The following is a 63,477-nucleotide window of genomic DNA, read 5'->3' as shown; positions in this document are numbered from 1 at the left end:
TAAATGTTATAAATGTAAAGGTGTTGGTCATATTGCGCGTGATTGTACAAAAGAACGAGTAGAAATTATCGGTTATTTGTGTAAAAATCTTAGACACATAGCTTCACAATGTCCAAATAAAAAAAGTCCGAAAATTTAGGAAATAAAAATTGTAGATTTAAATAAAAATAACGAATCAGGTGGGAAACTTCTTAGCGAAGTTGAAATCAGAAATGCGAAATTGAAAGCTCAAGTTGACATGGGTGCTTCAGTTAATACCATTAAAGCTACATTAGTGTTAGGCGAAGGTTTTGAAATAAGTAGAGTAAATTCTGCGTTAGAGGGATTTGGAAATAAAGTAGTAGATTCTCTTGGAATAGTAAACAAAATGTTGAAAATGGAATTTTTGCGTCCAAGATTACTGACTTTTAAAGTGGTACCAGATGATGCACAGGTAATTGACGTGATTTTAGGTCGACCTTTTACTGAGTCTCAAGAATTTTAGTTACACGTGAATAGGAAATGATTTAAAATTTATTGACATAAATTTAAATTCGAATAAAAATTCAAATAACAAGGCAAAAACATTTAAAGCAACAGAGACAATCGAACTCAAACCAGGTGAGGTAAAATTTTTAAAAGTCAAAACGGATATCGGTGAAAAACAACTTTCAATTATAAACAATGTCTTTAAGAATGAAAAACTAATATCGGGTAAAGCAGTAGGGCAGAAAGTTTTGTTAGTAGAATCAATTCCAGAGGTAAAACCGTAAAGTGATCCGATTGAGTGGGACTCTGTATTTATGCAAGTAATTGGGATTCATAGTTGATAAAATTGGAGGAAGTTTTGCAATTGCTAAAAGATGATAAATTAACGTTGAATCTGAAGAAATGTAAATTTGGTGTAAAGAATGTTGAATATTTAGGTTTCATTTTAAGCAATGGCGAAGTTAAACCGGGAGAAATAAAAATTTTGGCAATTAAAAAATTTCCTGCTCCAAAATCGAAACACGAAGTGCGACCATTTCTGGGGTTAGCAAGCTTTTACAAACGTTTTATTAAAAATTTCGCAAAAATTGCTGCACAAATCAGTGATTTGTTGAAAGACAATTCAAAATTTGATTGGAATGAAAACTGCAAAAGAGCGTTTACCGAATTAAAGCAAAAATTAGTTAGTCATCCCGTGCTAAAAGCTTATAATCCAAAAGGTAAAAAAACCGAGATACATACAGATGCATCCGCCAAAGGAATTGGAGCTATGCTCTTTCAAGCAGATATTAAAGACGGTCAATTGAAGTCAGTTTACGCGATTAGTCGAAAAACAAGTAATGTAGACGAAAAGTACCACTCTAGTCGTCTCGAATTAATGGCTATCGATTGGGCGTTAAAACGTCTTAGAACATTTTTGATCGCATTAGAATTTGACATTTTTACAGATTGTGAATGTTTGATTCATCTAAATGCCTGGAAAACACAGAATTTCTAAATTGTTCGATGGATTAACGCATTTTCTAAATTTAATTTCAATATTAGACATAGAAGCGGCGAAAAAATGCAGCATGTTGTTGCGTTATCACGTGCTCAAGTTGAATCATGAGAAAATAACGTTGAATATTTAAAAGTATTGATACTTGAAACGAGTGAAGAAGAAATTTTAATGTTTCAAAAATCAGATCCGTTTATTAAGGCTAAAATCGATATTTTGCGGGAAAATGTTAATTATAGGACAAAAGCGGTAAAGGATGAAATTCAAGATTATGTATTGCGTGAAGGTTTGTTGTATAATTACTGTTCAGAATGTAGTGAGAGAACTTTATGTTGTTTCGAAAAATATGAGAAAATCGATCGTTATTCGAAATCATGATTTATATGGACATTTCGGAATTGAAAAAACTTAATCGGTTGTTAAGATATTTTTACTTTCCTGGGATGCGACGATATGTACGGTTTTACGTGAAAAACTGTGTAGAATGTGTTATAAATAAAAACAAGTCAGGAGCTTCGGCAGGTGAATTGTATCTTATTCCCCGGGTAAAAGACCGTTAGAGATAATACATGCGGATAATATGGGTCCTTTTGTAAATATGACGAAGAATAACAAGTATGTATTAGCTGTGATTGATAATTTAACAAAATATATTCATATTGTACCGGTAAGTCGTGTCACGGAAAGATTTACTACAAATAAAATAAAAGATTTTTTTGAAAAATTTGGAGCACCTTATCGATTAATTACCGACCGCGGAACATGTTTTACGGTAAAAGCTTTTCAACAAGTGTGCGACGAATATGGCGTAAAACACACCTTAAATTCAAGTCGTCATCCTCAGACTAACGGTTTAGTGGAGAGATCAAATCAAACTTTGTTACTGAGTATGCGATGTTCCTTGGGTAAGGATAAGCAAAACGATTGAGATTAAAATTTGAAAACATTAGAGCGCGACATTAATAGTACAATGAGTAAGTCCACGGGAAAAACTCCATTCGAGGCATTGTATGGGTATATTCTACGATTCAAAGAGGGAAATTTGAGAAACTTGACTCGACATTGCAAAAACTATCTAATGCCAATCGAAGTACAAAATGAGATAAGGGAAAATATTGTAAAAGCTCAGGAAAAATATAAGGCTCAATACGACAAAAATAAATTTAAAAATGTTAAGTACAACATCGGCGAAATTGTTTTTGTACTACGAAATCCTGAATGTACTGCTCAGTCGACGAAGTCATAGTCACTTTATAGTGAACCAATGCTTGTTACCAAAGTACTTCCGAGTGATACATATAGAATAAAAAAATTGAATGAAACGAATAATAGAGGATTTGTTAGCACAGCTCATGTAAGCCAGTTAAAAATCTGGAATGGTTTCCACGAAATAAATGATTCAGATAATGATTTTGATTTGCAAAACGATAGCGACGATAAAAATGATGGTTAAAAAACTATGTACGGCGTTTGGAGGGCCAAACATTACTAGGATGGCCGAATGTTATAAATTCTCTTAGTATATTTAAAAATACCGCTTTAATATAATTCTAGAAGCTCAACATAGAGAGCGCAAGCGTGAGTGACGAGAGAGAGAGAGTGGACGACGTAAGAGCAAGAAGATGTGTGAAATTTAGTCAGCTTTGCTGAGCAATTATTTTTGTTCTCTAATTGTTAAAACTTCATTTAAAATTCAATAAAGTGATATAAAAATTCAAGAGTGATATATTTGATTAATAAAGTTCACCACAAAATGATATTTATGTTGTTGATCTGTTGACTGGAGAGGAGACCATTTAGGACACCATCAAGCTTAAAGATCAGATTATAGAAATCACAAAGATAACAGGTTCACGTTTGTGAAAATGGATCGCAAATGATACTAGAATTACCGAAAATATTGCTGATTGTTCAAATCTTGTTAGATAACAGATATGTCAGGACAAGTATACCAATACACTGGGTGTGTGTTAGAATGCCATGGAAGATAACTTGTATTTTGAAGTCAACTTGCGTGAGAATGAAGAAAAAGTATCGAAGAGAATCATGCTGTCACAGATAGCTCAATTTTACGATCCGTTGGGATTGTTGACACCGGTGATCGTATTTGGAAAAATTAAGCTGCAGGAATCGAGGAAGCTTACTTTGGACTGGGATGATCCCGTCTCTCCTGAGTTGGAGTCTGCGCAGCTGGAGTATTGAGATCAATTGAGTCTAATTAATGATTGGAACATTCCAAGAGGTGTAAAAATTATGTGCAGCACATATGTTGGCAAAGTGACGGAGGAAACATTAAAACTAATCGTCAATAAAGTGGTTTTCTGGTCTGATTCAACAATCCCGTTGAATTGGATTAATACATCTCCACATACCTTAAAACGTTTGTAGCTAATCGTTTTAGTGAAATTTAATAAATTACAAAACCGAAAGATTGGAGGAACGTACCAACATTGGACAATCCTGTCAATTTCATCTCTAGAGGCCAATTGCCATGTAATTTCATAGAGAACGACATCTGGAGAGAGGTACCAGCTTGGTTGCAAAAAGAGGAGTCAACTTGGCCAAGCTATCCAATTAAAACCTTGGATGTGACTGATGTCCTTGTCCGTGACTATCATGAAGAAATATATGCATTGTGGAGTGAACGCTACCTTGTTTGAGTTGCGACAAAAATATGCGAATGTTTATGGTACAGCTGTTGTGAGAAAATTAAATAATTCTTGTATTAAATGTTTTAGAGCCAAACCTAGATCATGCAATTTTTTGATAAGAGGTACGAGTATCTGTCAATTGTCCGTTTGAAAATGTCGGGATCGACTATTGTGGATACTATGTAGAGGAATAACAAATGTGGAACAGGGGAAAGGTTAAGGTTTATGCAGCGATCTTTGTATGTTTGTCGACAAAAGCTCTTCACATAGAATTGGTACCAACCAATTGATCTGACGACAGAGGCATTTATTGGAGCTTTAAGACGATTTTTTTCTAGACGAGGTAAAGCAAGATCCCTATACCCAAAGAATGCGACTAACTTTGTGGGCGCGAATGGAGAAATGAAGGTACTACATGAGTTATTAAATTCTAAAACGCATAACGAAAATATAATACGAGTGCTTTCCGAAGAACAAATTGAAGGTTGTTCAATTTTGAAGAATTAACCACATATATGTACGAAATTGAAGCGATACTCTACTCAAAACCTTTAACACCTATGTCGAGAGATCCTAACGACCTCCACGTTTTGACTCCGGGTCACTTTTTAATAGGCAAGCCTTTGTCTGCGCAAATGATTTTTCGCAATTGCCTGTAAATCGCTTATTATCATGGCAACATATGCAAAAAATGAAAGTCGATTTTTGGAAGTGATGGAAAAACGAATATTTGAAAGAATTGAACGTTAAGAGTAAGTGGTATACCGGAAAAAATATGAACGTAGAGATTGGAAGTTTGGTTTTGTTAAAAGAGAAAAACTTGCCTCTCCTCCGCTGAACACTTGGTTTTTCCATGTACTTAATTGTTTTATTTCAAACGTGTTGTTCTAGAGGGGCGCCATGTTGCGTCGCATGTATGATTGAATGGAGAAAATTATGGTAAAATTGGAGAAATGTATATTTGAACCTTTGCGCCTAAATTAGCAAAGAAAAGAATTTTTGTATAGAAACCTAATATTGATATAATAATTTATCAATTTAAATTTAATCTTTACTTTTACTATCAACCTGCCCAATATTTATTACACCACGTGGCAAGAAAGCAATTTTAAGGCTTGCCGTCGACAACCTCAAAGGAGCCTTTTTTCAGTTTCCTTTGCAAACAATTATCTAAATTTTAGTCACAAATTGATAAAAATATTAATTAATTTTTATTGTTAAGCTTACACACGGATTTAGACTGTTAACGGTGTTATAGAATTAACGATACGTAAGAAGTTCCACAGGAATTTCAATTTAATTCTTAGTTCTCTTCTTTTACTTTTTTTTATAAGCTATATGGAAGACTATTTTTATGAAAATGGATGTAGGGATCATTTTACAGAAATTACGATGATAGGCTACGCAGATGATCATGTACTGCTCGCAGATTCGCCGTTAGAATAAACCAATTTAAAGACTCTTAAATTTGTTCAGGAAAGGTGTGTAAAAAACGGTAAAATAGATTTCGTTCTAGAACAACCTTGGCAATTTTTTAATCAGCATCATTGTTCATCAAAGCGCACCTGTCATGTTCATACCATACACAACTGTCTTTAATGAAGAAAAAGTTGGTCCGCCATGCCGAAAAAAACTATTGAATATTTTAAATCTTTGTACACTAAATAAACAAATCTTCAAAATCGTAACCGATCCTCCTGCATAATTATTTATGAATTTATTGTTTACTTTATGCATTATAATAAAAAATTGCTTCATTACAATGTACAGATCACTTGAAATTACTAGTGTAATTTGTATTTGTATCGTGTAAAAACATATATTATAAAAAGTTGGCTAAAAGTAATTCAAAGTTTTCTAGATGTAGTTGATATACTTTTAATCTATTTAAAAAAGACTCGTTACTACAAGTTAAATCCCGCGTGTTGTCATGATGAGAATAGAAAAAAAAATTTGTGCCTTATGTGGTAGAAAAATTGTTTGCAATGACGGTAATTTAAAAACTTATTTCATCACAGATAATCAGGAAAGGGTCATCCCAACTTTGGAGAATAGAAATTTTTCTTTAAATAATTTATAGTGTTTAATTTTTTAGGGTACAAAGATCCAAAATATTCAAGAATTCTATTTCGGCATCGAGGACAAATTTTTACTTAGTTAAAAACAGATGTGAATAACATAGATTTATCTCGAAATTTTAAATAAATTAATGCAGTATATTTTACTGAATTTAAAGTTTTTATTAACTTGCAATAAATCGAAATTGCATTTATCATTGGAACGCATAAAAAAGTACATAAAGTAATTGTAAAAAACTTATTAAATGATTATGACCTATTTTTTTAGCACTAAAATTAACTGAAGGAATCTTACATAAATTACATAAATCTTGTAACATTACACTCATTGGATAGTAAATTTCATTGAACTCATCCACTGCAATCTTTAGGTACTCCAGATGTTACATTTCGTTTAAGAAATAGCATAATAACATACTTGTTTCTTTGAAAATCACATCAATTAGGTTAAGAAATAGAGAAATTCGAACTGAGAACTTTCTGGATAAATGATTCCATCGAACTAATCTACTACATTATTTCGGTACCCAAGATTTTTCTTTTTATATACAGAATCAAAATTTAAACATTCTTCTTCTCTGTTAAACTACATAATTAGGTTGAGAAATAGAGAAGTCCGAACTTAGAACTTTCTGGATAAATGATTCTTATGAACTGATCTACTACTTAAGTTTGGGATCTAAAGTTTTAACTTTACATTTGCGCAATCATTTTCTTGTAACAGTGTAATGTTTTAACAGAAAAGAAAATATTTATATAACATTCACCCAAGATTTTTGATTTCATATACGGAATCAAAATTTAAACATTCTACTTCTCTGTTAAACTACAATAATTAGGTTGAGAAACAAGGAAGACCGAATTTAGGACTTTCTGGATAAATGAATGTATTGAACTGATCTACTACATACTTTGGGATCTAAAGTTTTAACTTTTCATTTGCGGAATCATTTTCTTGTAACAGTGTAATGTTATAGCAGTAAACAAAATATTTATATAACATTCACAGAGAAACCAAAGTTTAAGATTATTGGGTTTTGCAATTTTTTGATGAATCATAAAAAGAGACACAAATTTCAAATTTTGCTATTTCACATAATGACTTTGTAATGTTGAATTTATATATAATTAACGAAAGTAACAATTGTCGCACTATGTAATTTAACATAAAATCTCCTTATATTTGTAAAAAACTAATTAAACGATTATAACATTTTTTTTATCACTAAAATTAAATAAAAGAATCTGACACATAAATCTTGTAACAGAACACTCATTATTAAAATAATAGATTTTTTTGAAAAATTTGGAGCACCTTATCGATTAATTACCGACCGCGGAACATGTTTTACGGTAAAAGCTTTTCAACAAGTGTGGGACGAATATGGCGTAAAACACACCTTAAATTCAAGTCGTCATCCTCAGACTAACGGTTTAGTGGAGAGATCAAATCAAACTTTGTTACTGAGTATGCGATGTTCCTTGGGTAAGGATAAGCAAAACGATTGAGATTAAAATTTGAAAACATTAGAGCGCGACATTAATAGTACAATGAGTAAGTCCACGGGAAAAACTCCATTCGAGGCATTGTATGGGTATATTCTACGATTCAAAGAGGGAAATTTGAGAAACTTGACTCGACATTGCAAAAACTATCTAATGCCAATCGAAGTACAAAATGAGATAAGGGAAAATATTGTAAAAGCTCAGGAAAAATATAAGGCTCAATACGACAAAAATAAATTTAAAAATGTTAAGTACAACATCGGCGAAATTGTTTTTGTACTACGAAATCCTGAATGTACTGCTCAGTCGACGAAGTCATAGTCACTTTATAGTGAACCAATGCTTGTTACCAAAGTACTTCCGAGTGATACATATAGAATAAAAAAATTGAATGAAACGAATAATAGAGGATTTGTTAGCACAGCTCATGTAAGCCAGTTAAAAATCTGGAATGGTTTCCACGAAATAAATGATTCAGATAATGATTTTGATTTGCAAAACGATAGCGACGATAAAAATGATGGTTAAAAAACTATGTGCGGCGTTTGGAGGGCCAAACATTACTAGGATGGCCGAATGTTATAAATTCTCTTAGTATATTTAAAAATACCGCTTTAATATAATTCTAGAAGCTCAACATAGAGAGCGCAAGCGTGAGTGACGAGAGAGAGAGAGAGAGTGGACGACGTAAGAGCAAGAAGATGTGTGAAATTTAGTCAGCTTTGCTGAGCAATTATTTTTGTTCTCTAATTGTTAAAACTTCATTTAAAATTCAATAAAGTGATATAAAAATTCAAGAGTGATATATTTGATTAATAAAGTTCACCACAAAATGATATTTATGTTGTTGATCTGTTGATCTTTTAATTTTAATTTAAACATTCTTATTATCTGTTAAACTACATAATTAGGTTGAGAAATAGAGAAGTCCGAACTTAGAACTTTCTGGATAAATGATTCTTATGAACTGATCTACTACTTAAGTTTGGGATCTAAAGTTTTAACTTTACATTTGCGCAATCATTTTCTTGTAACAGTGTAATGTTTTAACAGAAAAGAAAATATTTATATAACATTCACCCAAGATTTAATTTAACATAAAATATCCTTATATTTGTAAAAAACTTATTCAATGATTATGACCTATTTTTTTAGCACTAAAATTAAATAAAAGAATCTGACACATAAATCTTGTAATAGAACACTCATTGGATAGTAAATTTCATTGAACTCATCCACTGCATTCTTTGGGTACCCCAGATGTTACATTTCGTTTAAGAAATAACATAGTAACATAGATGTTCGTTTAAAAATCACATCAATTAGGTTGAGAAACAGAGAAATTCGAACTGAGAACTTTCTGGATAAATGAATCCATCGAACTAATCTACTGCATTATTGCGGTACCCAAGGTTTTACACTTCATATACGGAATCAAACGCTTATAACAGTGTAATGTTATAGCAGACATAAAAATATTTCTATAACATTCACAGAGAAACCAAAGTTTAAAATTATTGGGTTTTGCCATTTTTTGATGAATCATAAAAAGAGACACAAAATTCAAATTTTGCTATTTCACATAATGACTTTGTAAAGTTTAATTTATATATAATTAACAAAAGTAACAATTGTCGCACTATGTATTTTAACATAAAATCTCCTTATATTTTTAAAAAACTTAGTAAATGATTATGACCTACTTTTTTAGCACTAAAATTAAATAAAGGAATCTGACACATAAATCTTGTAACATAACACTCATAACAGAACTGAGAACTTTCTGGATAAATGATTCCATGGAACTAATCTACTACATTATTTCGGTACCCAAGATTTTTCATTTCATATACGGATTTAAAATTTAAATATTCTACTTCTCTGTTAAACTACAATAATTAGGTTGCGAAACAAGGAAGTCCGAAATTAGGACTTTCTGGATAAATTATTCTATTGAACTAATCTACTACATACTTTGGGATCTAAAGTAATGACTTTGTAAAGTTTAATTTATATATAATTTACGAAAGTAACAATTGTCGCACTATGTAATTTAACATAAAATCTCCTTATATTTTTAAAAAACTTATTAAATGATTATGACCTATTTTTTTAGCACTAAAATTAAATAAAAGAATCTGACACATAAATCTTGTAATAGAACACTCATTCGATAGTAAATTTCATTGAACTCATCCACTGCATTCTTGGGGTACTCCTGATGTTGCATTTCGATTAAAAAATATCATAATAACATACTTGTTCCTTTGAAAATCACATCAATTAGGTTGAGAAATAGAGAAATTCGAACTGAGAACTTTCTGGATAAATGATTCCATCGAACTAATCTACTACATTATTTCGGTACCCAAGATTTTTCTTTTTATATACAGAATCAAAATTTAAACATTCTTCTTCTCTGTTAAACTACATAATTAGGTTGAGAAATAGAGAAGTCCGAACTTAGAACTTTCTGGCTAAATAATTCTATTGAACTGATCTACTACTTACTTTGGGACCTAAAGTTTTAACTTTTCATTTGCGGAATCATTTTCTTGTAACAGTGTAATGTTATAGCAGTAAAAAAAATATTTATATAACATTCACAGAGAAACCAAAGTTTAAGATTATTGGCTTTTGCAATTTTTTGATGAACCTTAAAAAGAGACACAAATTTCAAAATTTGCTTTTTCACATAATGACTTTGTAATGTTGAATTTATATATAATTAACAAAAGTAACAATTGTCCAACTATGTAATTTAACATAAAATATCCTTATATTTGTAAAAAACTTATTCAATGATTATGACCTATTTTTTTAGCACTAAAATTAAATAAAAGAATCTGACACATAAATCTTGTAATAGAACACTCATTGGATAGTAAATTTCATTGAACTCATCCACTGCATTCTTTAAGTACCCCAGATGTTACATTTCGTTTAAGAAATAACATAGTAACATAGATGTTCCTTTAAAAATCACATCAATTAGGTTGAGAAACAGAGAAATTCGAACTGAGAACTTTCTGGATAAATGAATCCATCGAACTAATCTACTGCATTATTGCGGTACCCAAGGTTTTACACTTCATATACGGAATCAAACGCTTGTAACAGTGTAATGTTTTAGCAGACATGAAAATATTTCTATAACATTCACAGAGAAACCAAAGTTTAAAATTATTGGGTTTTGCCATTTTTTGATGAATCATAAAAAGAGACACAAAATTCAAATTTTGCTATTTCACATAATGACTTTGTAAAGTTTAATTTATATATAATTAACAAAAGTAACAATTGTCGCACTATGTATTTTAACATAAAATCTCCTTATATTTTTAAAAAACTTAGTAAATGATTATGACCTACTTTTTTAGCACTAAAATTAAATAAAGGAATCTGACACTTAAATCTTGTAACATAACACTCATAACAGAACTGAGAACTTTCTGGATAAATGATTCCATGGAACTAATCTACTACATTATTTCGGTACCCAAGATTTTTCATTTCATATACGGATTTAAAATTTAAATATTCTACTTCTCTGTTAAACTACAATAATTAGGTTGAGAAACAAGGAAGTCCGAAATTAGGACTTTCTGGATAAATGATTCTATTGAACTAATCTACTACATACTTTGGGATCTAAAGTAATGACTTTGTAAAGTTAAATTTATATATAATTTACGAAAGTAACAATTGTCGCACTATGTTATTTAACATAAAATCTCCTTATATTTTTAAAAAACTTATTAAATGATTACTACCTATTTTTTTAGCACTAAAATTAAATAAAAGAATCTGACACATAAATCTTGTAATAGACCACTCATGCGATAGTAAATTTCATTGAACTCATCCACTGCATTTTTGGGGTACTCCTGATGTTGCATTTCGTTTAAAAAATATCATAATAACATACTTGTTCCTTTGAAAATCACATCAATTAGGTTGAGAAATAGAGAAATTCGAACTGAGAACTTTCTGGATAAATGATTCCATCGAACTAATCTACTGCATTATTGCGGTACCCAAGGTTTTACACTTCATATACGGAATCAAACGCTTGTAACAGTGTAATGTTATAGCAGACATGAAAATATTTCTATAACATTCACAGAGAAACCAAAGTTTAAAATTATTGGGTTTTGCCATTTTTTGATGAATCATAAAAAGAGACACAAAATTCAAATTTTGCTATTTCACATAATGACTTTGTAAAGTTTAATTTATATATAATTAACAAAAGTAACAATTGTCGCACTATGTATTTTAACATAAAATCTCCTTATATTTTTAAAAAACTTAGTAAATGATTATGACCTACTTTTTTAGCACTAAAATTAAATAAAGGAATCTGACACATAAATCTTGTAACATAACACTCATAACAGAATTGAGAACTTTCTGGATAAATGATTCCATGGAACTATTCTACTACATTATTTCGGTACCCAAGATTTTTCATTTCATATACAAATTTAAAATTTAAATATTCTACTTCTCTCTTAAACTACAATAATTAGGTTGAGAAACAAGGAAGTCCGAAATTAGGACTTTCTGGATAAATGATTTTATTGAACTAATCTACTACATACTTTGGGATCTAAAGTAATGACTTTGTAAAGTTTAATTTATATATAATTTACGAAAGTAACAATTGTCGCACTATGTAATTTAACATAAAATCTCCTTATATTTTTAAAAAACTTATTAAATGATTATGACCTATTTTTTTAGCACTAAAATTAAATAAAAGAATCTGACACATAAATCTTGTAATAGAACACTCATTCGATAGTAAATTTCATTGAACTCATCCACTGCATTCTTGGGGTACTCCTGATGTTGCATTTCGTTTAAAAAATATCATAATAACATACTTGTTCCTTTGAAAATCACATCAATTAGGTTGAGAAATAGAGACATTAGAACTGAGAACTTTCTGGATAAATGATTCCATCGAACTAATCTACTACATTATTTCGGTACCCAAGATTTTTCTTTTTATATACAGAATCAAAATTTAAACATTCTTCTTCTCTGTTAAACTACATAATTAGGTTGAGAAATAGAGAAGTCCGAACTTAGAACTTTCTGGATAAATAATTCTATTGAACTGATCTACTACTTACTTTGGGACCTAAAGTTTTAACTTTTCATTTGCGGAATCATTTTCTTGTAACAGTGTAATGTTATAGCAGTAAAGAAAATATTTATATAACATTCACAGAGAAACCAAAGTTTAAGATTATTGGCTTTTGCAATTTTTTGATGAACCTTAAAAAGAGACACAAATTTCAAATTTTGCTTTTTCACATAATGACTTTGTAATGTTGAATTTATATATAATTAACAAAAGTAACAATTGTCCAACTATGTAATTTAACATAAAATATCCTTATATTTGTAAAAAACTTATTCAATGATTATGACATATTTTTTTAGCACTTAAATTAAATAAAAGAATCTGACACATAAATCTTGTAATAGAACACTCATTGGATAGTAAATTTCATTGAACTCATCCACTGCATTCTTTAAGTACCCCAGATGTTACATTTCGTTTAAGAAATAACATAGTAACATAGATGTTCCTTTTAAAATCACATCAATTAGGTTGAGAAACAGAGAAATTCGAACTGAGAACTTTCTGGATAAATGAATCCATCGAACTAATCTACTGCATTATTGCGGTACCCAAGGTTTTACACTTCATGTACGGAATCAAGCGCTTGTAACAGTGTAATGTTATAGCAGACATGAAAATATTTCTATAACATTCACAGAGAAACCAAAGTTTAAAATTATTGGGTTTTGCCATTTTTTGATGAATCATAAAAAGAGACACAAAATTCAAATTTTGCTATTTCACATAATGACTTTGTAAAGTTTAATTTATATATAATTAACAAAAGTAACAATTGTCGCACTATGTATTTTAACATAAAATCTCCTTATATTTTTAAAAAACTTAGTAAATGATTATGACCTACTTTTTTAGCACTAAAATTAAATAAAGGAATCTGACACATAAATCTTGTAACATAACACTCATAACAGAACTGAGAACTTTCTGGATAAATGATTCCATGGAACTAATCTACTACATTATTTCGGTACCCAAGATTTTTCATTTCATATACGGATTTAAAATTTAAATATTCTACTTCTCTGTTAAACTACAATAATTAGGTTGAGAAACAAGGAAGTCCGAAATTAGGACTTTCTGGATAAATGATTCTATTGAACTAATCTACTACATACTTTGGGATCTAAAGTAATGACTTTGTAAAGTTTAATTTATATATAATTTACGAAAGTAACAATTGTCGCAATATGTAATTTAACATAAAATCTCCTTATATTTTTAAAAAACTTATTAAATGATTATGACCTATTTTTTTAGCACTTAAATTAAATAAAAGAATCTGACACATAAATCTTGTAATAGAACACTCATTCGATAGTAAATTTCATTGAACTCATCCACTGCATTCTTGGGGTACTCCTGATGTTGCATTTCGTTTAAAAAATATCATAATAACATACTTGTTCCTTTGAAAATCACATCAATTAGGTTGAGAAATAGAGAAATTCGAACTGAGAACTTTCTGGATAAATGATTCCATCGCACTAATCTACTACATTATTTCGGTACCCAAGATTTTTCTTTTTATATACAGAATCAAAATTTAAACATTCTTCTTCTCTGTTAAACTACATAATTAGGTTGAGAAATAGAGAAGTCCGAACTTAGAACTTTCTGGATAAATAATTCTATTGAACTGATCTACTACTTACTTTGGGACCTAAAGTTTTAACTTTTCATTTGCAAAATCATTTTCTTGTAACAGTGTAATGTTATAGCAGTAAAGAAAATATTTATATAACATTCACAGAGAAACCAAAGTTTAAGATTATTGGCTTTTGCAATTTTTTGATGAACCTTAAAAAGAGACACAAATTTCAAATTTTGCTTTTTCACGTAATGACTTTGTAATGTTGAATTTATATATAATTAACAAAAGTATCAATTGTCCAACTATGTAATTTAACATAAAATATCCTTGTATTTGTAAAAAACTTATTCAATGATTATGACCTATTTTATTAGCACTAAAATTAAATAAAGGAATCTGACACATAAATCTTGTAACATAACACTCATTGGATAGTAAATTTTATTGAACTCATCCACTGCATTCTTTAGGTACTCATGATGTTACATTTCGTTTAAGAAATAACATAGTAACATAGATGTTCCTTTAAAAATCACATCAATTAGGTTGAGAAACAGAGAAATTCGAACTGAGAACTTTCTGGATAAATGAATCCATCGAACTAATCTACTGCATTATTGCGGTACCCAAGGTTTTACACTTCATATACGGAATCAAACGCTTGTAACAGTGTAATGTTATAGCAGACATGAAAATATTTCTATAACATTCACAGAGAAACCAAAGTTTAAAATTCTTGGGTTTTGCCATTTTTTGATGAATCATAAAAAGAGACACAAAATTCAAATTTTGCTATTTCACATAATTACTTTGTAAAGTTTAATTTATATATAATTAACAAAAGTAACAATTGTCGCACTATGTAATTTAACATAAAATCTCCTTATATTTTTAAAAAACTTAGTAAATGATTATGACCTACTTTTTTAGCACTAAAATTAAATAAAGGAATCTGACACATAAATCTTGTAACATAACACTCATTGGATAGTAAATTTTATTGAACTCATCCACTGCATTCTTTAGGTACTCCTGATGTTACATTTCGTTTAAAAAATAACATAATAACATACTTGTTCCTTTGAAAATCACATCAATTAGGTTGAGAAATAGAGAAATTCGAACTGAGAACTTTCTGGATAAATGATTCCATCGAACTAATCTACTACATTATTTCGGTACCCAAGATTTTTCTTTTTATATACAGAATCAAAATTTAAACATTCTTCTTCTCTGTTAAACTACATAATTAGGTTGAGAAATAGAGAAGTCCGAACTTAGAACTTTCTAAATAAATGATTCTTATGAACTGATCTACTACTTAAGTTTGGGATCTAAAGTTTTAACTTTACATTTGCGCAATCATTTTCTTGTAACAGTGTAATGATTTAACAGAAAAGAAAATATTTATATAACATTCACCCAAGATTTTTGATTTCATATACGGAATCAAAATTTAAACATTCTACTTCTCTGTTAAACTACAATAATTAGGTTGAGAAATAAGGAAGTCCGAAATTACGACTTTCTGGATATATGATTCTATTAAACTGATGTACTACATACTTTGGGATCTAAAGTTTTAACTTTTCATTTGTGGAATCATTTTTTGATAACAGTGTAATGTTATAGCAGCAAAGAAAGTATTTATATAACATTCACAGAGAAACCAAAGTTTAAGATTATTGGGTTTTGCAATTTTTTGATGAATCATAAAAAGAGACACAAATTTCAAATTTTGCTATTTCACATAATGACTTTGTAATGTTGAATTTATATATAATTAACAAAAGTAACAATTGTCCAACTATGTAATTTAACATAAAATATCCTTATATTTGTAAAAAACTTATTCAATGATTATGACCTATTTTTTTAGCAATAAAATTTAATAAAAGAATCTGACTCAAAAATCTTATAACAGAACACTCATTGGATAGTAAATTTCATTGCAATCATACACTGCATGCTTTGGGTACTCCAGATGTTACATTTCGTTTAAGAAATAACATAGTAACATAGATGTTCCTTTAAAAATCACATAAATTAGGTTGAGAAATAGAGAAATTGGAACTGAGAACTTTCTGGATAAATGATTCTATCGAACTAATCTACTACTTACTTGGGTATCTAAAATTTTAACTTTTCATTTGCGGAATCATTTTCTTGTAACAGTGTAATGTTATAGCAGACATGAAAATATTTATATAACACTCACAGAGATACGAAAGTTTAAGATTGGTTTTTGTAATTTTTTGATGAATCATAAAAAGAGACACAAATTTCTAATTTTGTTATTTCACGTAATGACTTTGTAAAGTTTAACTTTTATATATTTAACGAAAGAAACATATGTCCCACTGTGTAATTTAACATAAGGTCTCCTTATACTTCTAAAAAACTTTTTAAATGAGAAATTCGAACTAAGAACTTTCTGGATAATTGATTCCATCGAACTAATCTACTACATTATTTCGGTACCCAAGGTTTTTCATTTCATATACGGAATCAAAATTTAAACATTCTTCTTCTCTGTTAAACTACATAATTAGGTTGTGAAATAGAGAAGTCCGAACTTAGATCTTTCTGGGTAAATGATTCTATTGAACTGATCTACTACTTACTTTGGGATCTAAAGTTTTAACTTTTCATTTGCGGAATCATTTTTTTGTAACAGTGTAATGTTATAGCAGTAAGGAAAATATTTATATAACATTCACAGAGACACCAAAGTTTAAGATTGGTTTTTGTAATTTTTTGATGAATCATAAAAAGAGACACAAATTTCAAATTTTGGTATTTCACATAATGACTTTGTAATGTTGAATTTATATATAATTAACGAAAGTAACATTTGTCACGCTATGTAATTTAACGTTATATCTCCTTATATTTGTAAAAAACTAATTAAACGATTATAACTTTTTTTTTAGCACTAAAATTAAATAAATGAATCTGACACATAAATCTTGTAACAGAACACTCATTGGATAGTAAATTTCAGTGAACTCATCCACTGCATGCTTTGGGTACTCTAGATGTTACATTTCGTTTAAGAAATAACATAGTAACATAGTTGTTCCTGTAAAAATCACATTAGATAGTTAAAGTAAAATTAATACTGAATTTATTAACTTATTTGAGATAAAACAGGTAAAGTGATTTTTACAGAGCGGTTCTATATGATGCGTACGAAAGACAAACAGAAACTAAAAACTTCGCAGATACCACTACATACGACGCACACAAGTTGTCCCTCTGCGGGCAAACTAAGGAATCATCCTTGATTTAAAAAGACCGCGAAATAAAATTTAAAATAAAAGTAAATGAAATGCGATGAAATCGTTAACATACCGCCCACCTTGCGAGCTTATTTTAAGATTGCAATGGTCAGAATAGAACAAAAGGCACGAACTTAAAACTAAGTGTCGAAATTACAAGAATACGTATTAGGTTACAAATATTATGAATAGTTGCACGGTAATCGAATTAATTGTGTGATTGGACGAGTAAATTTAGACGCACTCGTCTTTACTTGAAAGACTCTAACGTGACCGTCTTGACCGGGAATACATTTAATGACACGTCCTAATTCCCATTTAGCGGGTGGGAGATTAGGATTTCGTAGTAAAACAACATCGTTAATTTTCAAATTAACTCGCTCTGACAACCACTTTGTTCGCTGTTGCAGTGACTGTAATAATCTTTGGACCATGAGCGCCAAAACTGTTCTAAGACACGTTTATAAAACTGCCAACGCGACAAGTGGTTCTCAGGTAGATCCAGAACAGATATCGCAGGTACAGTTTTTAACGCAGATCCGATTAAAAAATGTCCAGGAGTTAATGCTTCGCAACTCTCTGGATCTTCGTTTAGTTGAACAATAGGTCGAGAATTTAAGCAGCATTCGATTTGACAAAGTAAAGTCGTTAATTCTTCGGAAGTCGGTGTAGCGTTTGATAATAATGTACCCAAATGAAATTTTACATTTTTCACGCCAGCTTCCCACAGACCTCCAAAATGCGGCGCAGACGGAGGCATGAAGTGCCACGTGATTCCGTCTGAGGCCATGTGAGAAGCAATCGTCGGATCTTTCATAATGAGCTTAAATGTATGTGACAATTCGCGATCAGCACCGCGAAAATTCGTGCCATTGTCACTATAAAGATCTGTTGGCAAACCTCGACGTGAGGTAAAGCGTCTCAAAGCTGCGAGAAAAGCAGCTGACGTATAATCGTCAACAAGCTCCAAATGTATGGCTTTAACAGAAAAACAAACAAAAACAGCGATCCAAGCCTTATGTGACTTGGTTCCGCGACCCGAACTAGAGCGGACCAAAAATGGACCCGCGTAATCAATTTCGGTATGAGAGAAAGGACGAGAAGGAGATACTCTAGCACTAGGTAAATCTCCCATAAGTTGGTTTTCAACACGCGCTTTGTCTCTCACGCAAGTGACACATTTCCTGATAATTCCTTTAATGAGATTTCGCGCACCAATAATCCAATATTGAGTGCGAGCAATATAAAGAGTCAACTGAACTCCCCCGTGTAATAAATTTTTGTGCAATTGTGTCAAAATTAAAAAAGAAATCGGATGATTAGGTAGAATATCTGGTGGGTTTTGGTAAGTCAATAACTTAGACTAGCGTAGTCGTCCGCCCAATCTAAGGATACCATTGTCATCGAGAAAGGGTGAGAACTTTTGTATGCGAGAACTTGAGGGAATTGGTTTTCCTTCCTTGAGACACTGAATTTCGTGAGCAAAAGAATTTTCTTGAACGTATTCAACCCAAAATAAAGCGGCATTGTTGATTTCGGTAGCCGTCACTTGATTCGAAAACAAAATTTGGCGTTTAAAGGCTTAAATAGCTCGTAAAATTTGAGCAGTCACACGCAATAAATGTGCCCAAGATGAATAGTGAGACATCAGTTGTGATTGCCAATCAGGTTCGAGGTTATTGTTGATCAGATGAGAAACTATACGAGACTCTTCGGTAGTTTCCAGACCACAATTTCGTCGAGGCCATGTCTCCGGTGAATCTCGCAGCCAAGTGGGACCCTCCCACCAAAGGGAAAAGGTTGACAAGTCCTCCGCTGAGAGGCCACGTGAGGCACAATCCGCGGGATTTTGCTTGGAAGGAACATGATTCCACGTAGCTGCAGGCAACTCCGTTAAAATACCTGACACACGATTTGCAACGAAAGTAGTCCAGGAAGTTGGTTGCTTCTGAAGCCAACTGAGAACAATTGTAGAGTCTGTCCAGCAAAAAACTTGAGAATTCATTAAACCGAGAGAATCAATAACAAAATGAATTAATTTAGACAAAAGGCTTGCGGCACATAATTCGAGTCGTGGGATGCTTATTGTCTTGAGCGGAGCAACTTTTGTTTTGGACATGAGGAGACTGATTAAAACATCACCTGAAGCGGACCGAATTCGAGAGTATACGACTGCAGAATATGCGACACTCGACGCAGCCATGGATTTGTATCGAGACTGCATCAGAAGAATTATGCGTCCATCTTGGAACTGAAAGATTTGACAAGGCCGACAATGAAGATCGAAATTGATTCCAATATTTAAGCAAGTCCGAGGAAAGAGAATCGTCCCAGTCTAGCTTTCGAAGCCAGAGTTTTTGCAAAAGAATTTTTGCAATAATTGTCACAGGCGAAATCCAAACCATTGGGTCGAATATTTTCGCGGTAGCCGAGAGTATTGATCTTTTTGTTGAAGGTTCTTCAGGAATTTCACAAGTTTTGAAGTGAAAGGCATCATCTGACGGTTTCCAAAAAATTCCGAGGACTTTGAAACCTGAAGAATCGTCAAAAGGGATCTCAACTGCTAAACCATGATCAGCAGAATCCAATCCGTCTAGTAAATCAGGAGAATTACTAAACCATTTCCGTAATGGGAATCCCCCAGCATTTGTCATATTAATGACTTGATCTCTCACCTTGAGTGTGGAGGTTTTATCCGATCCTCCAAGAAAAACGTCATCAACGTAGGTTTGCTCCAAAAGCACGGAAACAGCTAAAGGAAAATTGTCCTTTTCGTCATGTGCCAACTGTCTCATTACGCGAATGGCAAGATATGGCGAAGACGCCATTCCGTAGGTAACAGTATTTAATTCAAACACATGGATCGGACACTTAGGAGCTTCTCGCCACAAAATACATTGATATTTTTGATGGGTAGGATCGATGAGAATCTGGCGAAACATATTAGCAATATCAGCACACAACACGAATTCAAATTGACGCCATCATAAAATGATGGAGCAAATATCTGTTTGTAATTTTGGACCGATGTGTAAAATGTCATTAATCGAGGTTTTGTTGGACGTTGGACTCGAAGCATTAAAGACGACTCTAACTTTCGTTGTTTGGCTACTTTCGCAAACGACAGGGTGGTGCGGAATAAAGACACGAGATGAATCAGTCTGGTCAACGTCAACTGGAGTCATATGTCCCATCTCTTGATACTTTCCTAGAAAATCACGATAATTTTCAGCAAGCAGAGGATCACGAGTAAATCTTTTTTCTATTCTACACAACGAATTGAGAGCTATGTTATAAGAGTCACCTAATTTCGAGGGGAAATCATCAAAAGGTAATTGAACTACATATTTTCCATTTAAGTCTCTAGAATGTGTCTCCATAAAATGATGCTCACATTCAATTTCTTTTTTTGTCATTAAATTCACTGCTGGTATCTCTTTCAATTCCCAAAATTGACGCAAGCTTTCGTCAACTCGGGTTTCCATAGAAAAGTGGACATTAATGTGATAACTTTGAAGAGGAGATCCTTGTAGTGGTCCTGATAAGATCCAACCAAATATAGTTGACTGAGCAACGAGATCTCCACGTGGTCCAGGACAAATCTCAGGTTTAAGCAATTGAGCGTACAGATCGGCTCCAATCAGCAAATCGATCCGGTCACTTTCCCATGGATTTAGATCGGCAAGTTCGAGACTTTAAAGATTTTCAGGAATTTCTAAAAGGGTAAATTCAGCTGGAACATATGCAGTGATTTTTGGAAGTACGAATGCTTGAGTTTGGAGCGTGGTTGAACAAGGTTTAATCGTTTAAATAGTGATTGGAACGGAATGAAGGATTTTATTCGTACAACTTCCTCCCAAACCGGACACTGTAACATTCGTATTTTTGCGTGGAAGACGTAATAATTGAGCAATTAATTCGGACAAAAACGTAGCTTCTGACCTTTGGTCAAGAAGAGCGCGGACATGAACGCGGCGGCCATCAGGCGCCTCAACCATCACTCGAGCGGTTCCCAACAGAACAGTAGTGCGGTATTTTTAGACGAGTTCAAATGCGATGAAATCGCCACATCATCAGACACTTGATTTGATTCTGAAACGCTATGATCAGTTTTTAATTCGCGACTTTGTGACAAATTTTTATTATCGCGATGCAATAAAGAATGATGAGGCTTTTTACAAATATTACAAAATTTTCGGCTCTGACATAAATTGCGATTATGCTTACCTAAACAGTTGAAGCATCGTGAATTAGCCTTTAAATATTCAGAACGTTCATCAATTGTTTTTTCTTTAAATACAGAACAAGCATAGAGGTTATGTTCTCTGTTACACATTGGACATACAAACTTTGTTGAGTTTTGATGCGTGTGTACCTTCTTGAGTACCGACTGCGAATGATTTGAATTTTTACTTTCAGGACGCTTTTTAATATCTACTGTAGCTTCTAAAGCGCGAATTCGAGAATCAAGAAATTTAACAAATTGATCGAGAGAGGGAGGATCTGTCTCTTCACTAATTGACAATTCCCTCTGATCACGAGAAATTTTATCTAACTTGTTTATTAACATAAAAACTAACAAATCATTCCCCTCATCGATAGGACGTTTTAGACTTTTTAAAGCAGATGTCGCAGTAATAACAACGTTACGCATAGTTTTTAAATTATTCAACCAATCTGATGTGACAGGTGGCAATTCAACAATCTTTTTTAAATATTCATATATTAAAACTTTAGAATTACTATAACGAGTTTCGAGATTTTCACAAATATTCTGAAAATTGCCATCTGTCCCTGGTTGATTTTGAGCAATTATTAATGCCTCACTTTTAAGAGATGATTTGAGATAATGAAGACGCTCTGCATCCGACAAGCGATCGTTGTCAATTACAAGAAATTTAAACAGATCTCTAAAGGTGAGCCACTCACAATACGAACCTGAGAAAGTGGGTATAGTAATGCGAGGAAGTTTTACAGATGATGATGCTCCTCGTGGCGTTGCATCTGGATCTGGTGGTTGAGAACGGTCTTGTACCGACGTGGGCGGTGGCTCAGAAAGACTGCTAAGTATGTGGTATATGGCCTCCTCATACATGTCCTCAATCTGATTAAACTCATCAGAATTATAAATTGTAATTGTTGTCTCTCCTCCTTCGGCTTGATTAGGAGGATCTATTATTGGAGGATTTGCAAGTAAAGCGGCATGATTTTGTCGACACCTCAGCCAGCAATCTTGTAAATTTGTTAGGCGTCCTAACAACAATTGTCGAGGTGGATTTTCGTAATTTAAAACACGATTAACAATCTTTTTGATAGAGTTAAATAGAGTTTCTTGGTCACTTAACACTCGTTCATAACTAGTCGTGGCCATGTTTGTTACAGGAAAAATGGCCGACCACGCTACGTAAAATATAGTGAAAAAAATTTTTCATGAAAAAAGGTTCTCGATACTGAGAAAAAAAGTAAAATAGCACCAAAATATTGCGGAAAAAACACAATAAAGTCTTAAAAAAAGTACTTTTTGACTATTCAAGTCACTTGAGAGAATAAAAAAATGCAATATATAAAGGAAAAATCCCTTAAGCGTCACTTAACACAAAGCACTGATTTTACTTTCTTTTCTCCTTTTTGGAAATCCGGCTCGAAGGACCATGTTATGAATTTAAACAGTTTAACATAAAGGACTTGTGAAAAAAAGGAGAATAAGATAGTGAAAGTAAAATTACCACTGAATTTATTAACTTATTTGAGATAAAACAGGTAAAGCGATTTTTACAGAGCGGTTCTATATGATGCGTACGAAAGACAAACAGAAACTAAAAACTTCGCAGATACGACTACATACGACGCACATAAGTTGTCCTTCTGCGGGCAAACTTACTTTGGAATCTAAAGTTTTAACATTTCATTTGCGGAATCATTTTCTTGTAACAGTGTAATGTTATAGCAGACATGAAAATATTTATATAACACTCACAGAGATATCAAAGTTTAAGATTGGTTTTTGTAATTTTTTGATGAATCATAAAAAGAGACACAAATTTCAAATTTTGCTATTTCACGTAATGACTTTGTAAAGTTTAATTTTTATATATTTAACGAAAGAAACATATGTCCAACTGTGTAATTTAACATAAAATCCGTATTTTTTAGCGTTTATTAATTTTCCAAATGGAAATTGCATTTTTTATTGTAATTTCTGAGAAAGTACTGTTACAGTTTTTGTGAAAAAAGTGCTCATATTTAATTTATTGACATGAAATTTTTTTCATTATTATAACTCAAAAAAAGTTTTAGCTGGTGTATATCTTGCCAATAATCAATTATCCATAAAGGAAAAAGCATTTTACCTTCTTGTTTTAAAGAAAAGGCTGTTGAAAATTTTCCAAAATTTTAGTTTCAATGTAGATTGCGCTGCCTCACTTGGACCTGGCCTTAATTCCTTTGCCTACATGGACCGTTAGAAATTGTTCTTATTTATTCGAAAGGAACGAGTATTAGAGATTAAGAGAAAAGAAAGTATAATGATATGCAAGAAAATATTAATTTCTTATATTAAGATTTCAAATAGAAACTCAAATTAGTTTTTAAGCATAATAAAGTATTGCAATCAAATATTACTCACAACTTACTTATGTGCTTTCCTTGAAGGAAAGTATACGTAGTATGGTTAAATAATTTATATGTTTAGATATTTTAACGATGTTCAAAATTGGTCGGAAGTCAATACAGGTACCAGATTTTAATTATCATTTATCGAAAGTACAAATACTCCCATTTTTGACCATATTTAACACTGGAATCCAAAATAAATTACACGGAGTACAATGGTTCGCATGGAACATGCAGTATTATTGTTTAATTGGACAACTAAGTCCGAATCCGGTTTCGGAATGAATAAACAAATCTATTACTGATGGGTCAAAGGTTAAAGTACAGAAACCCGGATAAAGACAATTAACATATTATACCACACTAAAATAATAAGATTATTATTATTCGATATAATAGATAATGCTTCTGAAAAAGATTTTGTGTAAATCTAACAGGATCATTTATAAAAATACGAAAATCTTACAGTTTGTGGTTTCACGTAATATCATGCCTTAAATTATTTCTGTAACGCATACTTTGAGGATTTTTGTTATAGTGTAGTGTGCATGTTAGTTAGCTCTGATTATATAAGTAACGCATACTTTGAGGACTCATTGATAAAATATTGTACTGAAATTATGCGTTTTTTCGAAAAACTACAAAAATTTCAATGGTTCCCTCTTGAAAGATATTTGTTTTCTTGAGAGTAGTCTATTTTTGGTTGAATGTTTTATGATTTCTACTGTTATAATCATCAAAGATTGTTATAGTTTTATCTTTATCATTGTTATTCAACTTTAGATAAAAAATAATTTATGAATTTATATATTATCATTTGTGTATATTATGGATTGTATTGTACTTGAATTATTGTCCTCATGGTTTGCTTGGACAAAATAAAGAAATAAAAATAATAATAATATAAGGACGGACCTTTTGTTCCCATGTACTCGTGGGATCTAAATGGAGACTACAGAAAACAACAAAAAAAAAAGTGTTTCGCCTGAGAGTACCGAACACTCTTTGGAGAGTCAGGATTCAGGGCTTGAGATATTGCTGCAGGAAGAAAGGGCACATTTAACGTTAACTTCAGCCTCGGTAATATCGCCTCAGGATGAAATGAAACCTGAAAGGGAACAATATATTTCTGAGGCTCTAATACAGAAAAGTTCGGGACGATCTCAGGGTTCCACTGTTACTGTGGTCGAAGACCTAATGGCGAGATAATCCGTTAAGGGTAAAAAGCTCAGTGGCAGCGCAACAAGGAGGTTGGAGAATCCAAGGGTACAGAACCGGCAAGGGTCTCAACCTGCTTCATCATCGACTCCTATGCGGGCCAACAGTAAAGCTGGGTCTGTTGGTCAGGCACGAAAAGGAGTTCGCGCCGATAAGAGTCAGACACCTCTCCACAACAGGAGAAGAGAAGGAGGCAGAGACCCCTAGTTGGAACCGCCTAATTCTCCCAAGTGTCAAGATCTGGGATTGCACCTCGTTTCTGAGAAGTTCGCCTCACAAGAGGGGCGATTTTAATTGAGTGTCTTGACTCAGATTCTCGGGAGTGGTTAAATGTCCACGTACCAAATATCTGTCAGGTAATCGAGGGTCTGCCACTTAAAGTGATAGATACTTCTAACCTCATTAAGAGGGCCAGGGTGGTTGCTTGGGTACCAGGTCCTAAGGTGGACCAAGTTTCAATCCTGACTAACCTCAGGTAACAGAATCCTGGGGTGTATACAACTAATTGGAGGTTGTATTCGGGAGGTTAAACAGGATCAGGGGTAGTTTCTACGGCTGCAAGCTGGACTCTCGCGGTAGATGTGCCTGAGAGTAAGCTGGGTGTGCTTGAGTGTCTTCACTACAAACTGTGTTTCGGTCTTAGGCATATCACTCTTCGAGTGAGTAAGCACAGAATGGATCCGATGAGTTGTAGACAAGACACGGCTAGCGAAGCGACGGAGGATTTCGTGGATAAGTCTTAATATTGACTTGCATCACTGTATAAGCGCAACGGCGATTCTAGCCAAGAACTTTACAGCTATTGCCTTCATTCAAGAACCTTGGGTTTACAAGCGTAAGATTAGAGAACTAAATAACTGTGGGGAGTTAGTGTATTCACCACAAGAATTACCACCCAGGGCGTGTATTTTCTATAAGGGAGTAAATACGGTTCCTCTTTCAGAGTTAACTAGTCGAGATCTGGCAGTTATAAAAGTCTTGTATTGAGATAAAAATGGAAGTAAGAAAGAGTTGATTCTTGCCTCTGGTTACATTCCAAGAACAGAAAATGAACTCTTACCACCGGACAAGGTGTACTGTCAGTACTGGCCTCCCTGTTAATCCAGACAAGACAAATATTGTTTTCTTCACTAGAAAATACAAAGTTCCAACTGTGAGGAAACCTGTATTTTATGGAAAAGAAGTGCTTTTTTCTGATTCGGTTAAATATCTAGGAGTGATTCTTGACAAGAAGCTAATCTTGAGAAAGCACTCAGAATATCAATATAGTATGTTTTGCACTACTTTTTGGATTTGCAGAAGGGCAATTATATTATCTTGGGGTCTAAAACCGGATATGGTTTTGTGGCTCTATTGTATGGTCCTGTTGACAAAGTTTCTGCATGCATCAATTGTTTAGTGGATTAGAGAAAACGGTTGAAAACGGTGAACTTCTGCCTTTGAGGTCTCTTTTGAACCATTCCTCTTCAAAAATATTTGACCGAATGGAAAAATATTTTTACTAAATATCTATAAGTACTAAAGTGTCTCGAAGTGTAAAAAAGTAATTTTCTTTACCATAATCCCTTTGCGCAGGATTTTTTGACATACTGTAAAAAACTCAATACAACATAATTTTACTTTACTGAACATGGAACAGGGAAAAAAAGCTATACTGCGCATGGTGATTATTACATTTTTATTTCAAGCAATAATTATTATTTTTGAAACGCATACTTTGAAGACTTTTGTTATAGTGTAGGTTGCATGTTAGTTTGCCCTGAATATATATATCGGGCTGAAAAAACTTGTACAAGAAAATGTACATGTTCTTGTACATATTTTTTGTGCAGGTTTCATGTACAAGTACTTTCACATGAACACGTTCATGTTCTTGTACAGAAACATTTGTTTAATAAATTTTATTATTTATGAAACGCATACTTTGAGGACCTTTGTTATGGTGTAGTGTGTATGTTATTTGGTCTTGGTTATGTAAGTAACGCATACTTTGAGGACTGCTACACTGCGCATAGTGATTATCACATTTCGATTTTAAGCCTTTGTTATTATTTATGAAACGCATACTTTGAGGACCTTTGTTATGGTGTAGTGTGTATGTTATTTGGTCTTAGTTATGTATGTAACGCATACTTTGAGGACTGCTACACTGCGCATGATGATTATCACATTTCGATTTTAAGCCTTAGTTATTATTTATGAAACGCATACTTTGAAGTCCTTTGTTATAGTGTAGTGTGTATTTTATTTGGTCCTGGTTATGTAAGTAACGCATACTTTGAGGACTGCTACACTACGCATGATGATTATCACATTTCGATTTTAAGCCTTAATTATTATTTATGTAACGCATACTTTGAGGACTGCTACACTACGCATGATGATTATCACATTTCGATTTTAAGCCTTAATTATTATTTATGTAACGCATACTTTGAGGACTTTTTTATAGTGTAGTGTGTATGTTATTTGGTTTTGTATATATAAGTAACGCATATTTTGAGGACTGCTACACTGCGCATGATGATTATCAAATTTCGATTTTAAGCCTTAGTAATTATTTATAAAACGCATACTTTCAGGACTTTTTGAAAGTATACTGTACACTTTACTTTGTCCAGATTATTAATGCAATGCATGTTTTGAGGACACGGTTGTTACAAACATTGTACTCAAATTATGCGTTCTGTACATAAAATTGTCCTCAAAGCATTCGTTGTATATATAATTTTGTCCCAAAATTATGCCCTGTACATGTAAAAGACGTACAAGTACAATGCATTCTTTGAAGACATTGGCGGTATATAAATTTTTAAGTCTCCAAACTATGCCTTGTGTACTTAATCCTTGATTTAAAAGTAGTAAATTTTAGTATAAATCAATTATTCCAATTGCATAATGTAGTATTTTTCATCAGGAACCTATATATGCGGCAAAAAACGTGAGTCCCCAAATCATGCTTTGTACATACATATATATATATATATATATATATGCGAAGTAGTTAAAGCATGACATTATAAATATTATTTTAATAAATAGAAAAGCATGCGGAAAAATATTTTAAAAATGTACCAAATTCGCTTGAAACTTGATATTTTAAATTTATTCAAAAAAAAACTTTTTCAATCCGCCCTTTGCCGTACCCGTAAACAGGAAAGAGGACAAAGTAAAAATTTTCCGCCATATTAGTTTGACATTTTGAATTCTTTAAATTTGACCTAAAATAATCTTTGAATTCATTCCTTCATTCCGTCCATTCATTCATTCCGTCCGGACCCCTGCTGGGTTTTCGGTGACAGAGAAAAGAACAAGTTATGGAGAGAGAAAGATATATCTTTATTTTGCAAATCAGGGTTCACTTGACCTGCAATCTTTTAAAGAGGATTAATTAATAACTCTGAGGACCCAGGTAATAATTTCTTTCTGTCTTTATCACGTGAAAAATTATAAAGAAAGTCTAAAACTAAATAGGTAACGCATACCTTTCTTTCTTACACCAAGGAATATAACATAAGTACTTCTTCGTTTAACATTGCGTTTCTCTATCTAGACAATTCAAAATGGCATAAGAATATCTTCGTCTAAAATCTTAATCTTCTTCCTTTTTGTTTTGAAAATAAAAATAAATATATCTATATATATATATATATGTGTGTGCATACCTGTATTAGAGTCCCTGAAAATTTTAATAAAAAAATTTAAAAATTATTACCTAAGTTCTCAGAGTTAATCCTTATCAACAAAGGTTCTATTGTCTATGGGTATTTTTCCATGTAATAAATGGGAGAAAAGAAATTATTACCTGGGTCCTCAGAGTTAATTCTCATTGATTATTTAACAAAGGTTCTATTGTCCAAGGGTTGGTTTTTTGTGGTAATTAATCCGGGGTTTTAATACAAGTGTATATATATGTATATATGGTATCTGTAATGAACTACTGATTAATCATATAAGAGTGTCCTTTTGCACTTATTGGCTGATCAGTAGTTACTCATTCATAGTTCTTTCATTCTATTGGATATTGGTAGTTGTATTGGATAAAAGGCAAAATTTGTTATATTGAATTAAAGGCAAAATTGGTTATATTTAATAAATGGCAAAATTTGTTATATTGGAGAGAGTGAGCGAGAGGATTAAAGATATTTAGATTTTCATGAATCAAAAATAAAATTAAACGAAGTATACTATGGCCAACATAAAAGAGTATGTTATTTTGAGTGATGAAGATTTAAAAATTGTTAAAAATAGAAATAAATTGTTAAATGACATGCATATGTACAAATTTGAAGATTTATTAAGAAAAGATTCCAATTCTTTTTTCAATATGCAAAGTACTTATACTTTTATAGCCTTAATGAGGGGTGTTTAAATGTGCATCAAATGAAATATTTAATTAGATTGTTCCCTTTTAAACCAACAGTAGTTTTTGTAGTTGTTGATCAACAACCTTTTGGTAGTGTTGAGTGTGGAGTATATGCAATAGCATTTGCAACATCTATATTTTTTAACGTAATGTCAAACAGCGTAAATTATGAAACTGATAATAACAGAATGAGAAACCATTTAAAGTCAATGTTTGAAAATAATCGCTTAAATCATTTTCCGTCAATAAGAACGTCTCACAATAGGAATTCGATAATAGAGAATGATTGGAACCGTCTTTTCATAAATCGAGCTCAGGAACTTAAAAATAATATTTTGAACCCTTGTTCTGTTTTAATATTTTTCCCAGCAATAATATTAACAGAGTTCTATTAACACAATATTTAGAAATTAAACATTCTCTAAATGACACTAGTGAAGAGAAAATAATTCGTACAACTAATAATAATATGAACAAAATTTCACCACTTGAATATTCAGAAATGAAGTATTTTCTGAGTGAAGAAATTGATAAAAAGATAATTCTAGGAATTAAAGAAAAGGGAAGGCAACGCGCGAAGTTACATATGAACAGAAAATAATTAGACAAGAGAATGGTAGATTGAGAAAACGTAATCGTAATGAAACAAACAGAAATACAAAAGAAAGAGCGCAAAAAAAATTTGACATGCAAAAAAAGAAATTATCTATAGAAACTAAAGATGAAAAGAAAATACACAAGGATAAAAATTTGGCATGTAGGGAAAGAAAAATATCAATGGAAACTCAAGATGAAAAGAAAGTGCGTCAAGAAAATAATTTGTCATGTAAGAAGAACAAATTTTCTACGGAAACGGAAGATGAAAAGAAAGTGCGTCAAGAAAAGAAATTGGCATGTGAAAACGATAACCGAAATAAAAAAGTGTAGGAGATGCAATAATGTCTTAAAGTTTTCAATGAAAGTAAGGTTCCACAGAATTATTTAGGTTTCATGAATGTAGAATGTAAGTTTTGTTATGCGTTACATTTTCTGTGTGAGAGACCGTCACATAGATTATTTAGTAGTTGCTGTCATAAGGGAAAAGTAAAGTTAAGCGCCCAAGTAGCACGGAATATTGGTTGAATGTAACATTGATATCAAGTGGGAATATTCCTGTGACATTCAGGCGATATCATAATGTCTTCACGGGGACATTCCTCGGTGATATTCACGTGTGATTCGTATGATATTGAGGGAATATTCCCGTGAAATTTGTGTGATATTGAGTGAATTATTCCTCTGATATTGAGGGAATATTCCAGTCATATTAATAAGATAATTTATAAAATTCTAACAAAATTTCAATTTTTTTTCATTGATTTATTTGTTTAATTAAATATTCAAAATAAACAACATTTTAGAATTTTCTAAATTACAGGAATATTGTCTCAATATCACAGGGATATTCCCTTAATATCCCAGGAATATTTTCTTAATATTGCGTGAATTTCACGGGAATATTCCCTCAGTACCATACAAATATCACGCGAATTTCACAAGAATATCACCGTAGAATGTCCCCATGAAGCGGACATTATGATATCGCCTGAATGTCACAAAAATATTCCCGCTTGATATCACCTTGACATTCAAGCAATATTCCGTGCTCCTTGGGTGGTAGATTTAATATGAAGAAATTTTTTTTAAATTTCTAATATTAAATTTTTTGAAAAAAAAGAAGTGAATAAAGATATGGTTAATGCACACGAGCAACGTAGTCGGCCGCTTGCGGACGACAAAGTTGCTAGTTTGACCTAAAATTTGGATTCAGCAACCCCAAAAACCCCCGATTACCGAATTTAAAACGAATCGAATCAATTTGAAAAATTTCTGCCATATTAGGTCCGCTATTTTGAATTTTTTAAATCTGACCTTTCGGATTCAGCTTACCCAAAAACTTTTAATACGATACACAGTTATCCGCCTAACTCTCTTCTTGCAGCAAGCGCTAGAAATTTATTTGAAAGATTGAAAACAGTTAACGGTGTAATAAATGATTCATTCAATTTGCTTGTTTGGCATTAGAGATTGTAGGACACATTTACCAATTCATTATTCCTTCTCCAAACTTTCCGAGGTTCATATTTCCCACAACTAATATTTTCCAAAGAAAGATTTTTCCAATAGCTAAATTTCCCAAATCTGAAATTTTTTCACAACGGTCAGATACTCGCTCTTAATATTGAATACAACTCAATATTTTTGTAAAGTTAATTTAATATAAAGTTATATTTAAAGAAGGTGTATTTAATATAATCTCATGACCTTTTATTACATTTTTTTATTGCCGTCCGACTGAGTAATGGCAAGAGCCAAACATTCCGGATATCACCGACACTTCCAAAAAATGCGGCGATTTTTTCGGAATGTTTGTGATATAAAATCCCCCAACGTGTAAAAAATATCCTTTCCCCCTTGTTTTTATTAACTCAGCCATGATTAACTATAAATTATGAAACTTATAATTAAAATTAAATAAAAAAAGACTAGACAATTGTGACGCAGTTTGACAAGAAACAAAAAAGATTACCAAGTATAATAGGAAGTTGGTTGGTTGAAAGATTGCAGGTTGTGAAACCGGCTTGTGCAGCCGCAGGTACGGAAATGTTTTTCTCGTCCGAGGAGTTCATTTCGAACTCGGTCACTTCATCTGAAGGACCGTGGTGGTTGCTACCTAGTGTGGAGTTGTGTGCGTTTGCACCGGCTGGTGCAGTGGCGGGTCTATGTTGAAACTGGGGCGAAAGTGGCGACCCGCAGTTGAAGACCGTGGTACTAGGCGTTGGTAAGTCTGAATGGGTGGTGGCTTGGGCTTGTTCAGCCTCATGAGCGAGCAATCCGTCAGGATTGTTCACCAGTTCTTTAGACTCTATTGACATTTCTTCCGATATTTTACTCTTTGGATCAGGTTGTTCTAGTGGTTGTTGAGAAGTTAGAGCTAAAATCAGCTCGAAGGAGTAGATTTTATGAGGACCGTCCTCCTCCTGAATCCAAAGGACGCCCGGTGACACAATTTCTAGAACTGGATAAGGACCAGTTCTCTTTAGGGCTAATCTAGCATTGTAACGCTCGGCTGCCTTAGAAAGTCGAGTGCTTTTTGCGTATACTAGATCTCCAACTTTGCATGGTGGAATGGCGTTCGGGCCAGTGTATCTTTTCTGATACTGGCTCTGATGTTGGAAAGCGGCAGCCTCCCGCTGTTGTAGTGGTGTTGATCCCAAACTCGCTGATTTCCGTCGTGTAGTCGGAATCGCAGTCCCTTCTTCACTTCTTAATTTCGACGCTCTGTTGGGTTACTTTACGGATGATACTCAGGAGTTGTCCATAGAGTACATGCCCAACTTTTTCCAGCATTCGTTCAGAGGTTACTGCGGAATTGAGAGCCATTATCGCTTAGTATCCGGCGAGGATATCCGAATCTGGAGAATACTTCATCTTCCAGGATTTGGATAATGGTCTAGGCGTTTGAGTTTCGTATCGGAAAAGCTTCTACCCATCGGGTGAATAGAGCCGTTACTACGAGAATAAAGCGGTTTCCTCAAATTGTTAAAGCGTAAGGTCCCATGAGATCTAAAGCTATTGTTTTCCAAGCGGTATGGGGTTTCCTTGGTCTCTGACCTATGTCGACACGGTGGTGAACGGGTTTTAAGCAGAGGCAGATATGGCATTTAGCAACGTAACGCCGTATTTCTCTACACATGCCTGGCCAAAAGAATCGTTCTTTTATGCTGCGAGTGGTTTTTCCCTGGCGGATTGTATGATACGAATGCTCCACGAAATTGGCGGAGCATTCGTGGAGCACGAGATCGAAATTGAAATTTTATCGAAAATGTATAAAAATGATGAAATTGATAATATAATTATTAAAATCAATAAGTTTTATGCATTTTAAATTTACCTCAAATGTATACTTTATATATATATATCGATCGATTCGTCTTGACGTAAGGAATACAATTATTTCATATATAAACTTCAATTTAAAAAATCGCAAAATTTTATAGCCAAAATATGAATTGTTGATTTTTTAACTTTCATTAATTCTTTAAATTTATCTCAAATGTATACATTATATATATCGATCGATTCGTCTTGACGTAAGGAAAACGATTTTATTATATATAACCTTAAATTTTTCTATTTAAAAATTTTTTCGATTAAAAAAAAATTTTTGGAAAAAAGACGATAAAATTTTTTTTTTTGGTATTTTTAAAAATCCTTTGGTCAGATTTGAGATATTAATATAATAAATGAGCCTACCAAATTTTATCTAAATCCATTAAAACCTGTTAAAGTTATCTTCTAAACAAAAAAGGGATCCACACACACACATACATACATCCGGACAATTGATCAGGATCTCATATAACATGTTTCTATAAAGAAAAAAATTTGTTTGCGCCACTTTGAAAAGTTTTATAAACGAAAGGACTACAAAGCTTCCTCCACGAGGATGCAAAATTAAACTAATAAAAATATTTTACATAATTTTTTATAATTTTGATATAAAAATTATGTAAAATATTTTTATTAGTTAAATTTTTTAAGAAATATTTTTTTTATTGAAAACTAATAATTTTTTTATTTAAACAAAATTATTTTTGTAGTCCAAAAAAATTATTTTATAAAATATTTAGAGAATCCTTGAATTTTTTTTAAACGCAAAATGTCAGAAAAAAAATTCACAAAGTGTTTTTGAGTGCCATCTACTGATCAATGCGTGTATTACTTCTGTAATATTTTATTTACCCTGACAGGTAAATACAGTACTCTTTAAAAAAGTTAATTATTTAATAATAATAGCTTAATTATCCAATAATATTGCATAAATCGACTCAAAACATTAATTATTACATCCTAATAGCAATTTTACCATTATTTTAATTATTTTTTGCAATATATAGCCTCAAACCCAAACAAACAGAAACTTCACCGAGCTCAGTCAACTTCTCGGTTTACACAATCCGCCAGGAAAGCTATTTTGGATTTTGAAAAACTATCATCGAATTCGTAATCAGCGACCCCGAAAACCCCCGAGTAACGAGATTTAAGGGAATTCAATGTATTTAAAAAAATCGTCGGCCATTTTGGATTTTCAAAAATTCACATCAAATTCGTAATCAGCGACCCCGATAACCCCCGAGTAGCGAGTTTTAAAAAAGTTTGTTTAGTTCTTTTGGTTTTACTCATTTTTGAATTTTTTTCGCTTTTAACACTATTTTTTAAACTTAAACCTCAATTTTTAAAAAATCTGTCCATTTTTTGGAATTTTGCCATTTACATTTTTTGTTCAGGAGGTCAAAAACAACAAAAGTTCAAAGTTGCAGAAAATTTCACCGGACCCCAAATTCCCATGAAAATGGTGCGGGGTTCTTTTTAGACGCGAAGGCTCTTATGCTATTTTTCTTAGACAGAAGAGGAAAAAAGGTTTCAAACAAAGACATTCTTGTTATTTCTTTGTAATAGATGAAGAAAGAAAAGCGTTAAATTTTTGCGTTAGATGACAGAGAGAATCTTATGTTGTTTTTCTTGCAATAGAGTGAAGTATGCAATCCTATTTATCGCTACCTGAGTAATTAGAGGGACAGACTTTGGCTTCCCCTCTTGTGATTGTTCCGCAATACCTGAGTTTTTGGGTATCGACCGTCATTAAAAAAGGTCTACTGTTTTTTAGAATTTTATTTGAAGTTGATCTAAAAATTTTCATTTTATCTTTTATATTAACCTATGATTAAATAAGTAAAGAAATAAAAAATAAAAAAAATTGTTATGTTAGAATTAAAACATTTATTTAACCCTTTAAGGTGCAAATTAACTATCATAATAATAATTCCTCATCATATATCATTTTAAAAGTTTTTGGGATGCTGATTACGAATATGATGTCTGTTTTTAAAAATCCAAAATGGCGGATTTAATATGGCGGCCCAAGGTTTAAAAATTCATCGGATTCGTTTAAAACAGTTTTCAAAGGGGTTTTCGGGGTCGCTGATTACGAATATCATGTCTGTTTTTGTAAATTCAAAATGTCGGTTTCAATATGGCGGGTGAAATTTAAAAAATTCACCTGAGCATTTTGAATCTCATTACATTACTCAGAGGTTTTCGAGAACGCTGATTATGAAAATAATTTTAGATTTTAATAATTCAAAATGGCGGATCTAATACCACGACGAAAAAAATGTAATTAGTTTGGAATTTCTCGAAAGTTGTAACTTGAGGATTTTCCAAAAATAAAAATTAAGGTTAAAATAAAAAAATTGAAGTTGTAAAATATATGTGAATTATTTTAAATGTTAAAAACAATATTTAAAACAAATCATTTTATTTTCACGACTATTAAGTTTGGCAGCATTATCTTTGGTTTTAAGACAGTGGCGCCGTTAATTTCTTTTGTGCTTCGCATATTTCGTGTTACATAGTTGCCATCCCTGTTAATCAATTCACAAGTATATAACCTGAAAATTTGTTGTTTTTTCTTATAAATGCAATAAATCGGCTCTAAGTCAATAATAACACAGCCCCACAAAAAAAAAAAAGTGTCATGTACTTTTGACCGGAATACCCTAACCCTATGTATTTTGACACGCTGAACACGAATCCGAAGTCCGTTTTGCTCCATCACGTCAGGATTTTTTTCTAACCTCAAAAAACATGTCGGATTTTGTGAAGTAGGCGATTTTTTTAAAAATTGATGTATTAACTTCAAACTTGGTATCTGGGGTTTTTTCGTGTCGCTGATTACGAATCTGAAGTTAGATTTTCAAAATCCAAAATGGCGGATCCAATATGGCGGACGAATTTTGAAAAAATTTTAAGATTTACTTCAAACTTGGTATCTAGGGGTTTTTTGGGTCGCTGATTACGAATCTGATGTCAGATTTCCGAAATTCGACATGTCTGATTCAATATTAAGGAATTATTTATAAAAAATTGTCAGATTATTATGAAATTTGGTATCTACAGGTTTTCTAAGTTGCTGACAAGTAACACTAGGGAAGTGCCATACGACGATTTTTCTGAAACTTGGCAGTTTTGTAGTTTTTTAAAAACAATTTGACACGTATGTTTTGTTTTTCACCAAAAGCTGATTTATGGGGGGAACTACCCCTTGAATTTTTTTTTGGTAGGGGGACATTATTTTACGAAATTTTTTAAAAATTAATGTGCAATAGTGTATCTGGGGGTTTTTTGAGTCGCTGATTACGAATATGATGTCAGTTTTCAAAAATTGATAATGGCGTATCTAGTATGGCCGATAGAAGTCCATGCTGGATATGCCATTTTGAATTTTTGAAAACTGACATCATATTCGTAATCAGCGACCCAAAAAACCCCCAGATACAGATAATGGCGTATCTAATATGTCCGATAGAAGTCCATGTTGGATATGCCATTTTGAATTTTTCAAATCTGACATCATATTCGTAATCAGCGACCCAAAAAACCCCCAGATACCAAGTTTGAAGTAAATCTTAAAATTTTTTCAAAATTCGTCCGCCATATTGGATCCGCCATTTTGGATTTTGAAAATCTAACTTCAGATTCGTAATCAGCGACACAAAAAACCCCCAGATACCAAGTTTGAAGTTAATACAGCAATTTTTAAAAAAATCGCCTACTTCTCAAAATCCGACATGTTTTTTGAGGTTAGAAAAAAATCCTGACGTGATGGAGCAAAACGGACTTCGGATTCGTGTTCAGCGCGTCAAAATACATAGGGTTAGGGTATTCCGGTCAAAAGTACATGACACTTTTTTTTTTTTGTGGGGCTGTGTAATATATAATATAATATACTAAGAGGTAGTCTACTTCCTTATTCTAAACTTTGTTTAGCGAAGAGCAATTTTCGCTTTACCTATGATCGGAATTGTTAATAGTAAAGTTTGAGTAATTTCCTAAATATTGCTATTTTATCTTTAAATTATTTACTTTTGTTAAATTAGCTTCCGTCTTTAACAGTTAAAGTTGTAAGTAAAATATATAAAATCGTTAAATGAACAAATAAGTGGATTTTTACAGTTTATGATTTCCCAGATAGCAGAACTTTTTGCAGCAAATTTACAATGCCAAATTATAAGTTTACAATGTAAATTTGCTGCAAAACTGTGGCAAATAGCTATATGTCCTCGCTTTGCGAAGTTCGCATTGCAAGTTTGCAGAAAAATTTCTCAGAAAAATTGCAGGAAAATTTTATGACAAATTTTAAGAAAACTACCATAGAAAACTACTGCGCATGACATGAACTTGAGCAAATTATCAGCAAATTTTCTTCAAGTTTGCCATAAAAATTTTCTGCAAATTGTATGTAAAATTTTTCTGCAAACTTGCAATGCAAACTTCGCAAAGCGTGGACATATAGCTATTTGCCACAGTTTTGCAGCAAATTTACATTGCAAACTAAAAAATTTGTCATTGTAAACTTGCTGAGGAATTGCTGCAAATTGTTGTGCTATCTGGGTTTATGAAATATTATTATTTAAATAATAGCAATTTATATTCAACTTGCATCTTTCATTGACTACTATAGACGCGAATTTTCATAAATAATTTCAATTTTACACAAAAGTAAATTTAAATAAAACCGAATTAATCTACGTTATTGCAAAAGTTTTCCTGTTTATCATAAGCTTTTAATACTTTACTAAAAAATAAACTGAAAAAAAATTGTTATTATAATTATTAATGCCACAATTATGAATGGTAATGTAACTTAATTAATTATAAGTTGTATTTGTCATAATATTAATATTATATTACATTAAGAATCTTTTTGTATACTTAATTCAGTATATTAATTTCTAATTTTATGTTAAATTTTAAAATTTGTTGAAATTTAATTATCCTTATTTTTAATTTTACTTAAATATCGTTCAATATTGTTTTTATTTTTTAAACAATATATTATTAATGTATTTTAACCATTAATAATGATTTCCAAAAATAAAAATTAAGGTTAAAATAAAAAAAATTGAAGTTGTAATGGCAGCATTAGCTTTGGTTTTAAGACAGTGGCGCCGTTAATTTCTTTTGTGCTTCGCATGTTACATGGTTGCCATCCCTGTCAATCAATTCACAAGTGTATAACCTAAAAATTTGTTTTTTTTCTTATAAATGCAATAAATCGGCTCCAAGTATAAATGTTTTGACAAGTACAATGTGTTTATTCATTATAACCCATTATTTTAATTCATATTTTTATGAATTATTCCCCGTTATTCCAATGTGATTGTGATTTTATCTTAAACTCAAAATGAGTGAAATGTGCCTCATTTTGAACCTTTTCCCCAAAAACTTAGAATGAGTCGAAGAAGTATCATTTTTATTGTACTTTAAAATGAGATTGATATGCGACTCATTTTAAGTCCGGTTTCTTTCTGTGTACCAAAGGTTTTTGACAATATTGAAAGAGCCCTAAATTTTTGCCAATGGTAATAAATTAACCCTAAATTATGGCATATAGGAAAACTTTTTTTTTGAATGTGGTACTTCCAATTTTCCAGTTTTACTATATATACCAAAAAAAGTAAAGCCGAATGAACAAGCAACTCAAGAAGCAGTTGCTGCTGTTTACGCGAGAAAAATAAAAAAAGTTTTATTTTCATTTTATTTTAAGTATAACTATTTATATAAATTAATTGTTATACTAATTTAAGCTTTTTTAATAAATAAATTAAACATTATATCAATTTCAGTAGTTTTATTACAGAAAAACCGAAACTAATGAATCAAGCTTTCAAATGAGAGGTTGTTCATTATAATTGATTCAATTGGCGATTCAAACAGCTACACTAGCGCCACAGTTGAACTAATTTAGGCGTGACTCGCTCTAAAGCAGTCTCTGTTTTGACAGTTTATTTCAAATTATTTAATTATTCTGATATTTTTATTGCGTTTGTAAAATTATTTTTAAGCGTTAAATAAAAAAAATAATTTAAAACACATGGAGTGCTACAGAGCGAGTCACGCCTAAATTAGTTCAACTGTGGCGCTAGTGTAGCTGTTTGAATCGCCAATTTTGCGATTGCTACGAACTTCCTAATGTCAAGGCGATTCCACAATACCTTACATTTGAACTTGCTTTGCAGTTGCTTTGCATCTGCTCTGCATTTGCTTGTTGCACGCGCAACTTGTTGATCAGTTCACGTTCCGTTCCGCTTTTTCAATTGTCTGAGTGAATTTATAATTGTTTATTTAAACTTATTATAAATTTATAAATAGGTTTAAAGTGGATGATTATTTTATCGTATTTATTTCGTGGTAAATAAAAAAATGTTGGATTTTTTTTAAATATTAAGTATATATTAATGTGAAGTATTATTTTAAGGTTATGTTTATATATAATATTACTTAATTTGTTTTAAATTTGCATACATTTATAAAATAGGAATAACATAAGTATTTACAATATTTCTAAACGTAATTATAATTCGAAAATTTAATACAACCAATATTTGTAGTATGAATCGTAGGAATATAGATAACAAATTTTAAAATGTTATGTTAATATTGTTAATATATCTTGTTAAACTAATACATGTGGGCGATTCCACGTCAGATTTCAGTCGACTTTTTAAATACGGCCAAACATATTTTTTTCATTCTTTAAAAAAAAAAGAAATACGTATTTTTTTATGGGCGATCAATTTTTCGAGTTATGAATTTTCAAAATTTTGGATTTTAAAAAGTAGACCTATTTTCAATTACCTATAACACGAAAAGTTGATACATGTCACTGATGGGGGTAACGAGAATTCATGAAGAATGCAAAAACTTTGCTACATCTTCATGAATTCTTGTCCTTAGCTGAGTCATTGGTAACGTGTTTTTCTACATTTTTCCAAACATCCTATCGGCGCGCCCCTTTACACTCTACGCTTTCCACTCTCTTCCCTATTCGCTCTCTCCACTTTCGCCTTACGGCCCATTTCTATTCATCCTTGCACCTCCCACTTTCAACGCGACAGGCCCTTTGCTTTCCTCGCGCCACTTCTTTTAACTTTCTGTTCGCCGGATACTTTTCCGAGCCGAATTTTCAATTATTTATTTAAATAAAAGGTTATGTTCGAAGTTAGATGTGTTTTTATATCTTGTAGATCATTTATAGCATAATTTATTATAAATAATTATTGTATCATAATAAATTATTATTAACTAATTATTAATTATAATTGTTATTACAATAATTATAATTTGTTAATTGTTAATAGTATATATTATTGTTATAGTGATTTATAATTTATAATGTTATATATATATATATATGTGTGTGTGTGTGTGTGTTTAATACGAATAATATTATATTGTCAACTTATAGCAAATATATATTATGTTACACATACATATCTGTATTTGTAACATATTATATTAATAAACTATATTTTAATATAATAATATTGTTATCATATATCACACTAATTAAGTAAGATTAGTTATTAATTAGGTTAAATTAGGAATGGTTAAGCAGGGATGTGAGAGAATTTCGGGGATAGAGGTGAATCTCGCGAGAAGACGCGCGACTTGGCTCTTGACTCGCGGTTTTCCGAGGGTCATAAGTAAGAAGTGTATAGACGGAAGATTTGCCCCTCTCTTGGAAAATTCTCCCACTATTTTCGTCGTTTTGGAAGAGTCGTGGGCTATAAAAGCCGATGCACTGGACCAAAACGTCAGTTCTGTTGCAGAGCTCTCTCAGGGAAGTTACTTCTCTGACTAGCCTAACCTCTAACCCGCAACAGTTGTACTTAGCAAATTTATGAAAATTGAACTTAGCAAAAATTACGAAAGTTGTACTTAGAAATTATTCCGAGTTTCATACTTAGAAAAATTCTCAAAAGTTTGGACTTAGAAAAATTTCCGAAGTTCATACTTAGAAAATTTTCTGAACCTTGGACTTTTGAGATTTCACGTGTTAGACACTTCACCTACCTTGTGTATTACCGAGTTTCTACTTGTATTTTTTGTGTGTTCGAATAAAGTTTTTACCACAGAATTTGTGATTCTCTCCATCACTGGTGCAACCAATCATGGTAAGTCCTAACTACATTAATACGCTTGATTAGTGACAGCTCAATTCCGACAAACGTACCACACTCACGCCGTTACGGAGATAGTTACTGTCTCCATAATTGAGATACTCGTCACAACGAAGAGGTCACCTTTTCCTTGTGAGGTGTGAGACACAACGTCTAAATCGAGTTGTCCCTAATTAAATCGACTTAAATTCTGATCACCATCATTATTGAGATCAGTTGCTGTTCTCAATAATCGAGGTACTTGCCATAATAGAAGAGTTACTTTTCTATTGTGGGGTGGTGAATCAAATTACGGTTATAAATCCTAACCTATAAACTACTTGGCTGAGAGAGGGTGCCTTTCTCAGATAAATCCCTAGATTCAGTCGAATGAGAGGTTGCCTTTCATTCGACACACATAGTCGGGTGGTGTTGCGCCGCTTCTTTAGACTCCACAGATTCTACTTGGTCAGCCGCCATATCTAAGCCACCACCATTATTGAGAATAGTTGCTGTTCTCCATAATCAAGGTATTTGACATAATAGAAGAGTCGCTTTTCTATTATGAGGTGGTGATTCACTCGACGCCTCCAAGAACGGCCTTGATTACACGCTTACACTCTTTCCCGACTCGACTATTGGGACAAGGTACCTTACTCTCCCGCTTACCCTCTCTACCTATTAACGGTTCGCTCTCTTCTCCTCCTCAGGGTAAACGCTGGAAAGCAGCTAAATCTTGGAAAAGGAACCGACGACACCACGAACAGCTAACATATCGGGAGAAAGGGTACTGCACGGCCGTAAAAAGTGGCGTGCAAGTGGAAATTTTGGACCACGTCACATATACCGCCTACTGCCAACGACAACCAAACCCGTTTACGATACCAACCCGGGGACAGACCTTACCGGTGCCGACATTTGGATGCCCCATCAAACTCCCGCCACCGACTACGGTGAAACCACTTCCACCGCGCTGGAGTCGATGGGACTACGTCTCCTGCAACTACCCGAAACCTCGGGCCGTTGTTAAGCCGACGCTCAAACGGACAAGGTCAGACCAGCTACCGGCCTCTGACCCAACTAAAACCACCGAGGGAGAGTGTCCCAAAACCCCGTCTTGGGATTTGACATCTCCTCTGCCTAGTCCTATTAAGTTGGACGCCCCGACGCCACCGTCGGCACGAGGTCTCTTCAGCCCTGGCACAGCAACGCCGCCCAGTTCACTGGAGACCCCCAAAGTTAATCGGGTGAAAGGGGACACGCCAGCACCTCGACCCGCCATCGAGTACCTGATTGACGACGACGAGATCAACAGAATTCTGGACGCTGGTTTAAACCAACCTGATCTGTTGTCGCCCTTAGGAAGGACTCCGACTTCTCCGGAGGGAACACCAGAAGCTATCCTTCTCAATCCTCAGTTCCCTAAATTCCCACCAAAGAAACGATCCAAAATTGTAATGGATCTGCTTACCTTATTCTGAAGCGAACCAAATAAACGAAACACCTTCAGTATTATTACTCCAACTTTTGTAGACATTAAGAGAGTTAAAATAAATTAATATTTTATTGGTAATTCCCTGTCTCTATTTCATTTAAACTTCCCTTTTTCCAACGGGGGGTGGCTGCCGTCCCTCGTATTCCCTCCTTCGATTGTACATTTATTATATTATTTTGGCATTTAACTTTTGTTTATAACTCAGAAGAATTTTTATCTTTCATTTATTTTAATTCTCTCCACAATACCACTACTCGAATATTTTGCATTAATCCATTTTTTTCACCTTTGAGGCGGTCATCGCACAACGTGACCGGTATCAAAGTTTTGAATTTAGAAAAATATCACCATGATAAGAAATGTTCAGTTTATCTTTGACTTCTCAATCATGTAAACAAAAACAAAAATTTGATGATTTGAAAAAAATAACAATAATTTTTTATAAACAAATCTGTACGTTTCCATTTGGCAAATTTGGTTTAAAAATGTTTAAACCAAATGGTTGGCTGCAAATGGTTATATATTGCCTCGAACTAATATATCAGCAAAAGAAGTCAAATCGACGGTGGCACGTAAGGCCTCATATAAGTAATGCCGCGCGTGATATTTCTAGGGCTTACGAATGTGTATTCTTATACTTTGCGAATTGCGACCAGGAACAATTTAAAAAAATGTGCCGACTTTCTGTGGAAGCCTTTAAAAAACTGCACGACATTGTCGGACCCAGACTTGTAAAGAGAAGTCGCAGGCGTCCATTGTCGTCCGAATTAAGATTGTCGATAACGCTGAAGTAAGTAAAATATATAATAAAAACCGCTACCAAGTTGAAGTATTTTTTATGTTCATTCCATGAACATTTTGCTTCCTCATGGAAAATGTTTGTGACTAATTTATGTTACCTTTATATTACCTTTACATTTCTAGGTGAAAGAATTTTTCCAGTTTTTTTAAAACCTGATGTTGATAGATTTTTAAAGACCCTATGCAATAAAAATTTAAAAAATTAATAATATAAAAATCGTCTTTTTCAAGATTTTTTAGCTCTTATAGTATTCGAGATATTTATGAAAATGTGATGTTTATAAACACACACACGGAACGACATTCTCTAAAAATGTTTGTTTTTTATTCTTGAGGTCGAAAATATAAAGATACATCAAAAAATCAAACTCAAAAAATGTTGGTAAAACAATGCTTCCCAGGAAGCAATATATAAATGAAAATAATTTAATTGCAGTGGCATGCCCCTATCAAATAACACAGTGTTATTTTATTGTCATGCAAAATCCCTTACTACGAAATCTAAATCACTCTCGCGATCACTTTATATTATTAAATGTTTTCATTTTTATCAATTTAAAATGTTGTAATTATTTTGTAGTTTCTTAGCTCATGGTGACAGCAAAAGGACACTGGCAAATTTCTTTCGTATAGGCCTTAGTACCACATACGAAATTGTCTCTGAAGTTTGCCCATTGATTTGGGATCTACTCTCGCCAATATATATACGCTGGAATACACCGGAGGAATGGAAAGCTGTCGCAGAAGGGTTTCGTGTAAGGTGCAATATCCCTAATTGCTTAGGCGCCATTGATGGCAAAGAAATAAGGATCAGAGCTCCTCCGCATTCGGGAAGTTGGTTTTACAACTACAAAAAATTCTACAGTTTTAAGCTCTTAGCCATATGCGATGCGTATTATCGCTTTACTTGGGTGGATATCGGAGAGTATGGTAAGCTGTTTGTAAATTAATTATTATCATTATTGAACTGTCATGGGCTCATTGTCTCTAACTAAGATAACAATTGTAATATTTTGAATTCCGGGAATTTTTGAACTTGTACTGTAGGCATGATTTCTAAAAAAAAATTTGCCGTCAAGAAGTAATGTTATAAAACAAAATATATTTATAATTTTAAAAATTGTATTTTTTTAGTACTTGAAATGTAGAAATTATATTAAGCTTTTTTGGATTCTGAATGTATATAATAATTTTAAAAATTTAAGTGTCATAAGTGAAAATTAAAAGATAGAACTGAAAAAAGCATGACTTATCATTTTCAGTGGGATAAGAGACAAAAATTTTACTATATTTTTTTAATTTAAACTTATTTTACAATTATTAAAAAAAGGAGATATAACATATTTTTACAACTGTAAGTGTTTTTTAACATGCTTGAAAAAAATATGTTTTTAGGCAGTCTTAGCGACTTATGTGCCTTTCGACACACTAACTTATTTCAAGCCCTTGAGCTGCAACAAGCTGGTATTCCTGACAGAAACAGGTTGCCGAGGACGAATCTTCAAGTTCCATATTTTTTCATAGGTGACGAAATTTTTCCCCAAGCAACATACTTGATAAAACCTTTTGCTAGGCAATACGTCCCTACAGATAGGCAGAGAACCTTTAATTACAGGTAAAATTTGGAAATAAGATTTGTTCTACTTATTCGTTTTCAATTGATATTGTAATTGTTTGTAAAATAAATTTCCATTTCATGAAATTACAGATTGTCCCGAGGTAGGAATGTTATTGAAGACGGTTTCGGAAAGCTTGGTGTTACTTTCCAAGTAATAAATCATCGATTAGATTGTGACTTGAAAACCGCAGAAGATATTGTGAAAGCTACTTTATGCCTTCACAATTTTATTATCGATGAAAAAGTTAACGGAAGACCCACCATCCGCCGACAATTTGTGCGACAAATGCGTAATTTGCCTTCTTTCGACGAAATATTGCCTGCAGACGAAATTGATGTACACGAAATAATGACAGCGTATTTTAATTCAAGGGAAGGACAAATTATTTAATGCTTAAAGTTGTTAGGTTGCATTACTATATACTATAATTGTAGTACAATATTTTTAATAAAATTATAAAAATTAACTCTCGAAGGCATATTGACAATTTTAGAATATACAAGTTTAATAATTTTAAATCACATGGTTATTTTTAAAAAAATTTAAGGAAAACTATGTAACACGTTTAATTCATTTAAAAAATCAATTTATTTCTTAAACTTGTTTATCATTTATTTGTGAACCTGTTTTAAACAGTGCGATAATTAAAATACTGCTCTTTTTATAAAAATGTAGTTACAAAATTAATTGCTTTCATGAATTTTAAAATTTTTAATAAATGTCCTTATTTTATTTTAGAAGTTTCATGGACAAATTGAACTTTAATGTTCTAGTAATATTATTAAGGGGAAATGTATTTTTCAGCATACAAGTACAAAGAAAGTAAATTATGAATTACACTTTTAAATGAATAAAATCCATGAACAGTGAGTCACCTTAAATTTTATACCGTTTCAATATAATTTGTGACGGGAAAATATTTCTTGACATTATTTTGAGAAATAAATGATCAAATATCCTAGGATAAGGGTTAGGGAAAAAGGTCAATAACTCGCCCCTGTGACCTTACATCGATCTAAGCGCCAATAGTTCAATATATTGGCGCATTACCGAAAATCGTCGGGTCCGTTCCTCACTCTTTGTCCGTACGTCTTGTGTGTTGGGAGTATATCTCCTTGGTTGTATTACACCAAATTATATTGTTTGAATTATACTAAATTATATTGTCTGAATTGATCTATCGAATATTGGAATTGTATTAAAGATCAGTATTATCCAAAATTATATATTATTGAACAAAAATTGGAAAGAGTCGATATTTGATCATATTTGATCTTTCAAGTAAGTGATTAATGTACTTTTATTTTATCTTTTGTAATAAATTCAATATTCCTGGAAGTCGCTTAATATTTTATTTTTGTATTTTGTATTTGGGTTCACCAACTTCCCTCCCTGTGATCAAGTCTTTTGTTAATTTTAATTAATAAATTAACTGGCGTCCGCGTGCAACTAAATCTTTATTTTATTTTGTCAAATAGAGCCCCAGCAACTCTGAACCCGGTCGCGCTGGGTGAGGAATAATTTTAAACTTTGATCATTTATTTAATTTTGATATATTTCTCTTAATAATAAATTATTCCGTCTCATTTGGCGCCCAACGTGGGGCTACGTTGGATTTTTTTTTATTGTGAATTTTGCCAATAATTTTATCTTAAAGTGTGAAAAGTAAAATTATAATTTATTTGTGTGAAAAATTTTGAAAATTAGAAAGTGCGAGTTTGAACGGGAAGCGATCAGAGTGTTTACATTTCTTTTGTGTGAGCGACCTTGACAGACTCAGGTCTAAACTTGCCTTATGTACACAGCGACATACTGGGAATAACGACGATTTATTTTAATAATTTTTTTCGTCAATTTTGATTTTAATTTTATATTTTGTGTGAATTATATTTTGAATTGTTGAAATATTTATTTGTGTTTAGTTCGTAATTCTGTTGACAGTTGGACTGAATAATATATTGAACAAATTGATAATTTTGTCGAAATTTTTTTTGAAAGTTTACTTTCTAGAAATTTTGAATATTTTTTTATAATTGTATATAACGAAATTTTATTTTTTTTGTGAATTGACAAAAATTTCGTAAAATTTTTTTTTTGAAATTTTATTATTCTGACGTATATTTTAAAGTGTTGGACAAAGAGTCATATTTTATTTGTTTTGTTTCGATTAGATCTTGCTCTGTCGAAATAATAATTTTGATTTGACAAAATTTTCGTTGAATAAAGTTTTGTATTTTTGTTTTCGTGATCGTATCTTGCTACATCAAGAAAATAATTAAATTTGATGAGAATTTTTGTATTGTAAAATTTTTTTTTTTTGTTTTTGTCCAAATTTTGTCGATACAATATCTTGCTATTGTCGACAATATTATTGGAAAATTTTTTGTCAAAATTGTTAGAATTTCTGCGTCGATCGCGAACTAACTTTTTGAAATATTTTTTTGTGTTTGTTTAAATTGTTGGAAATTTCACGTTGATCGTGGGCCAGCTTTTTGAAATTTTTAAGTGTAACATTCAATAGAACTATGCCGATTCAAGATCTTGCTCTTGTCGATGTTTGTTAGTTTTTTGAATGTTGCCATTGTTGTTTTGAAATTTTTTTTTGTATTGCCAAAGTGTCGAAATTTTGCGTCGATCGTAAATCGGCCTTTGAAAATTTTAAGCGTAATATTCAATAGAACTTTGCCGATTCAAGATCTTGCTCTTGTCGATGTTTGTTAGTTTTTTTTGAATATTGCCATTGTTTTATGTCTTGCAAAGTATATCTTCTGCTTTACATATAGGTATTTTGATCAAAATAAATTGCTTGTTTTAAATTTTTTTGTGTTCCGCAAAGTATATCTTTTGCTCAACATACGTATATTTTGATCAGAGTATTTTACTTGTCAATAAGATCTTGCTCTGCTGTCAAGTAATCTTTTTAATAAATTTGAAAGATTTTTTTCTCTCGCGGTCGGTACTATTAATTCAAGATCTTGCTCTTGTTAATAGTTTTGTCGATTGCTTGAAGAATTGTTTATAATAAAATTTTTTTGTAAAAGATTATAACTTAAAATTTTTTTTTTAAAATATTATAACTTAAAAATTTTTTTTTTAAAAAAAAAAATATTATAACTTAAAAATTTTTTTTTTGTATTTATTTCTCCTCATTTTGTTTTGACAGTACAAGATCTTGCTCTTGCTCACAGACTAATTGTTGAGAGAGAATATTTAATTTTTTTATTTATATATTAATTTATAATTTATTTGACTTGTTTTCATTAATTGTTGTTTATAACTTATAAAATTTTTTTTAAATTGTCAAGTTATTGATTTTATGTACTTAACAATTATTATTAAGGCAAAGTTCTATTTTATTGTTTTGAGTGTATTGTCGAATATTTATTATTGAACAACAATTTTTTTTGTTTATTATTTTAAAAGGATCGGATAATATACCTCGAACTTTTGTGGGACTTGTCTTTAAAAATTTTATTATTAAAAAATTTTTTTTTAATAAAAGCAATTTTTTTCTAAGCTTTTATTTATTTATCAATAAGAAATTTTTTTTTTATTCGGTTATCGACTTGGCATAACGTAAAGTTTGCTCACAATGACGTCAATGTTTATTTCCCCCCCAAAACGAAATCCAAATAGAAATCAGTTGTTAAGGGAACAAAATAATACAACTGATAATTTAAGATCAACTGAACAAGTTTCAAGTGGACATTCGTCAAATCGCGAAATAGAAAATCCTCCTTTGGAGACCCTTACAAACGCAGGCGCGATAAATTCGGGAGATCAATTTGATCAAAATCCGGGAACTTCAAGACCGTCATCGCAGAATAGTGTAGGGAGTTTTCACGGTTTTTCGATGCATTCGTCCATTGGAAGGGGAAGGGGTAAAACGCCACCGTTGTATATTACGTCAACCATGCATCGAAGAATGGATGCTTTGGAACAGGCTTTAGATACGTTAACTGTCAAATGTAACACCGTAATTGATCTCGCAACTAATCAGGGTAACTTACGCTCTGAAGGGGGAGGGGCGCGAATAAATCAGCAATCCATTTCTTCCGATGAAGAATTGAATGAGTTAGATACGCGTCAAAATAAACCTCCAGTTACTCCTGAGGTTTTCGATGATCAAAATATTGGTCCAAATCGCGAGAATGGAACTTTGTATCCTCATGAAACTCAAGTCGGGGATGAGTCTAGACGCGTTCGTTTCAATAGCGATCCTGGTTTGTCGAATGAGATTCCACAACCAGCGGGCAATGAAATTAATAACGGTCGAAATATTCCCCTACGTGCAGGAATAAATAATAATAATATCGTTCCTCCGCGATTAATAAAAATAACAATCGGCAAACCTCTGGCCGACGGGACACTTATAGACGAAGAAGTTTACGTGACTGAGGAACAGTACCGACAAATGTTAACATCTTCTCAGGGTGATGTCATGCGGGTCGGTGGTGGCAATTTTAATTTCGGTTACCCACGTGATTTGAATCCGTCCCGTGATAGAGAAAACACAGTAGATCGTGATTCGATAGGACCTAATGCCCGTAGGGTAGGTTCATTATTTTCATGGAATGATAGTGATTTTAGTGAGGATGATCAACAAGTACGAAATCGTTTTTCGTCAATTGATCAATCAAGATCTGTAGGTCATTTGTCAAGTAGACCGCGGGATAGTTTGAATTCCTTACATTCGCAGCCTCGTGCGGAGAATTCGAACGCTATTCAAATCGGTCGAATTGTCAATTCATGGAAAATTTCTTTTCCAAAAACAGAAAAAGACCCAGAGCAGTTCTTGCTAATCCTCAAAGACTATCTGAGTACGAGTGGAATAGATCGGAATCTGTTTGTCCCCTGTCTTTCAAAAATATTTGAAGGATCGTACAGATCTTGGTACCTCGTAAACAAGAAAAATTGGCGTACATAGAAAGATTTTGCTCGTGCGTTTCGCTTTGAGTGGGGCGTCAAAAAGGATGACGCCGATCTCCTTCTCGAGGTTCGCGATTTAAAAGTCGACAAGGGAGAGAGTTTAGCCGAGTTTGCATGTAAAGCGCGTCTTGTTTTTGAGAGAATGCAATATCCCCCAGGATTTAGGGAACAGTTAAAACAGATCTTGTCTAAATTTAACCCTCGTTTAACATTTGAAATTTTGAATTTGTCATTAAAGAATTATCGGGAATTCTTGCACTATGTCAATGAGCGTAATTATATTTACAATCGCTCAGCAGACGTGCAGAAAATTAGATCGAAACCTAGGACGGACTTGTGTGCTGTTCGAGACGAAAGAGATTCTGACAATGAACACTCAACTGATGCTTCTGAAGATCATTCTGATAGTGATCAAGAAGTTGGTTTAAATGCTGTTTATGGTAGGGAATCCGATCGTTCAAAGAGCAAGTCTGGGTTACGGAATACCCAATCCATTAATCGACAAAAACTTGATCAGAATTTAAAGAAATTTGAGAAGTCAAGTCATTCGACTAAGACAAATACACAAGATCAATCATCGCGTGATAGTAGGGAACCCTATAAACCATTGGATAAAAGTAGGTTTTTCTGTCAAAATTGTGGTCAAACAGGTCACACAGTCCCCTATTGTAAAACCAAACCACAACTGGTTTGCTGTCTTTGTCGAAAAACAGGTCATTCCAATGTAGATTGTCCCGATAATCAGGGAAACGACAAAAGCCCTCAGTAGTTGAACCTCCAATTATTGAACCAAAGGGCGTACTTGAGGAGGATAAGAATTTTAATTCTTCATCTAATATAGGTCAGACCAAGGATCTTGATAAGACTTGTTGTTTTTCGACGAGTGTTGAATTGACTAGAGGATCAGATGACATAGTCTCTCGGCTTGATACCTCACGTCAAGCTGTGATTAAACTTAGTTTGTTTGATAGTAACTCGGTTAGTTCTTCTGAGTCAGAGAATGAGTTTGATGACTTGGTTTGCGAAGAGTTAGAAAATGAAATTGAGAATTCTATTAATCTGTCGACTATTCGTGAAGATCACGCGAAACACTGTCAGGTACAGGACTTGGCCCTGATTTATCTTCTAAAAGGAGAATTCGGTTAGGTATTGGATCTGTTGTATAGACTGATGAATCCGATCGATGATGAGAATCCTTGGAAAGAAATAGTAAAACCTTCAAATATATTGATTATACTTCGTGATGATCATGATTTACCTCAAAGAGATCATTTTGGCACACATAATGCTCTTAACAAAATTCGTTAAAGTTATTATTGGTCAAATATGATGCAAGATGTCAAATCTTATGTTTCAGATTGCGAAGTATATATCAGAGTAAAATTTAATCAAAACCCTATTAAAGCTAGGTTAGCTACACGATCCTTACGGTTACCGTGGGCTCAATTATCGATCGACACAATAGTGTCTCAAACTCGAACTAAAAAGGGAAATTCTGATATTATTGTCGTTCATGATTTATATACAAAGTTTATTGAACTGTTCGCGGTCCGACATCGAACAGGAAAAATTGTTGTCAATATACTTGACACCGTTTTCGATCGTTGGGGAATACCGGAGTCTATCGTGACAGATAACGGGAAAGAATTTATAAATAAAGATGTCAAAGCGTACTTATTGGCCAGAGGCGTTAGGCATATCACTACCCCGTTGGCTCACCCTCAGTGCAATCCGGTAGAGCGAGTAAATCGAACGATAAAACCTATAATTTCCGCTTATATAAATCAAGATCATAGAGAATGGGACGAGAATTTGTCTAAAGTACAATTTGCATGTAACACCGTACCTCATACTGGTACTCGCGTTTCGCCATTTTTCTTGAATCATGGTTATGAGGCTATCGCGAGACGAGAATTGAAATCAACCGACTGTGAGGTGGGTACTGACGAAATTGCTGATGACGCGACGAAGGCTTGGGTTGATCGCATGAAAATAATCGACGAGTTACGTCATAAAGTCGAAAGTAAATTGCAGAATTATTCTGAAAAGCGACTTGCCAAGTCGAATGCCGATAGAAAACTGTCAGTTGAACTTGAGGTGGGAATGGAGGTTTATTATCCGAACAAAAAGCTAAGCAGTAAGGCTGAAAATTATTCCTCTAGGTTGGCTCACCGTTACGTAGGTCCAGTTATTATTTCTAAAGTTTATGGTCCGGGTACAGTCCAACTGTCAGACAGAAATGGTAAAGTTGTTGGCAAATATTCAGTCTCTAATTTGAAAATACCACGTCGGAGTTTGCGATTGTCATGAAATTTATTTGTAGATCGATCAACTGCGCGCATTCATCTGGAGGACTGAGGTCATCACGAATTTGGACAGTTCAGGTCTGATTGGTTGCTTGTTGAGGGAAGGATGAGCAGAGATATGGCTGCGAATTTTGATCCAGAAGAAGCAGGTGATCTTGGAGAACAATGGGACAAACTAGTCCGTTGTAAAAAACAGATGGACGATCTGATGCGAGAAATGACTTTGAAGGTGTCTGACTTCAAGGGTCAAGATGACCAAATTGATCAGATCTTTGATGACAATGCTTCGCTTTTTGACGAGAACTTAACTTCGTCAAGTACAACGAGCGAGCGGCGCATTGACGAGATTTCTGCGGATGCTCAACAATTGATCAACGAGTTCCGTAATCGGAAACCACCCAAGATCGAGTTGACAAATACTGTCAGGGTGACTCCATTTGATATTCGATCAGAAAATAAGAAGAGGAATCGCATTCCTGATGTGAAGCCAATGCTGAGGAAGGATGGTCAGCAGATGAGGATGACCGATAGAACTGATTCTGTCATCGCTCCTTTGGTAAAGGTGGAACCTTTGCCATATACGATCAATGACATTCCAACTTTCCAGGATGTCATGAAGGAATTGGGAGTTCCGACTTTGGTTGATTCTGAAAATCAATTCCAGCCTCTTTACATGGTGGACTGCAGGATGCTGTCGGAAAAGCTGCTCAAAAATTTGATCACGAAGAGAGCTGAGATCTTTCTTAAAAAGATGGAAGCTAAGAAAGTTGATCAAGGTACTCAGACCTTTGTTTCTGTGACGGGCAAACAGAGAACTGCTGCGTGCGTGAACTGCAGGTCACGCGAGCATCGTTTCACGGAGTGCAAGATGCCGATGAGACCTGGATTTTGCTTGATCTGTGGAGCAGATGGATTCGAGACCATTGACTGCATATATCCTCATGGAGTTGAGCACGAGTTGGCTCTAAACAAATGCGTAGGATGCTCTAACGATCTGTGCATCTATTGTCCTGAATGTCCGGATTGCAATATTCGTTACGCTGGACTTGTCGACTGGCTTCGGTTGAACTACGTCACCTTGCCAGCTTGGGCAATACCATCTGATCATAAATATTTGATCAATGAGCATACGGAGGAGCAGCTTCGCCGGAAGATCAAGGCAAACTTTGCGAATCAAAACGATTATGTCAATCGTGTGAGGGCATTTTTGATCAGGGAGAACGCTCTTTCTCTTATCGAAAAACCAGCGAACAACATGACACCTTCAAAGAAAGATCTGTCGGAGGAAAAACGTCGCCAAGCTGTTCAATCATTGACGACCGAGTTTGCTGATCAATCTCTTGACGAGGTGATGGCTCTTCGACCTGAATTGTCCGATGGAGAGGAATACAAGGTCATCGTGCCAACGAAATACAAAAAGAACTCCAAAAATTAGACAAATAGACTGATCAAAGACTGATCTCGAAACGAGAGTACAAATTTTGTTTTTAATAACTTTGATCTTATCTTAATTTACATTTATGACTTATTGATCTGAACCAAAGCAAAAATAGTATTACTTTGTTTTACCCTTCTTAAAAGGAAAGTTTTATTTTTGATACTATAATTGTAATTTACGACGTAAGTTCTTTTCAATAAATAAAGAAAATTAAAAATCGACAACAATTATTAGGAAACTTCCAGGAATTGTTTTTTTCTTTTCTTGAAATAAATTTAGAATCAAACATGACAACTAATTATTTCTTTTCAGACATTAATCACTTTCATTTATTATTTTATTTGTTTATTTTATAAAATGTTTTGTTAATGATATTATTTACAGATTGTTTGAGTTATTTCAGATTCAGTTTTCTTTCTCAAACTAACGTCAAGTCCGAAGGGGGAGAATGTGACGGGAAAATATTTCTTGACATTATTTTGAGAAATAAATGATCAAATATCCTAGGATAAGGGTTAGGGAAAAAGGTCAATAACTCGCCCCTGTGACCTTACATCGATCTAAGCGCCAATAGTTCAATATATTGGCGCATTACCGAAAATCGTCGGGTCCGTTCCTCACTCTTTGTCCGTACGTCTTGTGTGTTGGGAGTATATCTCCTTGGTTGTATTACACCAAATTATATTGTTTGAATTATACTAAATTATATTGTCTGAATTGATCTATCGAATATTGGAATTGTATTAAAGATCAGTATTATCCAAAATTATATATTATTGAACAAAAATTGGAAAGAGTCGATATTTGATCATATTTGATCTTTCAAGTAAGTGATTAATGTACTTTTATTTTATCTTTTGTAATAAATTCAATATTCCTGGAAGTCGCTTAATATTTTATTTTTGTATTTTGTATTTGGGTTCACCAACTTCCCTCCCTGTGATCAAGTCTTTTGTTAATTTTAATTAATAAATTAACTGGCGTCCGCGTGCAACTAAATCTTTATTTTATTTTGTCAAATAGAGCCCCAGCAACTCTGAACCCGGTCGCGCTGGGTGAGGAATAATTTTAAACTTTGATCATTTATTTAATTTTGATATATTTCTCTTAATAATAAATTATTCCGTCTCAAATTACTATAATCAATTTCAAGATTATTGAATTAAAGGAGTACAACAAATTTAAACTTTATTTTTATATTTTAATGACATTGAGGATTTAAAATTATCCAATTTTATGAATAATAATGAAATAAGAAAAATAAGAAAACAGAATTTTTAAAAAATGAAACTGGTGATTAAAAGGTAATCATTAATTGATTTCATAATTTTTAAATTCTCCCAATCAACAAATGTACAGGATGTTTTCAGAAGAGCAAAGAATTGTAGATTGAAATTTTAAATATGTATAAATAATTTAATGAAGAACATAATAAATCGCGGGTGCAAGGGAGCAAAGGAGACGGCCGCTTATTGTGACTAGATCGCGATAGTACATTTTCATGGAAAAACGTTTTTTACTTCTTTAGGGTACGGTCATACGACTTTTGGAAAAACCATTCTTGTCTTTCTCTCTCCTAAGACAGAGGCATAAGATTGTCTCACTCTGCATTTTCTTACATTTCCCAAAGACGGAAAATGCAGAGTGAGACAAACTTATGCGTCTGTAATAGGAGAGAGAAAGACAAGAATGGTTTTTCCAAAAGTCGTGTGACCGTACCCTTATGCTTAAAAATTACGAAATTCGATAATTGTTTGTTTTATTACAATAAGGAATAAAACTGTTAATATGACTTCCCAAGATACATATATTTTCTTTTCTTATAATATAAACTTCCATTTTTACTAACAAGAATTTAAAATTACTTTTGCTTTACTATCACGCACTCTGTTTTCACGTTATTTGTACGAAATTCTTATTCATATTTATAATGTAGTTCTTAACTCTTGTTTAAAAATTAAATATCATTAAATATACAACGATATCACAGTACGAGTGTTTTTGAATTACCCGTAATAGTAGTGAGTATTTTCTTATGGTAAATTATTTGTTACAACATTAGCGCAATACAGAATAATAATGCAGTAACATTTTTCAAATCGAAGTCTTTTAATATAGTGATATATTTTACATATATTTCGAAACTTGATACTAATTATTGTTTTTGGCAAATAACAAAGAAACGGTGAAACTAAACTCCGATTTGTAAAATGTGACACGGTATCTTTTAGTATGATATAAACGTATAATATTCAAATCTTGAAAATACTAAAAAAAAATCTTTATGCAATGACACCGAAATTAAATTCTTTGAACGTTTAAGTTATTACTAAGAAAAATGGTATTGCAACATAACGATAAAATGCACGGTAACCTTCGGCAGGATTTTCGCTTTTTAAATTTCAGAAACATGTGATTCATGCAAATGAAATGCCCTTAATTCAACTATACTTATATAAATTTGCTTTAAATATTTTCAATAAGTTTCGTTGAGTTTTATTACATCAACGTAGAAATAATAGAACTTAAGCTTATTAAACATTTGAAATGTAAAAAAACAGCATAATAAATAATAATACTACTTTAACATAAGATACTGCAATATATAACCTCTAGGATCGAACTTTTGTATTTAAAAGTAGAAAATTTCATGTCTGATGTATTACTGTCGTGCAAAAAGAAGAATTAATAAATTCCTTTTAAAATTTTTTTAAAAACTTATCATTTTAAAAGATAAAAAAAATCAAAGTTTGATCTGAGAGGTAATGGTGCATTCTTAAATTTAAGACGTAAACAAGGATAACATTTGTATCCTCAAACGAAAATAAATAGACATTAACTACATTTGAAGTAAAATATTCGAAACATCTCGAAAAAATTTATGTTGAAAACAAAGAATAATACGTAAACAATGTCTTTAAGACATTAAAGGTTTTTAAATACTTAAAAAAACACAATAAGTAATAATACTGGTTTACGTTATATTGCTGTTGATTATAACCACTATGGAGTATCTACATATTTCTCCATAATGTCTAAAGCTGGGGCTAGTATTTCACCTTGAGCACGAAGAGAAAGCTGCACCCAATTGTGTGTTAAAAGTCGAAACAGTGGATCTGAAGCTGCAGGCTCCAATTGCTTTCTTAAAATTTCTGCTTTCAATTGCATTGTCTGATTCATGTTAATAGCAACTGAGTGCAAATCATCTGCTGAACGGCTTACTGCCTCTTCAATCTTAACGATGTTGATATCTGCATTTTTCCTTTTCCTGGAAAACTTATCAGAGAGAGGGACAATTGGTTCGTTTGGACTAAGTATTGATTGAGGAATATCAGACACTCGTGGGAATTTGCATGCGTTTGCAGGAGCAGATGTAAATGGATTGACAGATTTATAGTGTCGCACATTTTGTTTTTTGATGGTACCACACGTTGATAAATTCGAATTATTCGGAGAAGCCAGTCTTGGCGGTTGAAATTGAATCGACGAAGATGTTTTTGGCATTGGTATATCGTTAAAATTCAACAATGCATTATTTAAAAGAAGGATGTCTGTCCCCTGAAGTGATATCGCCGATGTAAGTCCTTCGTTAAAATTCTGCGATAGATTTGTCTTCAAACTATCATCGACTGCCTTATTTAGATTACAGGAAAGAATAGGTGTCACTGTTGACGGAACTGCGATCGAAGGTGTACCCAATACACGTACATCATTCATATTATATTCATAACTGTCGTCATTGCTGATCTGAGAAGATTGTGCAATTGATGAACTGTTGCAACTGTTCACAGTATTGTCGTTAGGTAAATAATTATCATCATCATCGTAACTGAAATCGATATTATTTTCAGGGAAATCTTCAACTTCACATTCATCATGATCAACGTCTATAACCTCATCCAAAAAGTAAAGCACCTCGTGTTTTACATGCGTTGATGTTTCCTCAAGTTTAATACCAGTTTGATGTTGTTGACCGCCACTAGTTGATGCAGTGGTACACAATGGAGGATATGCAACATCATTTGTACCTGTAAATATGACAAAAATTCGTATAAATAGTAGAATATAAAAAATTATGAAAATAACAAGCCTTATTTGTAGATAATAAATTAAAAATGTTATTTAAATGAACATTAAGATGAATATACATATTAACAATTAATAACCTTTCTTAACATAAGAATAAGATACTGCGACTGCAGGAAGAACAGCATAATTTTGTAACAACCAACGATTGGGAAAATAGCAAGAATTGTAGATGAAATTTCGTAGTAAAAAATAAATAAATGTTTTTTTTTATATTTTTACTTGCAAATGTATGAATAAGAAACAACAAATTTGGAAATATACTTTTGGGATATTATTTTTTTGAAAATTTTTCAGTCAATCATATACCCTTTTTTTTAAATAATATTTATAATTGCTATGTGCATTTTAAAAATATTTCTTGCAAAAATAAATGAATTTACGCCTATAGGCAACAGCAACAAAAAAAGATTTGCAACGATCCGCAAATTTTGTAAAAACATTGATAGAATGACTGAATAAATACGTACGCTGCTGAATTAAATGTTCTGCAGGCTCCTGATGTCCACTGGACGTCGATTGAGTCGGTCTCATAACATTCTGGGCACTTGATGTGCTTTTGTTAACAGTTCTAATGCGCCAAAAAAAATTTAAATATTTTTAAATTAGTGATATTGAACGCAATGTATTTTAAAAAGAAGAATTACAAATAGTATAATTCACATGCATGAGCTCTGAAATTAATTAATTTCTTATATAATTTCTACTTGACAGAATGTAATTGAATTAATTTAATTTTATCAATGATTTGAATCTACATTTAAGGTGATTCACTCAAAAAATGATGATCTTCAAAAACGCTTTATTAAGATTTAAGAATATAAAATACTATTATTAATTCTACTATTTCATGCAAGAACAACTATACCCCTCCTGATGTAGAAATAATTTATTCCTTACTCCTTGAAATGTCCAACCAGAAAAAGCATATACAAATGCCAACTTCGCTTCTTCTTATTGTAATTATGTATGAAATTCCTTCTCAATCTTGTCCATTTCAGTTTGGCATCTATAAATGATAATAAACATAATATTTCTTGATCATATTGTAATGTTATATAAACTTTTCTATACATCCTAACAAATTTGTTTTTTAAAAAATTAAATATATATATATATATATGAGAGATTCTTTTTCAATCGCCCCAGCCCAAAAAGTCAATGTTCTGGGATTCGCTTCATACTTTGGTAAATTGTTGTCCTACATGATAGTAATAAATCCCTAAAATATAAACTCATTAAAAAAATATTTGTAGAAAGTAGAGAGGGTTGAAGTTTTGACGTTAAGGGTAACATTGTCATTTTCAAATCCGTATAACTATGACAAAAGTTAATGGATTTTAATTTATCTATAATGAATTTTAATGCATTTTTCACGTACTTTTCAAAAATGTATACAAAATTTAAAAAAAAAATTTTAACCCTTTTTTTCAAAATCAACCCTTATTTTTCGATTTTCACCCCTTCGGGTATTTTTTTTTTTTTTTTTTATTTTCATTGGAAAGCTGAGGGTTTTTCCCATGAGCTATGTAAATATGAAAATGGGACAACAATAATTTTATGAGAAACAGAATATTAATGTAGGCGGTGCCGATAAGGGTGCCGTTAAGGGTAACATTGTCATTTTCAAATCCGTATAACTATAACAAAAGTTAATGGATTTTAATTTATCCATAATGAATTTTAATGCATTTTTCATGTACTTTTCAAAAATGTTAACAAAATTTAAAAAAAAAAAATTTTCACCCCTTTTTTTCAAAATCAACCCTTATTTTTCGATTTTCACCCCTTCGGGAATTTTTTTTTTTATTTTTTTTATTTTCATTGGAAAGCTAAGGTTTTTTCCTATGAGCTATGTAAATATGAAAGTGGGACAACAATAATTTTGTGAGAAACATAATATTAAATTAGGCGGTGCCTACCTAAATCCTCAAAGATGATCTCCAGGTATACCCCTTATCGGCACCGCCTACTTTAATATTATGTTTCTCACAAAATTATTGTTGTTCCACTTTCATATTTACATAGCTCATAGGAAAAAACCTCCGCTTTCCAATGAAAATAAAAAAAATAAAAAAAAAATTCCCGAAGGGGTGAAAATCGAAAAATAAGGGTTGATTTTGAAAAAAAGGGGTGAAAAAATTTTTTTTTTAAATTTTGTTAACATTTTTGAAAAGTACATGAAAAATGCATTAAAATTCATTATGGATAAATTAAAATCCATTAACTTTTGTTATAGTTATACGGATTTGGAAATGACAATGTTACCCTTAACGTCAAAACTTTAACCCCCTCTACTTTCTACAAATATTTTTTTAATGAGTTTATATTTTAGGGATTTATTACTATCATGTAGGACAACAATTTACCAAAGTATGAAGCGAATCCCAGAACATTGACTTTTTGGGCTGGGGCGATTGAAAAAGAATCTCTCATATATATATATATATATATATATATATATATATGTACGGAATAGAATTTAACATGTAGAACATTAATGATGCATTTGTAAGATAATTTAAAGTAAAGTTATTTTTTCAACCTGTCTTCCGCTATATACTTTCTTAAAAATCTATTTTGCAGTCTAATCTTTATTAAGCTTATGCAGATTTTGTTGAATAAAAATATTACTTTTATAAAACAAAAGTAATCAAAATTGAAATTTTATTTCGAAAATAATGATTTATTTTAAAAAAAGTGACATGAAGAAAAAATTTTTTTTTCTTTTTTTCATTTAAATGTATGTTTACATAGATATAAAAATAAGTGTCACCAACACATCAAAACTTTAACCACTAGCATACATTTTTATAAATCAAATTTAATATATATTAATATTTTGATGACTTCTGATAAGAAATAAGTGTTTTACATTCTATTGTATATTTAGCTAATATGTTTTTTGCAGTACTTATTGTATTATAAGAAATAAATAAATGAATAAAGAAATAAATTAATTTATACAAATCAACTTTTATTTTTCAATGAAAATTCGCTTACCTGTAAATGGAAATTTATTTTCATCCAGAAACTTAGATATTTTATTCCACATTTCATCTATTTCAAGTGGCGAATAACGGCTTTGCAATTGTGTGTCATAGATAACCGGATTACTTGCAATTAATTTCAAAAATAACTTTTCGTAATGACTTCTCATTACATTCGCCATTATATCAATAAAATTTGACAATGTGCGCTACGTACAATATCCACGTGCTTATTTCTTGTGTCTTTTTTTCCGCGTATATATTACAAAAAAAGAATAACTATTTAATCCCGAAAGTTAATAAAAAATTTTTACATTACATATTTTATTTGAAACAGATTGACATTTATGAATAATTTGTTAGCGTAATAAGTTTTTATCCTCGGCTGAAGTTTTTTAAACAAACGTTTTTTTGATTTTCAAGTTTAAACACGAATTTACCAAAATCTATGGAAACAATATAGAAAGACAACTTTAAATGTAGTTCAACCATTTGCCCACCACGATAGCTGCAGGTGTCGCACTATTACGTCTCCATAGCAACATGTGAGTGTGACACGTTCCAACTATATTGTATTTGGAAATAACTGAATTTATCAACAACTATCCATATTGCACAAAATGTGGTACATTCTTTGTTTTGTTTACACATCTCTGAAAGGTTTTATCAGAATTTTGTAATAAATAGAAAAGGAAAATTCTACTTTGATTAACGAAAGAAGTAAGTTGTGTACAACAATTAAAACATATATTCATAGAATTATAAGGTTACATGTGAACAAATAAATAATCAATGTATAATTGTTTTCTCCAACAAGTCTTTTATAATGGAGTTTTGTAACAAATTTTTATTTCAGATATATAAATAGGTAGTTTGTCATGAAAAATTATTCAGATGTATGTATTTATGTCACAAATTTCTGTAGAAAAACTATTTAAAATACATATATTGATGCGGTTATGTTCAATTATCAAATGTGACGCGACGTAAGGAAATGAACCGAAGAGCCTAAAAATTGTAATGTATGTGTTATATTTATAAATTGATTTAACTGTTTTTAAATCTTATAACAGTAAAATAATTTTAAAAATTATAAACATAAATAACTATAAATTTTTTTAATCTTAATTCACTTTCTTCGCGTCACAAATATTAGACTACCACATTTCCCAAAAATATTTACGCACGTAATTATTTTGTTCATATAGATCATTCTTCTTAAAGTGTCGCCTTTTAGATGTTCTAAATGAATGTTATAATATATCTATTCAATACTAAACATTATTAATTTTCATGGTGAAAATTTAGCGTTTTTAGATTATTGTAAAAAAGAAATTGAGCAATTTTATATACAATAGAATATAGAATTGATGTTAAAGATGAAATAGTTTTATCTCCGAAACCTTTTTACAGCATTTATCCAAAACGACTACATATAGAATTATATATTCCTTTTTTAGGTTTGTAATTCTAATGTAAATGTACTTACCTTTATTAATATCTGAAATTACACATAAAGTAACATTTCTTATATGTTTGCTAAACAATTTATACTTGCAGGGATCTGATTATGGAGGTTAACGATGTAAACCAAGTGCTTATTCGCTTAGTAAAACAGCACCCCAATTTGTACGATAAATCTCTGACATCGTACAGAGATAATGAAAAAAAAGATCGGTCTTGGGCAAGCATTACGATCGATTTTAATAACAGTACAGGATACAAAGCGGAAGGTGAGTAAAATAATGGAGTATAATATAATTTAAAAAGATTAATTTATAAAATTAGTTAATAAATCTTTACTCAAGGATGAAATTAAATTTTTGTTTTCAAATTATGT

The 63,477-nt window shown here is 32.1% G+C and overlaps 5 protein-coding genes across 5 annotated transcripts in view; 2 read left to right on the top strand and 3 right to left on the bottom strand.

The window, feature by feature from the left end:
- Positions 1 to 20,714: 20,714 nt before the first annotated feature.
- On the bottom strand, positions 20,715 to 21,607 carry LOC127278479 (uncharacterized). The gene is made up of 2 exons (XM_051300212.1): positions 21,495 to 21,607; positions 20,715 to 21,423 (listed from the first exon to the last, which is right to left on the bottom strand). The coding sequence occupies exons 1-2, from the start codon at positions 21,605 to 21,607 to the stop codon at positions 20,715 to 20,717; spliced, it is 822 nt and encodes a 273-aa protein (XP_051156169.1).
- A 120-nt stretch (positions 21,608 to 21,727) lies between these two features.
- LOC127278478 (uncharacterized) lies at positions 21,728 to 23,101 on the bottom strand. Its single transcript, XM_051300210.1, has one exon. It carries the CDS (start codon positions 23,099 to 23,101, stop codon positions 21,728 to 21,730), a length of 1,374 nt encoding a protein of 457 aa, XP_051156167.1.
- Positions 23,102 to 44,139: 21,038 nt separating this feature from the next.
- LOC127278477 (putative nuclease HARBI1) lies at positions 44,140 to 46,278 on the top strand. Its single transcript, XM_051300209.1, has 4 exons — positions 44,140 to 44,258; positions 44,850 to 45,199; positions 45,665 to 45,884; positions 45,978 to 46,278. Exons 1-4 carry the CDS (start codon positions 44,140 to 44,142, stop codon positions 46,276 to 46,278), a joined length of 990 nt encoding a protein of 329 aa, XP_051156166.1.
- An 11,273-nt stretch (positions 46,279 to 57,551) lies between these two features.
- On the bottom strand, positions 57,552 to 59,206 carry LOC127278480 (uncharacterized). Its single transcript, XM_051300213.1, has 2 exons — positions 59,118 to 59,206; positions 57,552 to 58,589 (listed from the first exon to the last, which is right to left on the bottom strand). Exons 1-2 carry the CDS (start codon positions 59,179 to 59,181, stop codon positions 57,565 to 57,567), a joined length of 1,089 nt encoding a protein of 362 aa, XP_051156170.1. The 5' UTR covers positions 59,182 to 59,206; the 3' UTR covers positions 57,552 to 57,564.
- Positions 59,207 to 63,077: 3,871 nt separating this feature from the next.
- LOC127278476 (uncharacterized) overlaps positions 63,078 to 63,477 on the top strand; it is a 1,210-nt gene continuing 810 nt past the window's right edge. The window contains exons 1-2 of the mRNA XM_051300208.1: positions 63,078 to 63,097; positions 63,198 to 63,370. Coding sequence (XP_051156165.1) covers positions 63,208 to 63,370 — 163 coding nt within the window. The 5' untranslated portion in view covers positions 63,078 to 63,097; positions 63,198 to 63,207. The remainder of the gene's footprint in view (positions 63,098 to 63,197; positions 63,371 to 63,477) is intronic.

The sequence above is a fragment of the Leptopilina boulardi genome, unplaced genomic scaffold (genome assembly GCF_019393585.1).
Source record: "Leptopilina boulardi isolate dan_hultmark-lab unplaced genomic scaffold, ZJU_Lbou_2.1 LbouV2_203, whole genome shotgun sequence".
NCBI classification, from domain to species: Eukaryota; Metazoa; Arthropoda; class Insecta; order Hymenoptera; family Figitidae; genus Leptopilina; species Leptopilina boulardi.
The sequence above is the reverse complement of the archived record's forward strand: the minus strand, read 5'-3'. Positions and strand labels throughout refer to the sequence as shown.

Bases quoted from the DNA above. Each gene is read 5' to 3' on its own strand.
- LOC127278480 (XM_051300213.1), bottom strand. From the start codon at position 59,181: ATGAGACCGACTCAATCGACGTCCAGTGGACATCAGGAGCCTGCAGAA. The intron at 58,590-59,117 runs GTACGTATTTAT...TCATATTTACAG, and splicing joins AGAACATTTAATTCAGCAGC to GTACAAATGATGTTGCATAT.
- LOC127278478 (XM_051300210.1), bottom strand. From the start codon at position 23,101: ATGGCCACGACTAGTTATGAACGAGTGTTAAGTGACCAAGAAACTCTA.
- LOC127278477 (XM_051300209.1), top strand. From the start codon at position 44,140: ATGTGCCGACTTTCTGTGGAAGCCTTTAAAAAACTGCACGACATTGTC. The intron at 44,259-44,849 runs GTAAGTAAAATA...ATTATTTTGTAG, and splicing joins AGATTGTCGATAACGCTGAA to TTTCTTAGCTCATGGTGACA. The intron at 45,885-45,977 runs GTAAAATTTGGA...ATGAAATTACAG, and splicing joins CAGAGAACCTTTAATTACAG to ATTGTCCCGAGGTAGGAATG.
- LOC127278479 (XM_051300212.1), bottom strand. From the start codon at position 21,607: ATGTTACAGTGTCCGGTTTGGGAGGAAGTTGTACGAATAAAATCCTTC. The intron at 21,424-21,494 runs GTACTTCCAAAA...AAATCTTTAAAG, and splicing joins CGCTCCAAACTCAAGCATTC to TCTCGAACTTGCCGATCTAA.